General features: G+C 37.1%; 2 long non-coding RNA genes across 2 annotated transcripts; both read left to right on the top strand.

Annotated features, from left to right (window-relative positions):
* The first annotated feature begins 22,385 nt into the window (after positions 1 to 22,385).
* LOC110744115 lies at positions 22,386 to 31,598 on the top strand. The gene is made up of 3 exons (XR_002524296.2): positions 22,386 to 26,472; positions 31,306 to 31,402; positions 31,561 to 31,598. It is a non-coding gene; the product is annotated as an uncharacterized LOC110744115 (long non-coding RNA).
* Positions 31,596 to 57,050, top strand: LOC103887487. Its single transcript, XR_651601.3, has 5 exons — positions 31,596 to 31,636; positions 52,127 to 52,212; positions 53,636 to 53,815; positions 55,357 to 55,461; positions 55,991 to 57,050. It is a non-coding gene; the product is annotated as an uncharacterized LOC103887487 (long non-coding RNA).
* The last annotated feature ends 15,039 nt before the right edge of the window (positions 57,051 to 72,089 follow it).

The following is a 72,089-nucleotide window of genomic DNA, read 5'->3' as shown; positions in this document are numbered from 1 at the left end:
CACTTGAATTTCAAAACTTTAAAATAATGGAAGAATTCCAAAGAAATTCAGTTTTATTATTTCAGATACATTCAGTCACACAAGCTACTGCTATATCTCTGCCAAACTGATTTCCTGCCAGATTTAATAACTAAAGCATTCCCCTATATTTCAATGTTTCTTTAAAATGTCTGGGAAGACAAGACAGGATATTTTCCTCAAAAGACCTGTAGCCTGTAGTCAGAGAACCAAACAGGCAAACAGGACACGAACACACGAACAGGTATAAAACCTGAGAAAGAAAGCTGCTGCCAGTGAGAGCAGATGCAGTTCTGTGGTGAGTCCAGGAAGAGACCTAAACTGCCTGGAGCCTTGAGCTTGTGGCCTGAGGCACCGTGCTTGCACATAAAGGCTTCATATCCGTCACAACTTTGTGATGAGAGAACACCACGGGAAGTTTTAGGAGAGAGTCAGAAACAGCCTCAGAAGCTTCTAAGATTCAAAAATGCTAATTTTACAGATGAGAAAAGTTTGGGGATGAGTCTCAGAAATGCAGAAGGGTAAAGGGGGGGAATAAAAAATTTCAAGCAGATAAAAGAACTGAAGCATAAACCAATCAACAAAAAAATGTTGGGAATTATTCGATCTCTGAAGGAACAGGTCTTATTGGACAGATGTATTTTAAACACCTATTATATTTAAACACTTTGACTTTGAGGGCTTCCTGTGCCTTTTTTTCACCTCTGTAATCTAACGTGAACGATTGCAGTGAACTAAGCCACCATTAACTGTAGTTAAATTGGATTGATTGAAAAAGTGTGTTCAGGTCACACTGGAAAACTCTGATACCTGCTTTGGATTTTCAGCATTGCCAGACCATTGGGCTCTGTTTTCACTGTGGCATCAGCTACCATCACATTCTGCAAAAGGCTCATATTGGCTGTGCCTAGACTGGTACAACCTGTCCTTTGAGGATAGCAACTAAGGATATTCATCTATTTAGAAATAGTAATTGGACATCCACCATGTGGGCTTTTAACTAGTTGCTGGGATAAAACCAGTCAAAATAATTCCAATATTTAACTGGTATCTGTCAAAAAAATCTTAATTATATTAAAATAAACTCAACAACACTCTCTCTTTTCCTTCCTTCACAACCTCCTCTCACCTCAGACTAATGAGAGCCCCTCGCTCAAAGCTCTGCCCATCCCTGCAGCCTGTCCATCACTGCATCATCGCTGCTCTTTATCCCTACTCTCCCAACCCTCTCAGCTCTGTACCACATAGATCAACTCAGTTTTCTTATCTTTCACTTTTTTCCTTTTTCTCAAGCCCCACCTTCCTCTGCTCAGTTTTAAAGGTATCTCAAAATTCTAAAATCCATTTTTGCAGGAAGCTATAGACCTTAGAGAGTGGGGAAGGCAAAATCAAGTTAGCAAAAACAAACAAACAAACAAACAAACAAAAACATTGTCTTGAGAGACTGGGAAGAGTGTGGAGGGGCCAGAGCACTATAATTCCCTCCCTCCCTCCTTCCCTTCCTTCTTTCTATCTGTGTATGTTTTACCATATCATAATCTTCTCCCGGTCAGTCTTTGCTCTGTCTCTGTCTCTCTCTCTCTCTCTCTCTCTCACATACACACACAAACACACTCCAAAATACAATGTGGCTCCTAGAAGTTACAATTATTTCTAATGATAGCACACCTCCTTAGAGGAATGTAAATATTCTTAGGTGCCTTTGAGGATATTGCCAGATGTATCCTGTTTATGATCTTCTAAATGTCTTTTCTCACAAATGAAAATTGGTGGATGAATGGCTTCCTGCAGAAGAAACACATCATCAGCACCCCCACTAAGAATCTCTGTGCATTCATTTGGTAAAGGGTATGTGCTTACCAGATGACAACCCTCCCAGTTTCCAGCTGCCACTAGATGTCCCTCCTAGCCAATATTGCAAGGCAACCACACTTCACATCATTCTTGGGGTCTCTGATGTGTAAATAGACAGATGCTCTGGGGTGCCTGCCCAGCCCCACCACAGTCTTAGCAAATTAGAGGGGCCTATTTCCAACCTGGGAATGATCCTGTCTCTGGACATCTGTGTGGCTCTGATGGAGATTAAAGAACTTGTTTACTCACAGTGAATCAGACATGGCTTCTTGGCGGTATTTCAGAAACACATTTTAGCTGTCTTATCCCAGCCATCCTCTCGCCTCTCAGGGCTTCCGGTCTGAACTTCATTAGTCGTCCCTACTTTCGAGTCGCTGTATCTTTCTTTGTCCTCTGTCTGACTTGTTTTCATCAATGGGAAAACTGAGGGGCTCTGCAGAGTAATAATGCTGTCCAATGTAGTTAATTGAATGCTGTAATAGACATCCGACGGTGACCCCTAACGAGTCACAGCAGTGTATAGTCCTCCTTCCTTGTATGCTGTGGAAACTGTAACTTACTTCTAACAATACACTACGGCAAAAGAGATGAGATGTCATTTCCATAATTATATTATTTGGTAAAGATGAAAGGATTTTTCAAGGCAATTCAAGTTCCTAATCCACTGACTTTGAGTTAATTAAAAGGGAGATTATCCTGGGTGGGCCTGACTTAATCAGATGAGCTCTTTTAAAGAGGATCAGACCTTCCATGAAGTTAAAGGCTCTAAGGAACATAAACTCTCCTTCTCATTCTCTCTCCTTACCTCCCTTCCTCTCACTATCCCTCTGAAATCTGCCAACAATCTGAGCGAGCTTAGACATGGATCCTTCCATGGTGAAACCTCCAAATGGGAACACACTCTGGCCAACACCTTGACCTGAACCTTGTAAATTTCTGAGCTCAGGAAAGTTAATCTGGGCCCAAACTCATGATCCACAGAAATTATGAGATAAGAAATGAGGGCTGTTTTAAGCCACTAAATTTGTGATCATTCATTATGTAAAAAATAATATAATTATTGATATTAAATGCACCCAAATCTATTCAATTAACTGCTTATGAGTAACCAGGAGTCTTTCTTCTGCACACCATTAAATTGTTATGTGCTTCCCATATTTTTCTAGTTTAAGTACAAAAATCAAGCGTGCTCACCCTCGTTGCTCTGATACAGATTTATTTTTTAATTTTGGTGTCAGAACGCCATCACTATCATACATTCATTTCAGTATTCTTCAAAGAAATATCGGTTAAATGGTCCCTTAAATGTTTTGTAGATAATCAATGACACTTCTTTATCGCTAACCCTCTTTATCATTGTCTTATGGATTAGACAACGTTTTGGGGTTTTTGGAAACTTAATACCTGCAATAAAACTATTTTTTTTTTGATAACTTTGTATGTAGGCTACCTCAGTCATTCTCCAGGTTGTAAGTGGGGCTCAGCTGTTCTTCTGGGACCGCTTACTTGGCTGTGCTCATCTCAACAGGGCTGCAGGAGATCCAGAAGACACACGGATGTCCTTCAACATCTCCACTCAGAGCTGACACAAAGTAACTGTTGTCCACATTCCATTTCTCAGAGCAAGCACCCGACCAAATCCAAAGTAAGCAGACAGAAGTTTCTTCCATTCCACAGATGTGGGGGTAGGGAGGAATACATTTGTTAATAATACAATTCAGTATATTACTGTGGTATCGGGCTGTGTTTCAACTCTTGGTCTATTTTCTATCATTGAAGTCTTAACTTTAAGTGTACAGGTAACCTGTACCATCATTGTTCCAGAGTTTGTCTGATGGATCATACAATCTGGATCATGGAAACAAAAACAAATGTCTTAAACAATTCAAGTAGGACATAACTTCTCTCAATATCCATGCGATATTAATTGGTATCTGTGGCACTTAGGAGAAAAAAAAAAAAGAAACAAATCACAAGCTCCAAATCGGTATGTCATGATGGATAGGTACTTTGCTGAGTTTTGCTGAAGCTGGAGATCATGCATAGGTTTGTGTTTCTTGTGAAAAATTTGACAATTGAATAGAGTCTTCTTTCAAATGATGAAAGTCTTACTAGGATATCATCCTCTCAAGAACTCTTCAGCACTCCTGTATAATTCCTGATTTGATGGACTCTTCTTCATCAGTTCCATTGTTCCAACAGCTTGGCAGTAAGGATGAAAATACACTTTTGACTCACATGTTTAGTGATGACTTTCATCCTGACTGAGTATGGCTGGGTGCTGGAGCTGAAATGCAAAATCCTGGGTGGTAGCCCTCTAACATATTACCCCAAAAAACCAAAAGGATGACTCAACCCCGGAATGATGTTATTTTGAAGAAACATAGTTTGCCAGCCAAACACATTTTAAGAAACATCCAATTATTTACTTTTGCTTCTCAAAGAACATCAGAGGAATTTCCTATATCAACTTTGGTCACGGAAACTTTTCTGAAATCATCTTCCCATCTATCTTCTGAACACCCCTCAGATGGTTTTGTTCAATTCACTTCAACCCACAGTATACAAGCCAGCACTACATTCTCATGTCTTACAGCCCCTTCTCTTATGCAGATTTGTCTTCTCTTGCAGGAAACAGCATCCTTGCCCTTCCTGCAAGAGTGGAGGGGAAGAAACTGGCAGCAAATCAGGCTACAGGTACGTAAGTCTTTTAGCTGATTTGAGCGGGCCAGGAATCTGCAAACACACTTATATTCACAATTTTTAGTCCTCAGCACAGAATCTTATTAAGGCCAAACTGGCCATTTTTCAAAGTTACAGAAAGCAAATTTTGGAAGAGTATTTAAAATCATCCAGTTTATCTAAATGTTATCTCACTGTTTATCTAAATGTGCTCTTCTGTATATCAGATAAGAAAACTGATGCTTAAATACCACCAATGACACAGGACTAGATGTGAAGACATCCGGAGTCAGACTGTTATGTTTTGTCTGCTCTAAAGGAATTTCTGGCACATGTTCAGAGAGCTGATATCATCTCCATGAAACTTCTACCCAATAATCATAAAAGTATCCCTTAAGAATATGTTCCCAATTTATTTTCTATTTGATGGCCCTATAAATAATTGAAGATGACTCATTTATATTATTGGGCTATGTAAGTATGATTTCAAATGCTCTCATGTAACATGGACTCAAATGTCTTCTTCATTCTGATTGTCTTACACCAGGCCAATATTGATTTGTAACTTTCATTGTTTGCCCTGGACTCTAGTGATTTGACAACCAAAGTGCAGAACAGGACCCCTTAAGTCTCCTTTCCTGTACAGCATAGTCACATTAGTTCAGTATAAACTTCAATGGTATTTTGGGAGAGGGAATAGCCTAGTGTTGTAATAACACCAGTTTGGAGTGAAATTACCTGCATTCATAGCCAGACTCAGCCATTTGGTATCCATGTGCTTGGTTTCTTCATCAAAGAATCTATATGATGCCAACTTTATGGGGGTTTTGCAAGATTCCAATGAAATGATACACACAAAGAACATCCATAATGTCTGGCGCATAATATAAGGGCTCAGCTAGTGTTAATTCTTCTGATTATTATTGCTACTCTGAAAACTTCCAGTTTTAGAACTCATAGTCAACTAAATTTTCTAGCTTCAAAAATGGCATTTAATATTTTAAAACTGTTATTTTTTCTTTATCACGTTACTCATAATTAATTCTACCTATTCAAATGAATCCCCATCGCCAAATTAAATCCAATACTTCTTCTTGTGGTCTCTTGATAGCCAAGGAATCTACTTATACCTGGAGATTATCTCTGAATAACAGATGCTAAAACTTGCTTTCTTGAATAAAATGGCGTAAAAACAGTAGCAGCAATAGTAGCACAGTTTGTTGAGTGTTTTCTATGTACTAGACATTGAGTTAAAACTTACACAGACACGTAAACACTCTTCAAACACACCACAGAAAGATGCACATCACACTTTCCTGTTCTTGGGTTTTCTATCAATAGTTTAAAAATAACGATTATGACAGTGATAGTAATAGCAGCAGCTGCTACACTCCCTTAGTCACAGAGACATTAGAGGGATAAAGAGACAATATCTGAATGTGTCTTTTCCAGGCTCTGCCACATTTGCCAGCAGGATTTGCATTCGTGATTGGGACTGTTTCACAGGCAATTTATTTCCCATTAAAATCATTCCCACAAGACCATTCCAAATATCAGTACAGCTTTCTTTTGGCAAATGCATCACAACTGTTAACATTTTGATAGAAAATTAATACTTACAAAGTGCTTTCATAAACATTATCTCATTTAAGCCTCACAAAAACCCTGCAGCAAAGAACGTTCAAAGAACTTAACAATACTTGTAGCGAAGCTTGTAAAGCTACCTGTCAGGTGTTAGAATTAAGACTTGAATTTATATCCATATGATCTCTAATCTCTTTCGTACCCCCACACAAAGATGCTTTCTGAAAACCCTTGCCTGGGAGACAGGTTTTACCACTTCTGACACCTCTTAGTACCTGCTTCCTGTCTGGAAATGGTCAAAATGAGCCCCCTCTCACAGAATCAGTGTTAAACGTGGTAGTGTGGATAAACCATTCTACAAACTTGCAAGCGATTAACAGAGGTTTGTCACACAAATATGACATGGAAGTGTAATGTTTTACAGAAATTTCAAACTGATTTCCATACTGTCAGAATGACAGCTATTGTATGATTTTTGCTTTCAACAGTTTGAGTCACCATTTTGAAGGGTGTGCCTAACACCAATGTAGACAAGTTGTAGTCATTGGTAAGTGTTATATAAGAACTGACTTTATTTTTTCAGTTTGGGAAGACTTTTCCTGAATCTCTTTACTCATTTTAATTTCTTCTTCATGCTTTTGCAGATGAAGAAAAGCCAATAAAATAACAGCATTGGGCCTGATGCTGTGGCTCATTCCTGTAATGCCAGCATTTTGGGAGGCTGACAAGGGCAGACCTCCTGAAGCCAGGAGTTCCAGACCAGCCTGGTCAACATAGCAAAACCCTGTCTCTACTCAAAGTACAAAAAATTAGCCTAGTGTGATAGTGCATGCCTGTAATCCCAGCTACTGGGAGGTGAGGCACCAGAATCACTTGAACCCAGGAAGTGGAGGTTGCAGAAAGCCAAGATCATACCACTGCACACTGCACTCCAGCCTGCGTGACAGGGCAAGACTCTGTCTCAAAAAAAAAAATAACAATGACAAAACAACAACAACAACAACAGCAACAACAAAAACAGCATGATTTTGCTTCCTTAGAAAGGACTATTTGCTAAATGTGTGATGTGTGTAAAGGTGCATAGTTAGGATAGGTGATTAGTGCTATTCTATGTTTCCTTGGTGTTTCACCCAAGCTTAGTTAGGCTTTTTATCCATTAAAGCCTCATTTTCATTTTGTAGACATGAGTATAAAACATGTAAACGTATAATGAATACATTATTTTAAAATTATAAATTGTTACAAGATATTATCTATTATAATTATTGTTACTATTTCAAAGACTGCTTCATCGTTTGATAGCATTTCTTGGGAATCTCAGGTTTAAAACAAAAATTGCCATGAATCTTATTCTGTAAAATTCTTTGATTAATTAATTCAGAGAGCTTTATTTACCGGAAAAAAAATCTGATCATCAACTAAGCAGTTCAATAGTTTTGGTCAAGTAGCTCATCTACAGTACAGCATTTATAGTAAATAAAGTAAAAACATTTTTAAAGAGTGCTTTACAATCCTCAAAGCACTTTTATTACACACATATATAGACACAAAATACACATATCAGGGAAAAATTATAAAATATCACACTGTAAGTATTGGCTGGCTGTATGCCTTAGGTGGCAGCACCATTCATAAAGTGCCTAGGATTTGTCTGTTGTACATCTTGCTTCCTAAATCACAGTAAATTGAGGCAAAACCTTAAATAACGCTCACTGATCCACTAATACCATTAAAGTTTTTAAGACAGGATTTCAAAATCTATTGCAATAACAAGCATCAGTTACAGCTAACCAGATATTGCTGAATGAAAAAAAAAATGTGTTTGACATTCACTTTTCCAGGTCTTTCTTTTTCTTTAAAAAATCAATTTATCTTCTTCTAGTATAATCCATTCTATGGAATTAGAGTGAATTAGTATCAAGCAGATTACAGCGTCAGTAGAAGAGTTAGCAAAAAGTAAGTTAGTACACACCCCAACATGTGCTTAAAACTGATTTCTTTAATAACTAATGCTGAAAATGTAATGAAGTATATAGCATCATAAGGCAAAAAAGCAATAGTTTTAAATACATTCAAAAATGAAAACAGTGTCTTAAAAAGAACTATCGTGCTTTCTTTCTGCTGAAAGGCTGAAAGCTCCTCTAATTTCATAAATATTTTCCTGCAATTCTCATACTATTTGGAGCTACCATCATTGCCATCTCATTCTTCTTGTACCCTGAGACTTTCGAATTGGGAAATCTTGCTGGCTGTCTTTGCATGCTCAGAGCTTTCCTACTCTCCATTCCTTTGGAATCTAGCTTCCACTCTCTCTCATTAAAATCATTAACTCTTTACTTGGTCACAAAAGGCCTCTTTAGACCAAAGCCTATGGTCTATTTTCTATTCCTTTCTTTTTGATATGTGCGGAGTTCTAATTTATTTTCCACTTTTTCTTCCTTAGGATCCCTTACTCCCTCAGCTTCCTTGGCACTACCCTCTCTTTACTTCCCTATCATCTTTCGATATACTCCTTCCAGTCTTTTGGATTAGTCTCTACTCCTCAAATACATACCTCCACCAAAAATCAATTTTCAGTTTTCTTCTCATGAAAGTCTATACATGCTTCCTTGGAGATTTCAGTCATCTGTTCAGTTTTTTTTTTTTTTTTTTTTTCCCATTAGGCAATCACTTATTATACTTCTAAAATGATTCAAGATATGTGTAATAGGCTGTGGAATACAAAGATGAAGGTTGCCATAAAGTATAAAGAGTTTAATCAAATTACCACCTACCTGATTATATATTTTTGAAAGCTAAATATATGACCTTCACTTGTTGCCTGTGTGCCAAGGTACCACATCCCTGGGCATCACTGTTGTAGAGTCATACCACATACAGCAAAAATGAACTCATCTTGTTTCTTCTAACTTGCCTAATTCTCTAAATTTATCTTTTCTCTCTGCACTATGACACAGCCCCTGTCACTCAAGTCCAATGCATTGGAGTCATCCTTGATTGTTCGTTATCACATTACCAACAAACATGAGTAGTTAGGGAGTCCTATCAGTTATTTCCGAATCACACCTGTTAATCTATTTCTTCCTTTTCAATATTAGTTCTACTAGTCTATTCAGAGTCCTCACGTGAAGTCAGAGCAACTAAACCATCTTATAGTATTCAATGGTTGTGCCTAAACTCTGCTCACCTCACATCTCCAACCCATTTTACTCTTTATTGCTAGGATCATCTAAGTAAATACTAACTTGTCGGGCACAGTGGGTCACTCCTGAAATTCTAGCAGAGAAGAGATCTCTTGAGGCCAGGAGTTTCAGACCAGCCTGGTCAACACAGTGAGATCTCTTAATAAATACTAATTAGAACCATCTTCCTTAAATCCTAAATTATTCTCCACTACTTAAATGACCGTGGATTTTGTGGGCCCTCCACAAGCTAGCCTCAATCCACTTTTCCAGCCTCATCTCCAATGTAGCATTTATATTAACTCAAAACTCTTATTGAAGGCATTCTAGATCCCACCATTAACATTCTAGTCTTAGGTCCTTTCCACATGCTAAATTCAATAGTTGGAATATGACTTCCTTCCCTCTACTTTATTGATTACACTATTCTATCTAGATTTGTCAACTTGACTTTTACCAACTAGATATCATTTTTGCTAACTAGTACATTACTTCCACCATTACACTCCAACCCTTGATGCTTTCCTTTAATTGATGTAATGCATTACTTACTACATTCACCATTTATTGGTGCAGTTATACATTCATAGATTATAAACAAATTCTTATATTTCTCTTGTGAAATGTAGAATATATAAAATATGGAATATGTGATAGGCTAGAAGGAAGATAAAGCAGTAGCCCAGACTCCCAGAAATAAATACACCAACATTTTTAGGCACTGTCTTCAATTTTTCAGTTTCATTTAATTCCACTATTCTTTTAAACAATGTAAATATGGTTCTATCTCCAACTGGGGCTTAAGACACTTGAATGCAGATCTGAGTGTTATTACTTTTGTTTACTTAATGCCTGACATGTAGAAGGCACTTAATAAGTGTCCAGTAATATTGAGTATCGGAGGACAATAACATATGTAGCCAAAATGAAAATTATATATTCATTTCTGTGTTGATCTGTGTATGCCATAATGACAGGGTTATATCAGCTCTGTTCAGTATTGCCTACATTACACCTACCATAGTACCTAAAACAGCATAAATTTATTACATAAAAAATGTATTAAAATATTGCTCTAAGGGGCATGGACTATAGAAGATTTATGTACAAATCTCTTGTTAATCTTCCATTTATAAAGAATTATCTCTTATACAGTCTTTAAATAGAAATTATTAGTTGAGGCCGTGCACGGTGGCTCATGCCTGTAACCCTAGTGCTTCAGGAGGCCGAGGCAGGCAGATCACTTGAGGTCAGGAGTTTGAGACCAGCCTGGCCAACATGATGAAACCCTGTCTCTACTAAAAATACAAAAATTATTTGGAAATAACTTGAACCCAGGAGACAGAGGTTGCAGTGAGTTCAGATTGCATCACTGCACTCCAGCCTGGGTGACAGAGTGAGACTCCATCTCAAATAAATAAATAAATAAATAAATAAATAAATAATCAGTTGATATAGCATGTAGTCAATGTAATTTGTTTTATGATAGTAAATATTTTTACAGCCAATATTTTGATTAGGAGAGAAAGAAAGAGAAGAAGCAAATTTCCATTTTGTGGCCTTCAACTTATAAAACCAAACCTATCAAAGGATGAATTTATTAATTAGGCATTGGGGAGGATGTGATTGCATGTAATTTATCAATAGATATATATCAACAGGGTATAACTCTGCTACAATGAAACAGCAATATTTATATGCAATTCAGTTCAAAATAGTAAAAATCATTATGAAATGGAGGAATTAATATTTAGCAAAAGCATAGCCCAACCCTTGTGTTAACAAGTCCTCCTGTGTTAGCAAGGCCTCCTGTGTTCCTCATTGTCCTGGATTATGCAACAGTAATGTTACCCAGACTTCCTTCCATGTTATCCATCTCTTCCAAGAGAATGGCCATAAGCCCATGACAAGGGCAGTCACTGAGTTACAGTCTTCAGCTTGAAAAGCAGGCAGTTCACGCTCTGTCTGCAGGTTTTATTTTCTCACGGTTATTTAATTCATCCACTAGTTGTGATCAGCATCTCTTGGAATTTGTATTTTTGGATTCTCTTACTCATCTTCATTGCTGCTGGAAGAGAACCGTGGAAATTGCTTGGCCTTAATCTGAAGCTAATTTAAGTCTTCCCACTCTAGGTAAAACGAGACTTTGATGTGCACAGGAAGTTAACCTACATTGTCAGGGTAAATTCTGAAGCTAAAGGCCAGCAGTTCCTTCCTGCTGTCCCATTGGTCTGGCACTGTCCTCACTATATGTTTCTCCTTTGGGTCATCTCATGTCTGTGTGTCCATCTATGGCCATGGTAGATGGCTGGGCTGTTTGAGGATTAATTCAAGTATTCAAATTCCTGAGAACTTACCACTTATCATACTCCACTAGAGGAAAGAATATCATGAGGTACTAGTGGGATGAGAGCTGTGTATGTAGGAAAACAGATGTCTGACTTCATCAGGCTTATTCGTGTGGGAGTCTGGTTGCATGTAATTGCACCTGTCAAAGAGGCTTGAAAACTGCCTATTATTTGATGCACACACCTCAGAACAGTGACGATCAGCAAAGAATATTTGTTTTCCCAGAATGACAGCAGCAGCAGCAGCAGCAGCAGCAGCAACAGCAGCAACAATAACAGAAAACCCACCTACCACAGCACCAAATTGTTGTTAAGCCTCTCCTAAATCAGTACATCTCAAACACTGTGATTACGTATTTCTGGCCATGGCCACACTTTTTAGCACAATTATAAACCCAGGGTGTCCATAGGCAAAACAGGGTTGAAGCTTATCTTAATTCAACTGCTTCATTTTCCTGGAAAAACAAAGCCCAGTGTTTAAATTGGGGAAGAGATTAGGCCAATCTTATACAATCAGTCAGTGAAAGAACTCATACACCATTTCTCTTTAAGTCCAGTCATCTATCCCCTTCACTGAAATGCTTTCTTTTCCTCCTGAATTACTCTAAGCATCAGTGATTTTCCTCATTTAAATAACACAGGGATTTAGGGACATAACAAAAATATCACATCTTTTAAATGTTAATGTGGGTGTCACTATGCATATATGTATGTAACTTATCTATTATTATCTTTATTCAGTGTTCAGTTTTATGTCCTAAATGTAAATCAGTTTCAGCCACTTTCTATTGCAGCAGAGCAAATAAACACGTAATTACCTGAAAAACAAAGATAGTTTGCTTTTCTCTATTTAAAACAAATCTCTTTCCCTTTCTCTCTGTCTCTGTCCCTCTCTTTCTCCTACACACACACTCGTGCACATATACACACACACACACATACACAGAGCAGGTTGTTGGTTGAAATTAATCCTCATTTTAATTTTCCAGGTCATTGAACATTTTTCTATAGCCTCCTATTACTTCCTCTTGATTAAAAACTTTTTCCTCTGGTAGAATATTACTTCCGTTTTCAGCATACATGATTTAGATTTAGCTGAAGTTCAATTACGGAGCTCTGATGTAACTTGAATATTGTACAAATGAAATGTGTATGTAAAATTTTGGGGTAAATTCTTTTATGAGAGAAGGTGACACCCCCACCCCACCACCCCTCCACTTGCTTTGGCTGGAGTAGCAGATGATTGTTCCCCAAATTGCATTCTAAGAAGGTGAATTTTAGTTAATTGCAGACTTTGTTTTGTTAAGAGATAGAAAGGGCTGGGTTGCTCTGAACTATAGAAGGGATTTGTATTAAGTGGGAAGCAAAAGAAAGGAGAGAGGAGTGGTTGCTAATTTAAGGAACTTGGAGGGAGAAAGAATGAATATGTCTAATAAGGGACTTTATTAAGTTTCTGCTATGTGTTATACCTTTTCTTCCCCATTTCCCCATGGAATGAATCTTCAATACAGTATCAGTGTTTTAATGTGTTAAGACGTCGGTTCTGTTTTAGAGTTGTTCCAAAGGCTGTCCTGATTCTAGGTAAGTGAGGGGCAAGAATAGGCACAGCCCATGTCTCTCTCTCTCTCTCTATGTATTCGTGTACATTTGTGTGTGTATACATGCGTATGAATGTGTGTGTATAATCGCCCAATGGGTTCTTCCTGCCTGCTGCACAAGAAGAACTGCACAGACAGAACCAGTTCACTGAGACTGTGACTTTGCAGTAAAGAAAGAGGCTGGTTATGTGGGTGATAGAGTTATCATTACAATCAGTCTTCCAGAAGTCCAGAGGTTAGAGCTTTTCAAGAATAGTTTGGTGTGCAGGGGACTAGGAAATGGGAGTTGCTGATCGGTTGGGGATGCAATCAGAGGGCTGTGGAAAATGGTTCTTGTTTGCTGAGACTGCCTCTGCGTGAGGGCCAGAGGACTGGATGAGTCATGAGTCCTGAGTTCCAGTGGGGTCAGTCAGTTGCCGGAATGCAAAAGTCTAAAAGACATTTTAACAAACCAATCTTAGGTTCTTTAATAGTGATGTTTTCTACAGTATAACAGGAGTAATTGAGGAAGTTACCAATCTGTGGCTTCTGGCCACATGACTACTGAGAGTTCAGGCCCCTCCCATAATCCTAATCTTGTGGCCTTTCATTAGATTTTCATTCCTCGAGCAAGAAGGAAGTTAGTTTTAGATAGGGACTATCATTATCAGAGGCACTTGAACCAGAACAACTCCATCTTGAAAAGGGGCTAGGTAAAATAAGGCTGAGACCTACTGGGCTGCATTCCCAGGAGGTTAGGCATTCTTAGTCACAGGATGATATAGAAAGTTAGCACAAGATACAGGTCACAACCTTGCTAATAAAACAGATTGTGGTAAAGAAGCCGGCTAAAACCCACCAAAAGCAAGATGGCCATGAAAGTGACCTCTAGTTGTCCTCATTGCTCATTATATGCTAATTATAATACATTAATATGCTAAAAGGCACGTCCATCAGCAACATGACAGTTTTCAAATGCCATAGCAATGTCAGAAAGTTACTCTATATGGTCTAATAAAGGGAGAAATTCTCAATTCCAAGAATTGCCCACCCCTTTTTCAGAAAACTCATGAATAATCCATTCCTTGTCCAGCATATAATCAAGAAAGAGACATAAAAATAGCCAACCAGTAGCCCTTGGGGCTGCTCTGTCTATGGATTAGCCATTCTTTATTCCTTTACTTTCCTAATAAACTTGCTTTCACTTTACTCTATGGATTCACCTCAAATTCTTTCTTGTGTGAGATCCAAGAACCCTCTCTAGATTGAGATCCCTTTCTGGTAATATTATCATCTTTTCCAAGTGAAACTATAAACTAAATTTCTCCTGTAGTAATCTTGGCCCACGCCCAGGAATGTGTGAAGGCAGCCAACCTAGAAGGCTAGAAGCAAGATGGAGTCAGTTATGTTAGATTTTTCTCGCTGTCATAATCTTTGCAATGACAGTTTCACCTGCAAGTGTGTGTATGTGCAATGACCTAGAAGGAACAAGAAAGATGGCTTCCTAGATATTTCCTAACATTAACTCAGAGAATTCAGAGGATCTGGGAAGTGTCCCAAAGCCAGGATTGGCCCTTAATATTTCAGGAAGTAAAAGTCTTTTTTGAGTGCATCCTTTATGTGACCAAGGATAGAGGGAAAAATAGCAGTGACACTTTTGACATTTTGATGCCATATTTGCATGCCTATGCTAACTTTATGTTTACCCCTCTGCTAGGACTTTGACAGATTTGTTTTCAGCATTCTGAGCACTATTTTTTAATAAAACAATTTTAATTATTTTTAATTGGAAAATAAAAATTGTATATATTTATGATATAGAGCAATGTCGGGGCTTAGAAACAGATATGCCAAAATATAGATTGTTGACATGCTGAATTGAAGAAACCTCAAGTTCTCACTGACCATCCTCTACTCACTGTCCTCCCAAAGTCCTTCTCTGCCTAAGATCCAGACCCATCAAGGACAATTGATTTTTTCTTCTCCTCCCTATAAGACCAAGAATGTAAACACACTTGAACAGACCCCTTCACTGTCAAAAGCATATCCTGAGAATGACCCTATGGTCTAAAAAGAATATGTGTTTGGAGTTCCAAGCTAAGGAACCTGGGAGGGGTCAACCTGAAGATTTACTCCTTATCTATGCAGGACATCTGAACCCCAGGCCCACTTGTGGGCATGTAGGCATACGGGGGATCCAGGCCTTTTGTTTTGGGTTAAATGGAGGTTGTTGGGTGAAGGCTGCTAAGTGAAAATGATATATAAACTCTGTGCTTTTTACAAACTTTAGCAGTTCTCCTGTCCAGCTCACTGCCATTGGACGGGAGTCCTCAATAAACCCAACGTCTCATTCCCTGGCTCCGGTCTTCTCTGCAGCCTCTCCAACAAGGTGCCCTCCATACTGGAATCAGTAGAGGTCCAGCATGGCAAGCAAATATGAACTGATATCTCACTGCAGTTTTAATTTGCATTTCCCTGATGATTGGTGATGTTGTGTGCCTTTTCATATACATGTTGACCATTTCGTATGTCTTCTTTTGAAGAAATATGTCTATTTAGGTCCTTTGCAAACTTTTAATCAGGTTATTTGTTTTCTTACTATCGAGTTGTCTGAGTGCCTTTTATATTTCAGATATTAATCCCTTATCAGACGTATGGTTTGCAAATATTTTCTTCCCATTCTATAAATTGCCTTTTTGTTTTGTTGTTTGCCGTACAGAAGCTTTTTGTTTGATGTAATCCAATTTGGCTATTTTTGCTTTTGTTGCCTGTGCTTTTGGGGTCAAATCCAAAAAAAAATCATCTGAGTACTACTTTTGATGGAATATCAACTCCCTAAATATCAGCATGACTTGTTGATAGAACATACTAAGTTTATTGCTTATCACAGTAAGAGAAAACACCACCTAGACAGGGTTTTCTAGTTCTCAGAGAAGGAAGGCAAGGTTGATTTTATCAAAAATAAGAAATTTGGTTTAAGGTGTGTCTTTCAATGAGCAGCCTTCATTCTCAGAAAGTTTCTGTTGCTGAGATTCTGAAGGTAGTGAAAATAAGCATTTATTTTTTAAGCCTGAACATATGTATTCATGTTTTTAAACGTTAAGAATCATGTTATCATGGACAAAGCTCTACCTCGAGAGTGCGAATTCCAGATTGTGTGGAAATCTATTCACTAAGATCTGTTTCTGGGTTTTATCCAGGGACACTAAAGGATCATATGTGAATGTTCTCTATGGGCCACTGCTTAGCTAAGGTCCCTTTGGATCTACTGGGTCTAATTTGATGTCTGTGGAAATAAAAATTATTTTCTTTTCTTATTTATTTATTTTTCTGAGACAGAGTCTCGCTCTGTCACCCAGGCTGGAGCGCAGTGGCGCGATCTCGGCTCACTGCAAGCTCCGCCTCCCGGGTTCACGCCATTCTCCTGCCTCAGCCTCCGGAGTAGCTGGGACTACAGGCGCCCGCCACCACGCCCGGCTGATTTTTTGTATTTTTAGTAGAGATGGGGTTTCACCGTATTAGCCAGGATGGTCTCGATCTCCTGACCTCGTGATCTGCCCGCCTCGGCCTCCCAAAGTGCTGGGATTATAGGCGTGAACCACTGCACCCAGCCAATAGAAATTATTTTCTAGGGTCTCAGCTGACTCAATTTTACAATCCGTTCCCTTGAGGGGAGCAGATATCAGTGGGTGGGATGATGTGCAGGAAGGTCTCAAGTGATTTTCATCTCATTATTAGGTTGCACTTAGGGGTTGAGAAGTTATTTATTTCTTTTGAAATGGAATCATAAATAAAACGAGTTGAAGAAAGATTTTTCACTCAGTGGCACAGCTTATTCATGGTCCAGGGAATAATATTAAATGCTTAGAAACAACAAAGTTTCGGGGAGAAGCACATGTAATAAGAAGGATATATTATATTTTATATTTTACTGAAATCTTATTTATTCCTCCATGTAGTCAACTTTCAATAGCAGTGGCTCAGAGCTAAAAGAATTGTTGAATCCCACTGTGTTGAAGAAATTTTTTAAAAGCCAGCTTGAGCATGTGTTTGAGGAATGCAAGACCATGAAATTGCTTAGAGCTTTTCCCATGATACATTTGGTGTATGAAAGTAGACTGTATCCTTGGACATAGTCCACTCAACCTACAGTTAGGATGCTAGAAGTGCAAGAAGCTAAAAGTGGTGATTAGAGGTCAATGAGAATATTTGCACAATGGAAATAGAGATCGGGGATATTAAATATATAGATTGAGTGTTAACGGAAGTGAGGGAATTCAGGAATTACCTGGGGATTAGGAGATACCATCATTATAAAATTCTGCCTAAGTATTTAGTGTTTTAAGTTATGAAGAGGTGTCAGTATGTATTAGTAGTAAAAATTGTTTCTCCAAGGTATGGTAATCAGAACTACAGCTCACCTTTTGTGGTAGCTAGTGTACAAAGATGTCTGCCATCAGTTTGTTCTTCTACTTTTTTGTGCATGCTGCTTCTCACATCAAGAGCGGAAATGAAATTCACCTCTCCTTAAATCTAGGCCATCATAATGATTGTTGATGATTCTACTTAGTGAAAGTGATGTTGTATTTCCAAGGTGAGGTCATAAAAGGCTTTGAGACTTCTTTCTGGGCTTCTTCCAGTTTTTGCAATCCAGCCACCAAAAGGTAAGAAGTCCAACCTTCATGAGGAGGTCATGTGGGAGTCCTTTGGGCAACAATCCCACTTGACCTCTAGGCAAATAGGATTACTCAGTGAGAATGGTGATTACCTGCCATCAGAGTGAGTCATGTCTTTATCCACCCCAGTCAATGTTCAGATAACATTAGCTGCCATCTGACTGAAATCTCACAAATGACAGCTGCTATTTAGGCCCGGTCAATCCACAGAATTCTGAGAGAAAATAATAAGTTATTGCTTTAAGGCATAAAATTTGATGTGGTTTTTATGTAGTGATAAATAATTGGAGAAGTCCTCAATGTACTGTTTATGTAAATTCCTGTCAGTTCACAGGTGAATTCTAGACAATTAGGATTAATGAATAGATGCTGGAGATACACACAAATGAAAACCCAAAAAACTGCTATTGTTCTCATAATTCCCCGGACTACCTTGTTTCCCCAGATAATACCATGCTCTGTGGTATGCAACAATGAATTCAGCCGGGCGCTATTGCATTTTCCTCTTTTAATATTCCTACTTCATGATGGAATTTGTACTGATGATTGTAAGCCGCTTCAGTAGCCGCAGTTTATTTGGGGGATCTTCAGTGCATTGTCTGAATAATGTTGGTGGTATCTTGGTATTCTAATTTTTAAAATATCTTCATGGAATTTGAAAGGAGACAAAAAAAAAAAAAAGAAAAAAAAAGAAAGGTAGGGTGGGTACTCCATGTTAACAGGTGTTAAAGGAGCAACCTCAGTTTCACTTGCATACCAGGCATTAGCTGATGGTGAAGTGGCTTCTGGCTGAGTTCCTCCATGGCCAGGAGAAAGTGAGAGGACTATATAAACAAAAAAACAAAAGCTTTTCAAATATTTCAGGATTAAGATAAGGATATAATCACGTTGTTAGAATTTATTCGCTCTGTGTTACCAAATGATGGAATTGATAATGAATTCACAACATGTTTTATAGCATTACAAAAAAATGTGACATTTGATGTTTCTGAGATTCTATGTTGCTATCTGGTACTCATTTTGTACCCTAGACTTGTAATTATGGCTGGGCATGTAGTAAAGTATTACAAGAAATGGGGGCCAGAAGCAGTGGCTCATGCCTGCAATCACAGCACTTTGGGAGGCTGAGGTGGGAGGATCACCTGAGTTCAGGAGTTTGAGACCAGCCTGGCTAACATGGCAAAATACTGTCTCTACTAAAAATATGAAAATTAGCTGGGTGTGGGGGCGTATGCCTGTGATCCCATCTACTCAGGAGTCTAAGACAGGAGAATTGCTTGAACCTGGGAGGCTGCAGTGAGCCGAGATTACACCACTGTACTCCAGCCTGGGAGACAGAGCAAGATTCCGTCTGAAAAAAAAAAAAAAAAGAAAAGAAAAGAAAAGAAAAGGGAAAATTAGAGTTGAGTCACTGCTTGACCTAGGATATAGTATAAATGTGGCTAAATTTAATTCTAACAATGTCTTGATATTTTGAGTGTTCTAAGGAACTATTAATCAATCTTTAGGAATCTTACTACCTATGTCATTTTTCAAGATGGCCATTAAGAAACACTTAGAAGGATTAAAATAAAATGGAATTAAAATAAAACAGGGAAAGGTTTTCTTCTCTTCCTGATGCTACATTTTTCTCTCTAGGGAAACAGCCTTCCTCTAACTGCCCTTGGACAAGGAGAAGAGAAAAAGGTGTAGAAGAGAGACACCTGCACACACCAACCTCTAGAGGGAACTCGAGGCTTTCTCCTATCCATCTCATTACAACGGTGACCTCCACAGCCTTCCTTCAATAACTCCTCTGATTTCTAGTGTATCTTCCACTTATATAATGTTACCTTGTTATCTTTATTATATTCACAATTTTGCTCACCATAAAATATTTTCCTGTGTGGAAAAATATGTTCATCACTTTCAGAACAAGAAGAGCTGTGAATGTATTTATATGTGTGTGTGTGTGTATATATATATGTATGCATGTTTGTGCTTTGTGTATCTGTATGTATTTATACATATATGTATATATGCATACATTTATGTGTATATATAGATTACATGTGTGTGTACATAAATATACACATATACATATATATTTCATGTGGATGTGTCTGTATAACACATATATTGTCAATAAATGTAACTTTCTCTTCTATAATTCAGTAGTGATATAAAGCTGTTGCATATTGAACAAAGATGCAGGCAAAAGTTTAGCTGAAAAGCCATTTATTTCTAAGGGAGATACCTTTGAAACAATTAGAATCATGCATGGCAGATACTGAATAATTCAAAGAAAGCTGCAGATAATTCATGCTCCCTCCTTGAAGTCACTGGTTGATCTACAAATAGTCTAAAAATGATGAGGTATGATGAATTTCTCTTTCCGCCTGACAAATAACATAGTATTACGTCTATAATTACCCTGAAACATTTTAGCAACACAACCCAGAATCATGTCAAAGTACCTGAAATCAGGTTTCCAACAGAATTCCAAAATAGGAGTGATCTTTTAAAGGAATTTGACTGGCTATTCCTAGAAAATAACAAATATTTAAAGGCTCATATTTTGGAAGCCAGACTCAGTTCATCTCAGAGAATTTTGAGAAAAGCTGGTGTTTGTCCTATACATGACCAGATTCTTGACTAGCTAGCTTTCTGTGAAGGGCAGAGGTCACTAACTCCAGTGTTAGGAATTTGGATTAAACATTTTACAAGTCTGAATTTTTATTTTGTCCGTTATTTGTGTCTGTGATTTTGAAAAACCTCAAACTCAACATTTCCCATAGATTCATCTATAAGTTGTGATATTTTATGATTGTAAAGTCCTTTCTTTCTTTCCTTCTTTCTTTTCCCTTCCTTCCTTCCTCCCTCCCTCCCTCCCTCCTTCTCTTTCTTTCTTTCTTTTTCTTTCTTTCTTTCTTTCTCTCTCTCTTTCTTTCTTTCTTTCTCTTTTCTTTACTTCTTTCTTTCACTTTTTTGGAGATGATGTCTTGCCCTGTCATCCAGTCTTGAATGCAGTGGCTTGATCAGCTCGTCATAACCTCATACTTCTGGGCTTCAGTGATACTCCTGCCTCAGCCTCTCAAGTAGCTAAGACTACAGGTACACACCACCACTCCCACTTAATGTAAAAAAATTTTTTGTAGAGACAGGGTTTCATTATGTTGCCAGGGTGGTCTTGTATTCCTGACCTCACATGATCCTCTCACCTTGGCTTCCCAAAGCACTGGGATTAAGGTATAAGCCACTGTGCCTAGCTCATTATATTTTAGTAAAGAATATATAAACATTGTCTTATTACATCTATAAAACTTTCAGTAAAGCAGTAATTATTGTAACCTGAAAAAGAAACTGAAGCTCACAGAAGTTAAGCAAATGGTCTCAGGTCACATAATTGAGAGTCAGAATTTAATCCTAGGGTTCTAACTCTGAAGCCAATGGTGTCTTCATTACTATAAAATGTTTTACTGTCTAAGAATTTATGAATAAATATTTTGATACTTAAATAAATGCTTTATAAGAATAAAAATTAGCATTTTATCTCTTTTTAAATAGGCTACACATATTAGGGTCATAGTGATGGAACAAACCATCTCAGACAATGTCTTTCTGACATTCCTAGTAGTTCTTTTGTAAGAATGGTAACAAATGAATAGAAATATGTGCAACCTATGTTTCAGAAGAGAGATCTTTACACTAAAGTTGAAAAATCTGCATTTGGTCGAATCTCAATAACTTAATGATGTTTGCAATGATATTTGATGTTTGATGTTACTGATATTCCTGAAGCTTAAAATTGCCATTGGGATATTATTAGATTGGGTTACCAGGAGTTTACATCAGGTTTTTAAAGAGCAAGTTTTTTGAAGAGAATCCTCTTTGGAGAGTCAGAGGACTTCTTCCTGATCATGCAATAAGTGCTCTGCTGAAATAACTCAAAAACTCTTCCATTGGAAACATACAGAAATGCACAACAAATTTAAGCAAACATTTAAAAAATATATAGCTGAGATTGCTAGACTGTAAAGAAATTTCTCAGGTACCAGGACAGAAACATGAGAATGAACTGGAAATGACTGAAATGATTGTGTGAGGAGTTGTTGCAGTGCTACTTTCGTGGTGGGGAGGGACTGGAAGGCAGGAGGATTGAGCAGTTGAAAGAGATAAAGATCAGTAACAACATATATCAGTGGTTCTTTTTTTCTTTCTTTCTTTCTTTTTTTTTTTTTTTTGAGACGGAATCTTGCTCTTGTTGCCCAGGCTAGAGTGCAATGGCACAATCTTGCCTCACTGCAACCTCCGCCTCCCAGGTTCAAGCGATTCCCCTGCCTCAGTTTCTCAAGTAGCTGAGATTACAGGCGAGCGTCACCATGCCCAGCTAATTTTTTTTTTTGTATTTTTAGTAGAGATGGAGTTTTAGCACGTTGGCCAGGCTGGTCTGGAACTCCTGACCTCAGGTGATCCACCCACCTTGGCCTCCCAAAATGCTGGGATTACAGGCATGAGCCACTGCTCCTGGCCCAAAGTGTTTCTTAAGTCATACTCCTGCCTCAGCCTCTCAAGTAGCTAAGAGATAATTTTGCCCTGCAGCAGGGGAACACTTAAGCAATATCCGCAGACAGATTTTTGTTTGTCACAACTATGGGAGTGGCACAGTACGAATGGTGCTAATGGCATGTAGAGGGTAGAAGCTAGGAATTCTGCTGAACATTCTACAATACACAAGAAAACCACCCAGAACAAAGAATTCTGTGACACCAAAAGTCAATAGTACTCAAGTTGAGAGCCCTGGTCTAGAGAGTGGAGCGTTATGCCTATAGGGACAGTAAAGGAAAATGTTGATAGAGAGGGATGAAAATTTAAAACGGTATTACCCAAAAGAAAAGTCTTAATCTTATGAGGATTATACCTAAATTGAAAAGAGAACCAAAAACAAAAAAAAAAGAAAATATTGTGTTCATTTCCTCTCTGCCTGCAATGTGGGATAAGAAAATTTTCTATGAGTCCGAAAATCTCTCATATTGTGAATCAATTTACCAAAAGATATCTTGGATTCTAAATATTTAGAAAAAAAATGGACACCAATTCTGGATAAGTGATATCCCTAGAATTTCTTACCATCATAAACACAAAACCTCTTTACCCAGACAGTTTCATAATTTATGCTATGAAAGGATCTTTACGGTTAAAAAAAAAATAAAGATCAGCTTACAATAAAAGCTTTTTTGATTTTTATTGTTTAAAAAGTTAAACAATGCACCAAAAGGGAGTGTTAGTTGACTCAATTAACAGAAATATTAAAGCTTGAAACACTGTGAAAATAAAACAATTAAAAAGAGAACACAAACTAATTAAGTTTAATACCATCAAAATATTTTAGAAGTAATTAAAATCCCATGAAAATACAGACACTATAAAAGGAATATCTGTGAAAAGAAGCTAATCAAATTTCCAGAAATAAAAAATAAAGTCATTGGAATAAAAAATCTAATCAACAATTTAAACAGCAAATTAGATACAAATGAAGAGAGAATCATAAACTGAATTAACATATGAGCAATTAACCAGAATACAGCACAGATGGAAAAAAAATAAAAACCATTAATGTTGGAAAACATGAGAGCTTGAGAAAAGTGGAGTGTAAAATAAAAAGATTCAAAATTCATGTAATAAGAATGTTTGAAATAAGACCAGATAATGGGGAAGCCACAATGGTAAATGGTGATGGAACTTCTACTTGGTGATGGTGGACTAAGCTAGTTGGTCAAACCCTCATGCTGGGCTCCTTTGCTCTATCTAGGGCAAAAATGGAATTACCATCCACTACATTTAAATTATCTTTTGGAGACAAACACCTGGGTTGCCTCCAACTCTCTGCTAACCCAGAGAGAACGATGGAAAGCACTTTTGTGAATGTTCCCTTATGGACCAATTTAAGAATATTTTTTGGGAGTGAGGGTAGGGATGGTATGTAGTTCTGGAAGCAGAAGTCAGAAATACTTCTAAAAGAAAGTACAAGAATACTTGTAAAATAAAGTACAAGAATACTTCTAAAAGTGTTTCTGTACTCGCATTGGGTTCTATAATTGATTTTACATTATAACATTAGACCGTCTTCTAGAGTGGCTATACCTATTTGCCATACATGTGCTAGTGCACAAGGGTTCTGGACTCCCCACATTCTTAACGACAATTGCTACCCACCAAATTTTCTATTTTAAGCCATCCTTCTTGGTATTTTGGGTGGTCTCTCAATCTAAGAGTTTATCTTTTATCAATTCTAGAAAAAAATTTACCATTATATTTTGAAATATATTATCTTCACATTTCCTGTTATTTTTTGTTTCTGGAAAACCTATTTGACTTAATTTGGTGACTTTTCTTCTGTCTTCCATGTTCTTTTTTTCTTATTTTTTTCTGTATAACAACCTCTCTAGTCTACTCTCTACATGACTTTTCCTCAAATCCATGCTCTAACTATTTCTTATCAACAGTGCCTATCTTTTGTTTAATCTGTCCATTGAGGGCTTTTTTCCTCATATCAAGTGATTACTGTTTTCACTTCTGTAATTTTATTTGGTTATTTCAAATATCCTCTGGTTCTTTTTTCTTTTGTTCTTCTATTTATGCTTTATCTTCTTTAGTTGTTGGTATTAATACATTTATAGTAGTTTGAAACAACAAATTGACAATGTTTTTTAGTTTTTGGGGTTCATGTTCCTATATTTGTTGTAACTTATGGCTCTCTTATAGACGTTTCTTTCTTTGTGTTATTTGTGATGTTTGACAGGCAGTTTGCCATTGTTGGGGCATATTTTCCACTGGTCTTCCAGTTCCATCAGTCATGTAGGGGTCCTTCTGGAGAATAGAGGATTATCTTTTGCCTCTGCTAAGATACTTTAGGTTTTTCATCATGGTGCAAACATGTTTATGTTAATTTCATGGCTTAGATTCCCACACCTGGTAGGTATTGTAAACTCAGACAGTGCCTTCAGGCTTGGCATAGGCTAAAGTTTGTTATTCCTCCTGGGTCACTATTCTCATAGGACTCCAGGTGGACAGCGACTCTCTTTGCTCCTTTCCAATCCCACATTATACTTTCTACTTTATAAAATGAATGAACTTAGATAGATGGTGCTTCCTTAGGACTGGTGAGTAAAATATTCTACTTCCCATTTCACAATGAGAATGATCTTTGATGGTACATAACTGTATGTGAGAAACTCAGTTCCTGTTTCCATGGTCTGATGCATGGAAGGGCAGTCAAAATCACATTCCAGATCTCTAAATCCATTATCCAGTTAAATATTCCTTGAGTCAGAACAGTAACGATTCTGACTTTGAGTACTCTCTGTGAAAGAATAACAAAACACTCAAAGATTTCTTTAGCCATGAAATAGATAAATAAAATTGAATTGAGAGTTGTTATGTTGCATTAAAATTGAACTGAATGTGAATATGAACCTGGAACCCAATTAGGTAGTGACGTATAATAACACAAGTGCTATAAATATGAAATCAATTTTTAAAAGTATCAAAAGAAGTATTTGTGAAAAAAAGATCTTGGTCTAAGCTATGTTCTTTGCAAATATTATTTTAAATAATTCTTAAAACCTCTCTTATTTAGCAAGATTTTTTATCTCTACTTCATAAGTGAGTAAATTAAGATAAAGAATATTTTCAAAAGTCAGATGACTGATAAAATTTTAGACTATGAAGCCACTGGGATTAATCATTACACCTATAGGTCACAAACTTCAGTGTGCATATAATTATCTGGAAGTATGTTTAAAATGCATATTTTCAGGGATCCAGAGCAGAGATTCTGATTCTGAGTTTTCATGAAAGAGCCTAAAATATGCATTATTCAAAAATGTCTAATAAGCTTGACAAGTGTATAAAATTTAGAAACAGTACAGTACACTAAGATTAAATATGACTCTGATAGCAAAATCAAATAAAGGTAAAGACATAAGACAAACTATACATTAATCTCACAAAACAAAACAGTTGCCGAAACAGTAGCTTTCCCTTATCTGCTGGAGATATGTTCCAAGACCCATAGTATGTGCCTGAAATTGAGGATAGTAGCTAACTCTATATACACTATACTTTCTTCTGTATATACATACTTATTATAATGTTTAATTTATAAACTAGGCACAGTAAGAGATGAAAAACTAACAGTAAAATAGGACAATTATAACAATATATTGTAGTAAAAGTTTTGTGAATGTGGTATCTCTCTTTTTTCTCTCTTAAAATATTTTATTGTACTACTGTACTCAGTCTTCTTCCTGTGATGATGTGAGATGATTAAATGCCTATGTGATGAAATATGAGGTAAATGACATGGACATTGTGACATAACACTGCACTACTATTGGCCTTCTGACGATACCTCAGAATGAGGATCATCGGCTTCTGGTGACCCTGGATGACAGAGCCATAATTATGTTTATGGATGGTTAGATGTCAAGAGCAGGCAATGATGATGACTAATGAGTGGGTGGCGTATACAGCACGGATGCACTGGACAAAGCAATAATTCACATCCCAGGTGAGACGAAGCAGTGTGACGTGAGATTTCATCACACTATGCAGAATGGTTTGCAGTTTCAAACTGATGAATTGTTTATTCCTGGAATTTCTCATTTAGTATTGTTAGACTGCAGTTTACTGCAGGTAACTGAAACCAAGGAAGGCAAAACTATGGATAAAGGGGAACTACTGCACATAAGATATCTATTAAGGTCAAGTACAGTTAATTCTAGAAATACATTATTTACAAGGAGTCAGTCTCTCTATTTCTAGCCTCTGTCCCAATAACAGTCATTTTGGAGTGGTGGAGTAGCACAATACTGAAAATCTTTTTGTTGATCTGATGTCATTTTTGCCATGGAACTAAACAGAAGAGACTAGCCCAAGACTTTCTCAAAAATAGATCATTTACCAAAAGATTTTTAACTATAAAATTAGAATAATTTTCACACAACCACAGCCTATTTTTCTCCATAAGCATGGAAAAATGAGATAAATTTTTATCCTCTGTTGTCCAGAGGCCTTGTCTTATTCTATGTTGGCTTTATGCCTTGAAAAGCAAAACACACAGTTCTGTATATGATCTACTTTGTCACTTTGTCATCCCACTTCTCTGTTTTTCCATTTATTTTAATGAACTGTTTTTACTTTCATAACATTGAACACAATTTATTAATAATGGGCATTTATTTGTTGATGACCACCTTTTTTTTTTTTTTTTTTTTTTTTTTTGAGATGTAGTCTTGCTCTGTCACCCAGGCTAGAGTACAGTAGTGTGATCTCGGCTCACTGCAACCTCTACCTCCCGGGTTCAAGTGATTCTCCTGCCTCAGCCTCCCTAGTAGCTGAGATTACAGGAGCCCACCACTGCGCTAGGCTAATTTTTGTATTGTATTTTTAGTAGAGACGGAGTTTCACCATGTTGGACAGGCTGGTCTCAAACTCCTGACCTCATGCTCCACCTTCCTTGATCTCCCAAAGGGCTGTGATTACAGGTATGAGCCACCATGCCTGACCAGACGACCACCTCTTCTTCTAACTTTAGTAGTTTTGTTTTCCTTGACATTTCTAAGACCTAACGGAGTGAATGGTGCATAAGAAGAGGGCACTAGATATTTTCAAAGAATGAGTCAGAGGATGAGTTCTGGCCACACAAAAACAACAGGTAATTTTTCTGGTTTTTCAAAGGTACAATATTATAGAAATCAAGGTAGAGGGTCAGTGAAGAGCAATGCATCTGAAAATTTCAATCTGAGTTCATTTCTAATCCCTTTATTTTAATATGAGAATGCAATAATACAACATCAATAAAATGAAAGTTTAAATGGGTTTGAAAAATTATAACTTGTTGGTGAAACACTTGAGGAATTTCCATTAAAATTAAGAGTAAGAAAAGATACCCACTGTTACCTGTATTACGTATTTTTCTTGAAGTTATGCCCCATAAAATATGATAGGGAAAATAAAAAGTTTAAAGGGAGACAAAATCTTTCAGTATTTCTAGTTGCTTTAATCATCTATGTAGAAAACCATTAGGCTAAATTTAAAATGTACTTCAAGTCATAAGTACTGGGTGTTGTGGTAGTTTGAATAGTGATCCCAAAGATGCCCAGGTACTAATCCCTAGAACCTATTATTGTTACCTTATATGACAAAAGAGATTTTGCATATAAGATTAAATTAGAATTATTAAAATGAGGAGATTATCCTGGATTATCTACATGGGCACTAAATGTGATCCTAAATGTTCTTATAAGAGAGAGACAGAAGGAGAATTTACTATAGAAGATGATGTGATGACGGGAGCAGGAAGACAGAGACAGAGATTTTAAAATGCTATCTCGCTGACTTTGAAGACAGAGGAAGTGGCCATATGAGACCAGCAATGCAAAAAATGCAGCTCAAGAACCCAGAAAAGGCTATGAAAGGGATCTTGCCCTGGAGCCTTCAGAGGGGCCATAGCACTTCACACCAGTTGTGATGGTTAATATTGAGCGTCAACTTGATTGGATCAAAGGATGCAAGGTATTGTTCCTGGGTGTGTCTGTGGGGATGTCGCCAAAAGAGATTAACATTTGAGTCAGTGAACTGGGAGACACAGACCCACCCTCAACCTGGGTTGGCACCATCTAGCTAGTTGCCAGCGTGACTAGAATAAAAGCAGGCAGGAGAATGTGGAAAGACTAGAGAGGCTTAGCCATCTGGACTACATCTTTCTCCTGTGCTGGATGCTTCCTGCCCTTGAATATTGAACTCCAAGTTCTTCAGCTTCAGGACTTTTGGACCTTCGTCTACAGACTGCAGGCTGCACTGTCGGCTTCCCTACGTTTGAGGTTTTGGGACTCGGACTGCTTCCTTGCTCCTCAGCTTGCAGATGGCCTATTGTGGGACTTCACTGTGTGTTTGTGTGAGTCAATGCTCCTTAATAAACTCCTTTTCATATATACATCTATCCTGTTAGTCCTGTCCCTCTAGAGAACCTTGATTAATACACCAGTGAAAAACCATTTTGGACTGTGACCTCCATGACCATAAGAATAAATTTGGTTTAAGTTATTATGTTTCTGGTAATTTGTTACAACAGCAATAGAAAATTAATATGGGGGAGAAGAGGCCCCTTTCGTAAAATCTGCAGAGAATATCCCATATTTTGGAATAAACTTTATCAGGTATATGCTGTAAAAAGTTTTTAAAACCTTATGGAGGAATATAAAATGAGATGTACTCAGAAGTATAATAGTGTTATGCTTTTCAGTTCATTTAAAGCATTTATTTTATTTCAATCAATGCTTTATATAACTTTTTTGTTTCGGAATTTCAAAACATATCCCATATTTCATATAATGGGTAAATCTGGGAGAATAGGTTAAGAAAATAATTAAAAGAGAAGAATAAATGGGAGACAAAAGGGAGAACTTAAAATATGACTTACAATGCCAAATATGAAAATGTCTTGGAAGATAAAATAATCTTAAAAAAAAAAAACCCTGAATTCTTACAGTGCTGTGTTGAAGGAAAAATATCTTTTTCAATGGAACCAGATTTTGATAGGCTAGCAATGACCTCATGTATGTAAATAAACATTTAAAACCAGATTTTGATGGGCAAGCAACGACCTCATGTATATATAAACTAAAATGTTTATTAGCATCTGATAAGTGTGACATTTCAAATAAAGGAGAAATTATGAATTATTCAATAAATCATGCTGGGACAATTAGTTATTTCTGTGGAGAAATAATATACTCTCTGCCAAAATAAATTCCAGAAATATTAAAAAATGAAATCTAAAAATGAAACAAGTAAAAAGAAAATCTTTCTATAAATAAATTCAAAGGCAGAAATCATATTAAAAATATTGATATATTTGCCTACCAACAGTTAAAAATATTTATGTCTCACTAACCAGGCCAAAATAAACAAAAAAGGAATAAAGTAAGCTTTAAATGCTATTTGAAAATGTGATAAAAATAGTTATTAATTTTATATAGGAAGAATTTTCATATATGAATAATCAACAGATTGAATACTCCATTAAAAATGGATAAAAAACCAGCAGATCATTCAGTAAAAACTACAGATGGCCATTAAACTTTAGAGAAAAATATCAATCTCACTTATAATAAAAACACAAATGTAAACAATGAGACTCTATTTTGCCTTCCTAATTGACAAAGATAAGGGAGGGTGGGGAGTAATACCCACTATAGTAATTACTATTTTTAATATAATGACCATATATTAGCATTATGATAAGAACACAGTGCATAAAACCAATATTGAAAACAAAATTGACATCTTTGCTCTCCTTTCTTGGCTGGGTTATTCATTCATTTATTTGGGTAATATATGTTGGACAATATCTTCCTTCCAAGCAATGTGCAGTGCTGACTCACTGTCAAACCATTTTGAGTGGTTGCATGTGTGTGGCTGGAGGATTGAGGGAGAAGAGTGAAAGACAGACCAAGTCTTATTTACAGCCCAGTGCGATAAGCATTGGGAGTTGTATAGAGAACACGATCCGTGGTTGCAGAGAAGCCCTGTCACAGTGGGGCCAAAAAACAGTGGGAGGAGGAGCTTGAGCTAAGGGTGAGAACTTCAACAGGCAAAAAGGAGATGACCAGTTAAGAGTGTGGGGAGGAGAAGGGCTTTCTAAGGGCGGGGGCGGGGGAGCAGGAAAACAGGGAGGTAGGGGGAACCCGCCTAATGAGGGAACTAAAATAGTTTCCCTTGGCTGAAGTACAGATGACCAGGCAGTATGTCTGAGTGCTGATCACGGTGAATTTGGCTGGGGTTTTTATGGTATTCTTGTTTGCCAAATTTAGGGGATGGGACTTTGTTCTGCAACCCTTGACGTTTCTCTGAAAGTTTTCTGCAGAGTGGTGGTAAGATCTTGAAATATAAGGACATGAGCGAGACTGAATGAATGCTGGGTCGATTTCATCTACAAGGAAGAGATAAAAACATTCAAAAAACAGACTTTTTTTTTCAGATAGGTATCTTTCAGTTTAACAATGAATTATTTACTAAACAGGAATCGCTGAGTTCTCACTGACTCCATTGGCCCGTGAGTAGGAATCCCGAGGGGTTGCAACACAGTCCCTGCCTGGGTGAACTTAGGTCTAGAGAGGGAGGAAAGTGAGCAAACAGGCAGGTTGCAGTAGAGGTTGGTATGCAATATAACAGATGTCCCTGGATAAGGAGGAGGCATCAGGCAAGGCTTCCTGCAGGTGGTGACTCAGTTAATACACATTCTTTGATCTAACGATTCCACCTGTAAAATAACCAATTTGAAGGTAGAGAACACACAAGGAAAAGAACCACACTAATCCATTATATGATCTCATTACAGCCGTAGATCCTAAATTTCTTTGAAATTGAGATGGTGGTGACCTTTTCTCCAGCTTCAGGTGCCTTAATGTCTTAGGGCTTCAGCAACCCGAGCCCAGGTCAGACTGCCTTAACATTTTAAATTTTATAGAGCAATTCAGTTGTTTTGTACTGTTTCTTCCAATATCTCATTAGAAATAATTCTAGCTTTGATTACTATCCAAGGTACATTTTAAATAATGACTGTAATTCCCCTCTCCTATTCCTACATAAACAGACTGAAAAAAGAAAAGAGGGAAGGAATTGTGGATGGAAAGAGAAAGAGGAAGGGAAGAGAAAAGAGAGAGCAAGAGGTAAGAAAATGGAAGAAGGAGGGCCAGAGGGCCACAGCTCTCCTGGAAACAGTTATTTGAGATTTCTACTTCCTGTTTTCTCTCCAGGTGTTTGTGGAATTACCATGATTTGACCGCTGAATGGGGCCTCAGCCCTGGAGCTTGCCAGAGCCAGGAAATTAAAATAAGAGGAATGACCAATGACCCATATAACTCTCTGGCGTGATGCAATTCTTCCTGACCATTGTGCTAACTCCTTTTAAACATCATTTTAATTCCTCTTAGTAGGAGCAAAATGTTTTGATCTTTAAAAAGAGAAAAGGCTCCCTACCCCTCCCGCTACTCTCATGCTGTTTGCAAAATATGCGCTGTTTATGAGAGGCAGAGATGCAGGGTTACAGGAGAAATAAGGGTGAGGAGATGAGGAGACAGAAAGGAGGGTAGATTTGCTTCTCTATTTGACCTCACAGTGGCTTTGCCTCTGCACATGGTGATGCTGAAGCCCTGCACAGTCCCATCTAAGGCCATGCCACCTCCCACTGTGGGTGCAGCTGGCCCCATGACATTTCAACAGGAGCATTCCAATCAGGCTCACGCAGAGAGAGATGCTGACATTTCACAGGTTCATCAGAAAGGCAAACTCTGTAACCCATAGTTAGTTGTTCTTTCCAGGAGCAATATTCTGTTTTGTTTGTTTGTGTTTTTTTTTTTTCTTTCTGAATAGCTCAAATCTATGCATGCACGCACAGGAGGAAAACCCATATTTCTCATTAGAAAGGTGGAGAATTAACCTTTGTCTTTCTTGACTGCCTCTCATCCATGAAGTTCACTCTAATCTGCTAGCTGGAAAAGATGTCTAACTCCACTGAACCTGAGCAGTTCTCTAATCCATATGCCATTTATCACTTTTCCTTTCCAATTTCGTTTTACAGGTATAATCCCAGGTGTATTGATATCAGAAAATAGTAAGTACATTTAGCTGGGATGTTGAAGGCAATCTGAGGAAGGGACTATTACAGAGGGATGGACAGGGTTAAGGAAACCACCAAGTGCTACCATGTTACCCTGGAACTAATTAGAGCAAGAAGCCATTATCACCCTCTACCTGAAGGGCAAGGACAAGAAATAGAATTACCAGATTCAGGTGAGAGCTGAAAGCCGAAGTTGTGGAAAGGAGGCTGCACCCAATTCTAGTAGACACAGTGTCATAACAATTACCAGATTCATTGTGCTTAGACAAGGAGGAATGAGTGTGTGTGTGTGTGTGTGTGTGTGTGTGTGTGTATGTACTGCAGGGGAGGGCCATCACCCTGAAATCTTTCTCCTCATTAGCTCTGATCTCCTGCCAGTGACTTCTATTGCCTTATTAACACCAATTAGAAGCCACAGGGATGGGAGCCCAGAGATGTCAAGATTGCCCTCAAGGTCAGTCCCGGGTAGACACAAAGTAGATCGAAGATAGGTGGAGAATGGGTCAGGCTTGAGGGCAGGCAGACAGAATTACCAATCATCAGTATATTTTCTTAATGCATAGAGCTGGTTAAGAAATTCATAAGCAATTTTTCTTTTCTGTGAACTAGTAAAGCACACTGTGCAGTCCACGGGGAAGGGACCAGGGATAATGAGAAAGTGGGATACAACCTTTTTTTGTAGCTATTGAGCATGATGATTGTATTATTATAATTATATAATTATGATCATTATCCCCACTATTAAACAGTGAGTTAATTAAGGAAGAGATCCTTTCTTGGTTTATTTCTTCATCTACTCTCCATATCTCTATCTCCTACCAGTGCCTTGGCCAGGGTAGATGCTTTTAAAATTTTTCAAATAAAAACATTTACAGAGAAAAAGCATCCTAATTTTGCGTCAACAAAATAATCTACTAACTAGTACATCCTCTTGGAAATATTTATCTAGTTCAATGTCATATGCTGACAACATTTTGCAGGAACATTTTGATAGTATGGACATGTTTGTTAAAGAGGACTCTGAAGGACACTTGAATCCTTGTAAGTGTGAAGGTATTTTCCAGCACAGTAAACGTAATAAATGCGAAAAAAAAGATGATTGTTAAAACTATTGAAATAGACAACAAGATATACAGGTTTGAATATTCTATTATGGAGAACAAATTCCATATTTGTATGAGAGAAACAATCTTACTAATATGACATTATAAGCAGTTTCAAAATGCTTTCACAGAGAATAACATATTTGGAAAAGAAAGTTCATCTACATATCTGTCAACAAACTAACCTGACAGGTCTAAAAGAGGTTTGAGAATGCTCTTGTGTTGATTGTTGTGTAGGAAAAAGGAAGTCATTAAACTCATATATGGTTTCATCATGTAGATAGGTTTGCTGTATTCAGCATCATAGTTAAGATACAGAACAGTTCCATCAATACAAGGATCCCATCTGTTGCCCTTTTGTAATCATGTCTACCTTCCTTCTCCCACCTTCTCCACTCCCTTCCCTAATACCTGACAAGCTATATCTTTTCTCTATTTCTAAAATGTTACTATTTTAACATTTTTATATAAATAGACTCATACAATCTATAACTTTTGGAATTTACTTTCTTTCCATTGCCTAATTTTTTGGGGATTCACTGAAGTTATGTGAGCTCTGCAGTGTGTTTTCCTTTATTGCTGATTAGTAGTCCATGCTGTGGATGTGCTGGAATTTGCTTAACCATTCACCCATTGAAGTATAGTTAGGTGGTTTCCAGTTTTGGCTATTACAAATAAAGCTGTTATGAATATTCATGTATAAGTTTTTATGTAAACATAAGTTTTCATCTCCCTAGGATAAATGACCAAGAGGTCAATTGCTGGCTCACATAGTAATTGCTTGTTTACTTTTTAAAGAAATGACCCAACTTTTTTAGAGTGTCTTAAAGGTTTTGCATTTCCACGAGCAATGCATAAACATATGCCTTCATGTCTTCAGGAGTACAATTGCTGAGTTGTAGGTAGTTGCATGTTTAGCATTGTAGGAGACAGTGAACTATTTTCCATTCTAATCAGCAATGTGTAAGTGATCCAGTTTGTCTGAAGCTTTGCCAACATTTCCCAGGATCACCATTTTTCATTTTATCCATTTTGATTTGTGTGCAGTGATATTTCATCATAGTTGTAATGTGCATTAATCTGATGGTTAATTATTTTAAATATCTTTCCTTTTAATTATTGCCATCTCTATATACTCTTTGTTGAAATGTCTGAGTGTATTTTGCTTACACTCTAATTGGATTGTTTGTTTTCTATTGTTGAATGTCATCTAGGTTTTCTGCTGTTATCTTCTAGGAGTTTTATCAGTTTTAATTTTAAATAGGTCTGTAATCCATTTTGGGTTACTTTTTGTGAAGGGTTGGAAGGATGTGGACATCCAGTTTCATCCTTTTGCATGTAGATATCCAGTTTTCTAGTGCCATTTGTTGAAAAGACCCTTTTCTCCCTTGTATTGCCTTTGCTCATCAAAGACCAGTTGAGTACATTTATTTGGGCCTATCTCTGTGCTTTTTATTCTGTTCCATTTATCTATTTGTCTATTCATTTGCCAGTGCCACACTATCTTGATTACTTGAGCTTTGTAATAAATCTTAAAGTCAGTAGTGTCAGTCTTCCAACTTTGTTCTTCTCCTTTAATATAGTTTAATACTGTCTTGGCTATTCTGAATGTTTTGCCTCTTCATATAAATTTTAGAATTTTATTTACTTATTTATTTATTTTTTGAGACACAGTCTTGCTCTGTCTCCCAGGCTGAAGTGCAATGACACAATCTCGGCTCACTGAAACCTCTGCCTCCCAGATTCAAGCAATTCTCTTGCCTCAGCCTCACGAGTAGCTGGGATTACAGGCACATGCCACTATGTCCAGCTAATTTTTGTATTTTTAGTAGAGATGGGGTTTCACCATGTTGGTCAGGCTGACCAGGAGTTGGTCTTGAATTCCCGACCTCATGATCTGCCTTCCTTGGCCTACCAAAGTGCTGGGATTACAGGCATGAGCCATTGTGCCCAGGCAAATTTTAGAATATTTATCCAAATCCACAAAATAACTTGTTGGGATTTCACTGAATCTGTTGATCAAGTTGGGAAGAACTAACATCTTGACAATATTGAGTCTTCTTATTAACATAGTATGTCTCTCCATTTGTTTAGTTGTTTGAGTTTATTTATTGAAGTTGTAGGTTTACTCATATAGATCTTGTACATCTTATATTTATAACTAAGTTTTTATTTTTGAAGATGCTAATTTAAATGATATTTAATTTATTAAAATTTATTGATGATGATGATGATGATGATGATGATTTGAGATGGAGTCTTACTCTGTTGCCTAGGCTGGAGTGCATTGGTGTGATGTTGGCTCACTGTGACCACCACCTCCCAGGTTCAAGTGATTCTCCTGCCTCAGCTTCTCAGGTAGCTGGGACTACAAGTGCATGCCACCATGCCTGGGTAATTTTTATTTTTAGTAATAATATCACTGACTTTTGTATATTAACCTTGTATCTTTTAGGTTTTCATAGGTGATTATGTTACCTACTAACAAAGACAGTTTTATTTTTTCCTTCTCAATCAGTATGCTTGTTATTTTATTTTTCTTGTTCTATTACATTAGCCAAAACTTCTAGTAGAATGTTGAAAATGAGTGGTAAGAGGAAGCATCCTTGCCTTGCTCCCATTCTTAGTGAGAAAGCTTCAAGTTTCTTGCCATTAAGTACAATGTTGGCTGTAGGATTTTTGTAGATATTCTTTATCAAGTTAAGGAAGGTCTCCTGTACTCCTATTTGACTCACCCCTCCCCCCAACACTTTTTAAAGAAGTCATGGAAGGGTATTGAATTTTGTCAGATGCTTTTCCTGCATCTACTGTTATGATTATCTAATTTTTTAGTTAATTAATATGATGATTACATTAATTGACTTTAAAATGTTGAACCAGCCTTGCAAAACTGGGATAAACCCCTTTAATTTGTGGTGTATAATTATTTTTATATATTACTGAATTCTATTTGTTAATACTTTCGTGACAATTTTTGTATCTATGTTTATGAGCGATATTGATCTGTAGTTTTCTTGTAATGTCTTTGTCTAGTTTCAGTAGTAGGCTAATGCTGAACTCCTATAATGAGAGAGGAATTATTCCCTCTGCTTCTATCCTATGAAAGAGATTGTAGGAAATTGATATTTATTTTTCATAAATGTTTGGTAGACTTCACCAGTGAGCCACTTCCAGTGTGGTTCTTTCTGTTGTAAAGATTATTAATTATTTATTCAATTCCTTTAAGAGACATAGGCTTACTTAGATTGTCTGTTGAGTATTGTGTGAGTTTTTAAAAATTGTCTTTGAAGGCATTGGTCCTTTTAATCTAGATTATAAAATTTGTGAGCATAAAATTGTTCATAGTGTTTTATTAGCTTTTTATGTCCATAGGATCTGTAGTAATGTCCCTTCTTGCATGTCTGATATTGGTAACTTGTATTCTGTTCTCTCTCTCTCTCTCTCTCTCTCTTGAGTTAGCCTGGATAGAGGTTTATGAATTTTATTTATCATTTCAGTGAATAGGCTTTTGATTTTGTTAATTTTCTCTATTGATTTCCTATTTTCAATTTCATTGATTTCTGTTCTCATTCTTATTATTCCTTTTCTTCTGCTTACTTTGCATTTAAATTGTTCTTATTATTTTAGTTTCCTAAGGTAGAATCCTGGATTGTTGATTTTGGATCTTTCTTCTTTTCTAATATATGCATTTAATACTATAAATTTTCCTCTAAGCATGGTTCTTGCTGCATTCTACAAATTTCGATAAGCTGTATACCCATTTTCACTTAGTTCAAAATATTTTTAAATATTTGAGATTTATTTTTTGACCCACATGTTATTTAGAAGTATATTGTCTAATCGCCACCTGTTTTGAGATATTTCAATTATCTTTCTGTGATTGATTTTTAGTCTAACTACCCTGTAATCTGAGAACAGACATTGTATTATTTCTATCTTTTTTACATTTGTCAAGATGTGTTTTATGGCCCTGAATGTGGTCTTATTTTGGTAAATGTTCCATATAAATTTGAGAAAAATATGTTTCCTGCTGTTATTTGATAAAGTATTCTATAGAATTTGATTACATCTAGTTGGTTGATGATGCTGTTGAGTTCAACTATGCTGTTTCTGATCTTCTGCTTGCTGGATGTGTCTATTACTGATGTAAGGGTCTTAAAGTCTCTGATAGTTGATTAATCTATTCCTTCTTACAGTTTTATGATTTTTTTCCTTATGAAGTTTAATGCTCTGTTGTTAGGTGCATACATATTAATAATTATTATGTCTTCCTGGAATACTGACCCCTTTATCATTATGTAATGCCTTTCTTTATCCTTGATAACTTTTCATGCTTTGAAGTCTCCTCTGTGTGAAATATAGATATTCCTGCTTTCTTTTAATTAATGTTAGCATTGTATATATTTTTTTCATTTACTTTTAATCTATATGTAATTGTATACAAATGGGTTTCTTGTAGATAACATAAGTGGGTCTTATTTGTTAATTCATTCCGACAAACTCTGTCTGTTAAATACTGCATTTTTAGACCACTGACATTCAAAGTGATTATTGATATAGCTGAATTAATGTCTGCCATCCTTGCTACTGTTTTCTATTTGTTGTCCTTGTTCTTTGCTCCCTTTTTTGTCTTCTGATCCTTTTTGGCCTTTTGTAGTTTTAATTAGCATTCTATGTGTTTCCATTTTCTCTCCTTTGTTAGCACATCAGTTATATTCCTTTTTTCCTTTTCTAGTGATTGCCCTAGAGTTTACAATATACATCTACAATGAATCCAAATTCATTTTCAAATAACACTATGCGATTTCACAGGTAGTGCAAGAATATAGTAATAATAATTTTAAAATCCTAATTCTTCCTTCCAATCTTTTATATCATTGCTTTAATTAATCTCACTTATATGAAACATGAAAAGCATATATATACACACACACATACATACACATGTATATATTAACATGCATATAACATGTGTGTTATATGTATATGTGCTATGTACATAAGCATACATAATCAAATACATTGTTGCTATTAGTTTGAAACAAATGTTATCTCTTTGGTAAATTAAGAAAAAGAAAAAGTTTCATTTTGTCATCACTTACTCCATTCTTGATGTTCTTCTTTCCTTTCTGTATATCTCAGTTTCTGGCCTATATTATTTTCCTTTCCTCTAAAGAACTTATTTTAACATTTCTTACAAAGCAGATCTACTGGCAATAATTTCCTCAATTTTTGTTTTTCTGAGAAAGTCTTTATTGCTCTTTCACTTGTGAAGGATAATTTTGCAGGGTATGGAATTCTATATTTCAAATATTTCTCGTTTCTTTCTCTTTTTCTTCTCCTTCTGGTATTCCTGTTATATATAAGTCTCACCTTTTGTAGTTGCTGCTCAGTCCTTGGATATTCTGTCCTGTTTCTGTCTGTCTTTGTTCTCTTTGCTTGTGAGTTTTTGAGTTTTGTATTGAAATATCCTCAAGATCAGCAATTCCTTCCTCAGCTGTGTTCAGTCTGTTAATGAGCCCATCAAAGGCATTCTCTATTTCTGTCACAGTGTTTTTGATCTCTAGCATTTCTTTTTGGTTCTTTCTCAGGATGTCCATCTCTCTGTTTGCATTGCTAATCTGTTCTTGCATGCTGTCTGCTTTATCCATTAGTGACTTTAGTATATTAATCATAGTTGTTTTACATATCCAGTCTAATAATTCCAATATCCCTGTAGTGTCTGGATCTGATGCTTTCTGTGTCTCTTTAAATTATATTTTTTTGTCTTTTGATATGCCTTGTAATTTTTTTCCTGATAGCTGGATGTAACATATCAGGTAAAAGGAATTGCCCTAAATAGGCCTTTAGTAATGTGGTGGTAGGGTGTGGGGAGAGGGGAAACATTCTCTAGTTTGAGGATTAGGTCCTAGTGTTTTAGTAAGCCTGTGTGGACTGTGAAGTTTACGAGTGTTTCTCAGCTTTTTTTTTTTTTTTTTTCTACTTCCTTAGGTGGGACAGAATTACTAGAGTGGGCTGGAGTTGAGCAGTTCCTTTCTCACACACGGAAGTCTAAAGGTTACTGGAATTTGATATTTCTATCCCCTGGTCCATTAGGCTTTGATAATACCCTGGTAGGATAGGCTCTAGTTAACTGGTTCTTCCCAACAGCACAGGGTATGTTAAGGAAAAATACTTTGGCGTATTTAGAAATGGTTCCTTTTCTCCTTCTGCTGCTGGAAGCCCAAGAGGACTGTTCCCTGATGTTTACTGTGAGAACACTGTAAAGCTCCTGGTGGTGTATTTCACAATATTGTCAGGGGCTGTCTATGCCTGGATCCCTCTAGGGTTTTTAACTTTAAGGTTTGTCTGCACTGAGATTCATCAATTACAGTTCAGCTTTCCCTTCCTGTGGTGGTTTCCACTTGTGGGCCTCTGCTCTGGTAAGCTGTGACTCCCTGTATTTACCTGTTTGTCTCTTCAGTCTTGAGAGTGGCTATTTGCCCTGTGTCCTCATTCCTTTTACAGATCCAAGAAGAGTTTGATTTTTTAGTCAGTTTGGCTTTTTACTTGTTATTAAACTATAATGGCAACTCTCAAGCTCTTTATGTGTAGAACCAGAGCTGAAAGAGGCTTTAATATATATTTTTGAGAACTAGAGATCTTCTGTAATAAGATGGCTGCCTCTGGATGTGCTATAGCCATGAGTCTCATTTTGGGGATTTTTGGCCTGAGTTTGGATAAGCCAAGGTCGGTGTAGAGATAAAACTTTTGTTTTCGCTGCTACTTATGGTCTCTAAGACCCTGACACAAAATTCAGTCTCATTATCAGACCTGTGAAGGCATAAAAGTGAACCGCTGATAATAAATTGAAAATTACTAGTTAACTTTGTCCAGAATTGTTGTTTTTTGTTTGTTTGTTTGTTTGTTTTGTCTCTAGAACCTGAGCCATATAGACAATTTGATTAGAAAAAGGAGAGTTTAGAAATTCCACTTTGGCATCTCGAGCATGCACCCTACTTTAGGATGTCTTGGGAGACTGTCGAGCTGAGAGAGAGTGCCCCAGTGCAGTCATTCAGGTCATCCAGGGGGTCGTCAGGAAATGCCTTATCAAGCCCCACAAGAGAACTGGGGCATTGCACATGTCAAAATGAATCTCTCCATTCCCCCATTTCAGACGATCAATTTTTATTTGCCATTTTTCAAACCTTCCTGATTACCGAGAGTTGCAGTCATCCTAATAGTTGAATGTTCTAAGTATATGGTCCTCACAGAGTTGTCAGAGGAGATTGGGATGTAAAGAAGAGGGTTACCTTATCTTCCATCTACATGAAATTCTCAGTTGACCCCAGAGAAAAAAATGGAGTTCTGAAAGTAACTTTGCTTCAAGTAGGTTTGATGTCTCGATAAAGAGTTTTAAGCTTGTTTTGGATATAGGGGAGGCATCCTTTGCCTGGACCAGGTAGATTATGTATTTGGGCTTGCTGTGGTAGTGACATCAGCTCAGGTTTCATATCTGAAGCATGTATGCATTGCAAATGTCTTTGGGTAGAATTCCAAGCTGCATGATAGGCCAAAGGATGGAATTTGACAAATGACTTAGATAACAAGAGTAGCAGAAATCAGAAGTAAGCAAGCTGGGTGCAGTGGCTCATGCCTATAATCCTAGCACTTTGGGAGACTGAGGTGGGCATATTGCTTTGAGCTCAGGAGTTCAAGACTAGCCTGGGCAACATGGCAAAACCTCATCTTTACAAAGAAATACAAAAATTAGCTGGGTGTTGGTGGCTTGCTTGCATTTGTAGTCCCAGCTACTCGGGAGGCAGAGGCTGGAGAATTGCTTGAGCCTGGGAAGTGGAGATTGCAGTGAGCTGAGATCATGCCAAAACACTCCAACCTGGGTAACAGAGTGAGAAACTGTCTCAAAACAAAAACAAAAACATGACAAAACAGAAGTTCTTTAGGAGATGGCAGGACCAATGACTTCCAGCCAAGTGAAGCTAAGAATCAAAGTTCAGCATTAGCTACATATTTCTCCCATGCACAGCTCAATGACAATGCTTTCAGAACTATGGATATCGCAGCAGCCACTATCTGTCATTAACATTTGCTTTAGGTCTACTTGCTCAAATCTTGTTTGATAAAACAGCTGATTACCTTTATTCTATCAGTTTCTTCATCCCACCATCCAGAGTTCCACAGTAATACAGAGTGGCATCATTTTCAGTAAATATAGCCTTGCTAAGGCTTGGTCAGGAGGCCAGAAAAAGTCCAGATGAGTCCAGCTGGGTCTGAAGTTCTATAATGCAAGTGGAGACTACCATTTCAGAAGCACTTGAGGTATTGAGAGATTATGGAGTCTATCACAAAGGGTCTTCCTTGTTTCTTTCTATAACTGTGGCTGCAGATCAAAAATAAACTTTTGTTTTAGGTAAGAAAAGCAGAGTGCAAAGAAAGCTTTTTGTACAGCCTGTAGACAGTATCAAAGGCTAATTCTTGCTGAGTAGGTAGAAGGTCTAGCTAGACTATAGAGGAGAAGCCTTATCCACTTCTCTGACTATTCCACCAATAAAACCATTAACACAATTTGTGCTAAGATCTCTGTAAATATGGAGTCCTTTGCATCCTAGAACACATGAAGAATAGAGAAAGGCAGACTTTCAGTGTGGTCCTTAATTTTCTTTGGAGATAGGAGCAGCTGAAGCAGCCGCAGGGATGAAATTGGTAGTGCTGGAGTATATTGGACTCTGGTTGGATTTCTGTCCGGTTTATTCCACTTACTAGCTGCTCTGCAGTTCCCCATGGGGAATATAAAACAGCAAGGAACTACAGTTTCACAATTCTGCAGCTGGCAGTCCATATCCTCTTCTTTAGTTTGTAAGTATCCAGCCAGAAGTTCCTTCGGATAACCTGGAAGATCTTCTATGTCCTTTCAATGATCATACTGGAGTCTGGACATTCTCTAAATCCAGAGTCTCATGAAATAAATTTATGTATTTTTCAAGGCACTTATGTGTAAGTGGTTGAAACCTAAATTAAGTTAGGTTAAGAACAAAAGAGATGCATTAGCCCACATAATTTGGAAAGCAGCTGGAATAGCTCAAAGAATTAAGGACAAAAAGGAAGGAAATGGGATCTCAAGGGGAAGAACAAAGGGTTTTTTTCTTTTCTCTATCCATCTTTCATCTCTGCTTATCTTTTCATGTTGAACTCACTTTTTCCTACTACAAAGAAGCTTTCTCCATGGAATTGGGGTGGGTGTCTCATGGCAGATTTAAATTTATAAGCTTATAGTACTATGAACCTCTAATGAGGGACGAAAAGTATTCCTTGGTAGTTTTGAAATAAAAGTCCTGAAAGACTCCGATTGGCTGGACTTAGGTCCGGAGACTACCCCCCAAACTCTGCCCATGGTAAGAGGAATGGAGTCAACGGGATGGGAAGGTATGGCTAGTATCATTATTGACATGACACAACACATTGGAGTGCAAGCAGAGGCAATTCTGCAACCTCAGGGGTCCTTTTTTCTTGTCAAAAAATGTCTTGAAATGTAATTTCTCTGCCTAAGAACATGAATCTTTATTTGGTTAAACTATATCCCAAGTACTTTTACTATTTCTGGTGTGTCTTGAGTCCTTCTACTTTGGTAATATAGTCTATTAATGAGAGTGATTGTTCACACTACCAGCCAATCCTTTTATCAGATAGTAAACAGTTTACCACTTTGTAATAAAGAATGTTTTAAGTGAGACCTTTAGATGATACTTTCTCACTGTGTCGACACACAGATCATGGAGCCAGAGAAGTCTGGAAGGGTCTGTTTGACTGATGTACCAGCCAAAAGTGACAGCACCTGTCATAGTGACCTTTCGAACCTCTCTGTGGCTTTTTCTGTGTATGGATCAAATTCAACCTTCCGCAAAGTCAGTCTTTGGCCTTCTTGCTTCTGTTGTGTTTAACACATGGAATGGCCTTTAACGCCCCAATTGCTGTCCCTCCATCAAAGCCCAGCTTACTCTTTTTCTTTATAAACACTCTTTCAAAACTGTGGAATTCTCCCTCTGAATTCTAGAATCACTTTATTCTCTTAGATCTTTCATTCTAGATCTGTACCCATGTCTCACACGAGTCCCTATACACATATGTACACACACACATACACACACACAAATATTTTTCTTGAGTTCCTTTATTGTGTATTGTTTTTCTTCCAGCTTCCAGCATGAGAGGTGTTTGAGGGGGAATATATGGCCTTTTGCTTTTCTCTAACTTCTTCAGGAACTCCTTGTCTATTTCCCACTAGGAGGTCCAAGTTTGACCTCAGAATGGAGGCTGCTCAGCAATGCTCCATTAGCCTTCATATGGCCTGATTATCGAGGACATTTTACTTTCTCCAGTTATTCTACCCTGTACACTGTTTCACTTCCCAGGCTGCAATTTGCTACTTTCAGGTTGAAGTTGCTCACGAAGAATGAGCTATCACAGCCCTGGAATCTGCATTGAAGACTAGGGTGCTATCCTCAAAGGATTCCTCCTTTCAGGCTGAGAAAGGTTAATTCCATCAGCCCCAGAGGGCAAAAATCTTTCATCATTTACTAATACTCTGCTATAAGTTAGGGTGTTTGGAAGTCTAGGTATAATTGGGACAGTCCTAGTTCCCCCATGTTTCACATTACACTTTCAAAATAGCCCCAGTTTGAATAGCAAATTATATGGTTACCCCGACCTGACATTAGGACAGTGTGCAGGGGACATTCACAAAATCATTTCAATGCTAGCGGGGCCTGAAGTATATGGTACGTCCTGGCTGGATCTTGGTTTTGGTCTCTGCTATGGCTAATGTCACTTCTTCAGCCAAGGCTGCAGTTTTTCTTCAAGGTGCAAAAAGGAGGATCCCTCACTTACATCTACCATGTAACATTCAGCCAAGTGTGCTGTGGCCAAGACAAGCTGGATTTAATGTTTAAGGATGTTTATTTACCAAGCACATTTCTTTCACCAAGGATTTATCCCAAATAATTTCAAAGGCCTTCAGTCTGGATAAACTGAGGCCCTAAGACGTTTGCTTGTTTGTTTGTTTCTTTTGAGACAGAGTCTCACTCTGTCGCCCAGGCTAGAGTGCAGTGGCATGATCTCGGCTGACTTCAATCTGCCCCCCAGGTTCAAGTGATTCTCCTGCCTCAGCCTCTTGAGTAGCTGGGGATTACAGGTACCCGCCATCATGCCCGGCTATTTTTTTGTATTTTTGGTAGAGATGGGGTTTCACTATGTTGGCTAGGCTGGTCTCGAAGTACTGACCTCAAGTGATCCACCTGCCTTGGCCTCCCAAAGTGTTGGGATTACAGGGGTCAGTCACTGTGCCTGACCCAAAGATGTTTAATGGGCCTGTCATTTTCCTGTACTTTACAATATCACCTTCAGGAGAAAATTTTTGACCTATTGAAGAGGAAAATGTGTAAGAGCCTGCTTATCCCAATGTGGTCCTTTCAGAAAAGAAAGTTCTGTTTTAAGAGTACCAAAAATATAGCATCCCTTTCAGGAAATGTAGCATTTGGTTCTAATAAAAATGTAGCACTTGGTTCTTTTCTCAGGGTAGTGACTAAGCCATATTCTGAACATTTATAAATGACATATTTGTGGCTGACTCAATGTCTTAGTTTGTTTAGGCTGCAATAACAAAAGTACAACAAACCGGGAGGCTTATAAACAACAGAAATTTATTACTCACAGTTCTAGAGGCTAGGAAGTCCTAGATTAAAGTGCTGACAGAATCAGTGTCTGATGAGGTCTTGCTTCCTGGTATGTAGACAGCCATTTTTTTTTGCTGTGTCTTCACATGGCAGAAGAGGCAGGGAGCCTCTCTGGGTGTCTCTTTTATAAGTGCACTAGTACCTCTTTTGTAGGGGCATTAGTCCCACTCTTAATCCCTTAATCACCTCCTAAAGGCCTTACCTCCCTTGGGCATTGAGGTTTAAAATATGAATTTGAGGGGTGAGGTGGATGTACATTTGCCTATAAGCACTCAATTATATTTTTTATATAGAAAATATTTTTAATTTCAAAATGATCATTTCTGACCTCAGTTTGTTCCTTTTAGTAGATAAAATACTCTGAATCTTTTTAAGGTTGTAAACTAACTTTCTCATTTTTTTGTTGTTGTTAAAAAGAGAGGTTTTTAAACTGACCTGATTTATTCTGACATATATTAATCATCTTGCTTTCCTGAATCTTTGCATAAATCTGGTGATTTCAACACTATTTTCACAAACTCACAAATATAGTACAGTAGTGAGACTTGAGATCAGTTTTTTTCATATTGTGTTTAAACCCTGATGGAGGAAGATGGACAATGTTTAGACTCATCTAAATTGTACTTGGCTAAATTAGAAACCCAGTTGTTCTGGGAAACTATAGAGAAGTTAGTTCCTGGAAAAGCCTCCTTAAAAAGCTCCAGGTCTTTGTCACAGAATCTCACATATGAAAAATTTGTTGTTTCCCCTGCAGTAAACTGACGACGCACCCACTTGTCTACTGGCATGACAGGCCACATTATGTGGCCCTTGTCATTGGCTTCATAGCTCAGTACATGTGTTAGCTGCCTTGGGAAGCCCAGAAGGTACTGCAATTGATTCAGACTTCTGTAAGATCATGATCTTCTCTCTACCTGGCTGACAGTCCTTTCTTACCTCGAATCATGTTGTTTGACTTGGGGGTGTCAACTCAGTTTCTCTGGATGGTTACTTATTAAATAGTGCCTGATAAGTTTTCCTTTGCATATAATCGGTAGATCAGTCTTTTCTTCTGTGTCCTTTGACTATCACTAATTTTGGATTTAATAATCCTAATAATTATAATATAATTAATATTATTTATACAATTATTTATGTATAACTTATATATAATTCTTTATATATAGCTTATATATAATTATTTATATACTTATATATAATTATTTATATATTATTTATATAAAATTATTTATATATTTTATATATAATTATTTAGATATAATTATTTATATATAATTATTTACATATTTCATATATAATTATTTATATATAATTTATATATAATTATTTATATATATTTTATATAATTAATTATACATAATTTATATGTAATTTATATATACTTTATATATAATTAATTATAAATTATATGTAATTATTTATATATATTTTATAGATTATATATGTGTATATAAATATATGTAATTTATATATAATTAATTATATGTAATTATTATAATTAATTCCAGCTTTCATACATTGAATTATAGTGCCAAGCACTGTGCGACCAATATTTTGATGACAGATATGCAACTATCCAGATTTTACAGATGAGAAACTCGAGATGCAAAATAGTCCCCCACATTCACACATCTGCTAAATGTCAGAGGATGGTGTTAAATTCAAAGCAGTCTGGGGCTAAAACTCATGCATATATCCACTATGTTATATGTTACAAAGTGTGTGGCATATAGGTAATTTTTCTGACTTATGATAAGAAAGATTTTCCTTATTTTCTACATGCTGTTGTCCATGCTAATGGGAAACTGGATATGTTAAATGAGTTAAACATGTAACTTAAGGGCAAAAGTTTGAATTTAAACTGTACCTCCCCCTTTTTAAGGTTATCTCACAAATATTACTTAGGAAGACTGTCAGAGCTAGATTCTACATCTGCACACTGAATTCCTCGAATACTGACAAAAACACATCAGGCAAGAATTTTATTACATTCTATGCCAGTCTCTGGCAGCCTCAGCCTAGCAGATACTTGCCTGAACATCCCAGAATGATGCTCCAAACCAGATGGCGAATGAGATGAGGTACCAGTTGGGGCCAGCCCCACATCATAGATCAGGAAGTGGATCGAACCCTGGATACCATTGTAACGACTAAACTAGGACCTCCTGATTAAAATCACATCAGATTGACAAGCCAAGTAAGGGTCAGCCAATAAGGCCTCCATGCCTCCCTTTGTTCTTGGAATTATCTGTCCTCATAGCTGGACTCAATCTGTGGTGCTTTCCTCGTCTCTGGTCTGCATCCATGGGGGCCCTCTAGTTCTCTCCTTGTTGTGGATATTTGTCACAAATAAATGATGTTGGCCTTTGCTTAAAAGTGTTCTTAGACAAAATATTTGCTGTTAGAGTGAATTTAAGTATATATGTAGAAAGAAAATGCCTTGCCCGATTTTGAGCTGCACATAAACTTATTTTTTTTAAATTTAATGCACCTCCTTTTAAATTATCAGTTCCATTGCACTTTCTGATTGCTATATTTGCATTGCTTGTGATTGGTACAAAGGCTGTGAAGTATAAATTCAAGCAGGACAGCAAGTCTAAGAACATGAACTGGGACTTAGCACAACTGACCAAGTGATCCCCAAGCTCTGTGTCAGAGTCATCTATGAAATGGGCTTCATTTTTGTCTCTACCTCTTTATATACCAATTTGCTATAGAAAGTCAGATTTTGCATTGATGGGGGTGTCTCTCCCCATAAAACTTGCAGAGTAAGTGATATAACACATATCATTCAGCACATAGGAGTTCCCTACTTACTTCCCCACTTTCCTGTTCCTCTATCCCATGGCATCATTCTCTGGAGATAATAATCCTCTGGACTTTGCACACATCCTCAGTTTTTGTTACAGTATTATCCTACATAACAATTTGGAGCATCGTGGAAAGGAAATGGAATCAAAGCTGGGGAGAACATGCTTAAGCATTAGTGATAAAGTGTATACAAGCTGAGGTTTGGGCATTAACCCTTGTATTAGCCTGTTTTCTGCTGCTGCAACAGAATATCATAGACTGGATAATTTATACAGAAAAAAAAAGATTTATTCAGCTCATGATTTTGGAGGCTGGAAAGTCCCAAAACATGGTGCCAGCATCTGGCAAGGGTTATGCCATGGTGGAAGTGTGGAAGGTGGAAGTGAACACACAAGACAGAGAATGGTGGCTGAACTTCCTTTTATAAAACCACCAGTCTCATGATAACTGATTCAGTCCAACGATAATGGCATTAATCCATTCATGAAGGGATCTGCCCTCATTACGTAGTCACCTCTTAGTGGCCTCACTTTCTAATAATGCTGCATTGGGGATTAGGTTTTTAACACATGAGCTCTGGGGGATATATCTAAACTATAGCACCCTGGTATTGACTGCCATCTCTGTGACCTTAGGTGAGAAACCTCACCTCTCTGAGCTCTATGATATGCAGAACTGGCATATTGAGAGCAACTACATTAGGTATTACAACAAAGCAAAGTCAGATGAATGCACAGCATGTAGTACATGTCTGACACATTGTAGAATCACTACTGGCCTATCATCCTGTTTCTGCCATTTAGATATCCACAAATCTCAAAAAAACAAAGTATTTATTGATTTATTTGGTAGGAATCTGGGTCCAAAGATATGTGCAGGTATTAATGGTCTTTATCCCTCTTAGAGTAAATATTTATACAATTTTCCATAGAATTATTAATATGTTTGATTAAGAATTTGTTACTCAAGGCACTATTGGTACTGTGATATCATATATAGTATGTGTACTATGAAACATCTCTAAAATCTGGGAGCCTCCAAATGCTAAAAAAAGTCTGGATTTTGGTAAGAAGTTTTGCCCAGTATTAACTCTTCACACGATTCTCATGAATGAGAGGCAGAGGATACTGAAAATAAAGAATGGAGCCCAGGGCTAAGTCTAAAGAGGGATACATGAAGAACAGAACTAGCTTTAGTAGATGCTTGACTACACAGCTGTCAGTGTATTGCATGACTTGAAAGGACCTGGGTAGGGAGCCCTTGATGTGTGTGCTCGTGATCGCAGCCATCATTGAAATATAACTGAGATGTGAAGTCATTTGAATTTTATATTTTGAAAACAATCGAGTTTGATTTTTAAAAATTTAACTAGGTCTAGCTAATGATGAAATTCTCTGTCAAATATCTAAAGTTAAACAACAGAAATATTTTTATATTTTTTGTCACCTCTTTTCTGCATCAAAGTTAGTGTTTTTTGCATATTAATCATTTTGTCTTGGTGTTATTTTCTTTAATCTAGGCTTCTGGAAGTTTCTATATCTGTGTATATTTGTAAAATGCTCTCAAACATATTACTGAGTACAGTAATTTTAAGGATTTTTTTTTTAAATTAAAGCTATTGGGTCTCTCTTTTAACTCCCAGGGAGTCATAGAGAAAACAAACAGATTCATGTGAATATTATAACTTGATACGATTATGATTCTCTAAGGACACAAAGGAGGATTTGTTTTTTACTGAGCTGATAGCCAAGGACTGGCCATTTAGGAGGCTACGACTAAACTCTCTTCACAACACCATTTTTCCAGGAATTCTTGAAGAAGATTTTGCTTCTGTTATCTCTGCTCTGGGAGCTAAGTTGATCAAGTTATTTCCTTATAGAGCACTCGACAGAGAATGGAAAATTGAAAATAATTATATAAGTAGGAAAGAATCAGGATAGACTAACTGAAGGACTGGAAATAGATATAAAGGGCTTGGACATTTGATGATTAATAAATGTTCTCTGAACACAGAAAGGATCTTTCTCAGGTCCATAGGATGCTATGTTCCCCTGACTACACTCCACAAAGTGCTTATCTCCCATCTTCTTGAACTCCATCAATAGCAGGCAGCTCATCAACTCATAGGCAGCCCGATCCAAGAACAGTCTGACTAATCAGACTTCCCCTAAATTAAGATTGATTAACCATCCCTGTAAGTTTCAGGATTTTATCTTAGTTCTGTTGTTTGACAACATGCATTAGGCCTTGTCCATGTGATTTAATGTGAAATGTATTTCCCCACACAGGCAGTATAGTATAGTCTTTAAGAACTGTGGCATGAATGGTATACAAACGGGCTCTACCATTTCCTGGCTTTACCACCTGTAGCAATTTACTTAAATGCTCTCGACCTCAACCACAATAACACTGATCTTATGGAACCATGTGAATCCTAAATGAAGCAAGACACGTAAAACCCCTCAATTGCATAATATACTTAAAGTACCTGGAACATAGCAATCAATATCTGGGGGCGCTTCATATTATCACATAATCACACATATTATCGCATAATCTTTCTTCATATCAGTTCCTTCTATAATATGAGAAATCCTCTCACAATTGCAAAAACTGCTGCTTCTCAAGCATTTTGCTTATCCCTTACAAAGAAGCTGCCTATAAGAAATTAGGCTGCTAGTTGCTGGCTGATAATTTGATGATCCCAGTGGGAAGCCTGGAGAATAACAAGGGAAGTTATGTATAAGACAAAGTCAGCATGTTTCAAGACTGTTAAATATTGGCGTCCAGTTCAGGACCTACATTTGTTTAATTTCACATATAAGGATGATGAGGAAGTTTAATTTCCTTAGCCACAAGAACTCTAGACCTGTGGAAAAACATATTAACCATCTACAGATCATTTATCAATCATAACTTGAGAGGGACTGAAAGCAAAATGAAATAAAGATCTTCAACAACCTGCAGGAATTTGTGATGCTGGTTAGAATAGGCTGCTTAAAGGTTGTCGCCATTGCAGAAGAAAGCATCAACTGTGTATGGAATTTCAGAGTAGATACCATCCTCCTGTTGCCATCAATATGATAGAAAAATGTCTTTTTGTCATTTGTTACATTTCAAGGATCTCCTGGAGAGAAAATGTCCAAAGTTTCTGGCCAATTAGATAAAAGAAACCAGATTTGGTAAACCAGTGTTGCAAAAAATTTATACCAATCGTATGTGCCACTGGTCCAGCAATTATTAGGTTACAAAGTCCGTTATTGGTTGGATATAATTTCTTCTATCTGTTCCTAAACACATCTTCATAGCCAGAGTTGTGCGATTAGGTGGATATGGGAGTAGGGAGGGAGAAAAGTCCTGTGACTGCAATTATAGAGCTGAATCTTCACAATTGGTGAAATAAAAAATTTGTGTTATACAATCAGATTCCCCTCTAGTGAGCTATTTACCTTTAACCTGAATCTCACTTGTATTTATTAATTATATCCTTTATAACATTCCTGGAAGATATTTTATTACTGATTTAGAGGTGAGGAAATTGAGTTCATTCACAGAGTTTAAGTGATTTGCTGAAAAGTAACATTAGCTAGGATAGATCTGGATTTCACATTCAAATATTCTTACTCTTATTGCTTAACTTTAAAAGTTGGGTTTTCCTTTCATCATTATGTATTTGCACTTGTGTTAAAACCCTAGATTGTGTGGGTCTTATGTGACCATTATTAATAGGTATGTTTATATATGCTCCTCTGACTTTACAAAGAACATCACTTCTCTACTTCTATTGCTTCCTCTTCTTTTTGTTCTAGGTATCAAATAACAGAGGTGTATTTTAGATACCCAATCATTATGCCAAGGTATCATATACTAAATCATTTGGATGGTCTTTTTCCACAGTTCCTGGCAGGGAGCTTCTAGACCTTGGGAATTTCCAGAGTGACAGGAAAGTCTTTGTTATTCATGGTGGGCCAGTTGGGTGACAGGTGAGTTTATGCTAAGAAGATGGTTTGGATTGGACTTAGTTGTGCTAGAAAGACCAACCATGTGATTAGAGGACTGGGGCTTTGTGCCACTTGAAATTAACCCAAATTCCATGGAGGGGAGGAGGGCTGGTGATAAGAGTTCAACCTCAAGGCTAGTGATTCAATCCATCATGTCTACATAATGAACTCCCAATAAAAGCTGCGACACTAAGCTCAGGCAAGGTTCCTGGTTGGTAATACACATGAATGTGCCAGGAGGATGATGCATCCTGGCTCCATGAAGGGTGGACACAGAAGCTTTTCATTGAGGGGCTTCCCATAACTTGCCCTCTGCATTGCTTTTTTTGGCTAACTTGATTTGTATCCTTTGTTGCTACAATAAAATTGTGATTTTAAGCACAGTTCTTTTCTGAGTGTATTAAAGCGAATCGTTGAAGCAGAGCAGGTAGCAGGAACCCCCAAATTTGTAGCAAGTTGTTCAAAAGTGTGGGTGGCCTAGGAGTCCCCAAGTTTGCAGCTGGTGTACGAAGTGAGGACAGTCTTATGGAGGACTGCTTAACTTGTGAAGTCTGGCTTAACTCTGGGTAGTTAGCCTCATAATTGCATTGCATAAGGTAACTGATTTTTCACTTTCCTCATTTTGAGCCATGATTTTGTGATGGTTTTGAGAATACCCAGTATTTAGACATAACCACTAAATAGAAAATATAGCACAGGCAAAACATGGCAGTTAGTATGGAAGGGCTGCCCACTCAGCTCAAAATCACTGAGCAGCTTGTTGGGGTTGTAACAGCTGTAGCTGCTTTTAAACACATTTGTCAGAAGAAGAAGAGAGAAGCCATGAAATTGTCACAAAAAGAGTTGGCTTAAATAGGAACTATCACTACAAACTCTTCTTCCATTGGAGCAAGAGTATGATGCAGCCTGAATCATAATCTAGATTTCACAGGGAAAAAACAACTATAAAAAAGGAATTGAAGACCTCATCATCATGAGGAAGTTATAGGATCTTGATGATCCCAGGCTTTTTTGTGTTGCTGTGTAATAAATTATGTAAGACAATTCCATCCTACAAAACTTGTATGTGTTTCAGAGAAGCCCTGCTATGGGTTTTTAGATACCAGGCATGAAAAACATTTCTCGTTGTTTACTTTGCTTATGTGTTTTCTCTTCTAAAAAGTAAATAATACTCATTTTATAAAACAACATGTAAAACTTTCTTGAATTAAAAGCCTCTGTAATTGAAATTAGTGGAAAGGGGCATATGTATGTAGGGAAAAGTTATTCCCTAATAATAGAGACATCATACAACTTGACACTGATGATAGACGGAGAGAGGCACAGTTACAGTAGTGATATTATATTTTGGTCATTCAGCATTTTCTTCTACACTAGGTAAGATTTTGGTTGGTTTTGTATTCAGGTGAAAGCAGCACACCTAATAGAACGATATTCCCATTGGCAAACCCTAGAGAATGATGTCCAATACATGGAAGCAGGGCCCTCCCAGCCACCAGAACTTGAAGCAGAGAGCAAGCCTGCCCACCGCCCACTGATTTCAGCCAAGATCAGCTGGTACCCAGCTGACCCAAAGATGCTTGAGGTGATTGTTCTCAGTCTGTGTTTTGAGAGAGTCTATTGCACAACAATTGCTGATTGATATAGATCCTGAACACTTAAAAACAGGTTGTTGATTTTAGATTCACTTAACATTTCTGAAATATAAAATTGTATGCCATCCATTAGTGATTTATTTGTTTAATCTCAATTAGTAAAGACATATCATGGGTCTAAGAGGTAATTGATGATCAATTATATACTATTCATAAAATAACAAAAATGATAACTCTTTATATTTTATTAAAACTGGTCAAAGATACATAGAAAAATACGTAGTTGTAAGTGCTCTTAATAGTAACCAAGAAAGATAGAACATGTGTTTGTATTTATATATATATATATATTTTTTTAAATTTATTTATTATTATTATACTTTAAGTTGTAGGGTACATGTGCATAACATGCAGGTTTGTTACATATGTATACTTGTGCCATGTTAGTCTGTTGCACCCATCAACTCGTCATTTACATCAGGTATAACTCCCAATGCAATCCCTCCCCCCTCCCCCCTCCCCATTGGATTAAGAAAATGTGGCACATATACACCATGGAATACTATGCAGCCATAAAAAAGGATGAGTTTGCGTCCTTTGTAGGGACATGGATGCAGCTGGAAACCATCATTCTTAGCAAACTATCACAAGAACAGAAAACCAAACACCGCATGTTCTCACTCATAGGTGGGAACTGAACAACGAGATCACTTGGACTCAGGAAGGGGAACATCACACACCGGGGCCTATCATGGGGAGGTGCTGGAGAGGATGTGGAGAAATAGGAACACTTTTACACTGTTGGTGGGATTGTAAACTAGTTCAACCATTATGGAAAACAGTATGGCGATTCCTCAAGGATCTAGAACTAGATGTACCATATGACCCAGCCATCCCATTACTGGGGATATACCCAAAGGATTATAAATTATGCTGCTATAAAGATGTATTTATATATTTATATGTATAAAAGAGCATAATAAGATAAGAAGGATTTATATTAAACTTTAATAGGACTTAATGCTATGGAGAGGGGTTAGTTCGAAATGTGGTTGGTGAACATGTGGTAGGAAATTTTCATCATTTGCTGTGCATAATTTGGTAATACTCAAACTATTTCCAAATATATAATCTTGCACAGTTTGAAAAAAGAAGTCAAATTGGAAGGATACCATCCAAAATGTCAGGGTTGGTTATGTCTACGTTTCATAACCATAGCTGTATTTCTTGTTATTATGTGTCTTAATCTGGGTTCTCCTGAAGTGCAGGCTAAGAAAAAGGACTTGCAATCAGGTAGCTTATTTAAGAGGTGAAATCAGGAGACAGAGTAAGGGGAGAATGAGATGGAAATGGCAGACAAGCCTATAGTGTTGTTGCTGTGGCCAACAGGTGCTCTATTCCACTAGAAACTCCTGAAAAGTATTCAGACTGTCTTCCAGAAAGACTGGAGATTGGAACATTTATCTGCTGCCTCCCATCTTTCCTTGGTTGATGGTTGACTGCAGGGACATTAACTTGCCTCTGCTTCCAGGCCATGGTTACACAAGGGCTGAGTTGATTCCTGAAACAGAAGTTCTGGGGCCGAAATAAAAAATATACATCAGGGATGCTGGAAGGATAATGCTGACAACAGAAGGTGAGTCTGAGCCTAAGTGGAACTGTCATTTGTAGCTATGACTACAGTCAGTGATGGTTCAAGAGGATGTGATGCAGTATTCTATCATATTATTATTTTTGTTTTATATTTCCAAGTTTTTCTTAATGAATATTAATTCTTCATAAGAGGAAGTAAAGTTTATTCTAAAAGCATCTTGGTAAAATACATTTTCCCCTCAGTTACAGAAAGAAAGGATTATCAGAAGCATTTGTAATACTTATAGTCACATTATTCAATTAAATATCTTAATGCAAACTTCAGAACTGCCTCAAATATACACAAATTTCACAAATTGATGGCAGTATTATTAATTGAATACACTGTCAAAAAATGTAGGCTTACAAAGATACAATGTCTAACATTGGATCATTTAGAAAACCATTACAAAATACAAATGCTAAATCTATAGTCTTAAAAAATAAGCAAAAATAGATCTGTTGTTTGTATTTGATTATTTTAGTCAATGCTCCTTCACTGGCTAGAACTATTTTTAATTTTTTCTGTATAGTAACTTCAAAGGCGAATGACCAACCCAGCAACATATATTGTACCTGATCTTAAGGGAGAGCTGCCAGATTCAGTATCTCTTCATGACCTCGGTACCGAACCAATCTCTTAGCTTGGACTCCTTTCAGTTTTCTAAGCCTCCGACAACCATTCTTGATTTGCATTTAAAAAAATTTCTTTCTGAAATAATCATGTATTTATTCATTTATTCAACCAAGAGATGTCTATTAAATACTTGCCATGTTTTGGGTATTATGCTAAGAGTTGGGGGTAAGTGGTGACCATTATCTTCACAAACCTATAAGCTAGTAAACAAATTTATAAAGTGCCTTCTACATTTGACACTAAGCACTGTTTATCTAGCTGCCACCTGGGCTCTTATTGACGAAGATTTTTTTCCTTCTTCCACATGACTTAGTTAACTCAGGTTGCATTGAGGAAATAACCCTCCCTATTTGAGACAGTTTTATCCCTGGAATCTTGTATTCACTAGTTGTTGCACTCACAGCTATACATTTACCTAAATAACTCAGAAATATTTACTCTAACAATGAATCATCTTCTTTTGCATAAAATGGAGAATGATAAACAATATTTTAAATTCTAGCCAAGAGCTTGTTTCAGGAACATGCCATGTTAATTTTCTCCATGTTTATATAGGCTCCACTCTTTAATTTACTAACCAATGTTGCTTCAAATGCTAGATATGAGCAATGCGCTTACATCAAAACCTATTAACTGAGAAGAATCATGCCAGGGTCCTCTTTGCCATATCTCTTAGGAAATGCCTTTCCTCATCTAGGCCGGTCTTAATGGGGCGGGGGGAACATTCTCTTCAGATCCCAACTTGTATTTCTAAATACGTGCTTTAATTTATATCTAATATCTTTCCAATAACAGAATTTACCCTGGCTGTTCATATTTGGAACCATAGTTCCCCTCTTAAGATCCTCCAGGGTTGTTTATTTCGTGCCCTGTAACCTCCTTAAATGTTACTCTATCAGGGAAATTAAGATGAATCTCTTGGTTTCTGCTGTTTGCCTTACCTTTTCCTAAACCAGCTGAAACAGAAACGAATTGTCTTTAGTGGTTCAGAAACAGGTAAATCTCTGTGTTTGAAACAAAATCTTAACTGCAATAAAGAGTTTCGCCTAAAATGCTGAAAAAATTAATATTTTTCACAAAATAAACCAGCAAGGTATCAGATTTACCTTACATTCTAATTATTTGTTTAAGAAACATACACACAAGCTTCAATACATTTTAATAGCTGCTGAATTCTGTTTTTCTGGCTTACATATGCTAAATATCTGACATGCAACTGGAATAATATCTTTATTCCCTTAGCTCATTAAGAAAAAGAATATTGTAAAGGAATTTATAAAGAAAATAAAATAGCACTAAGAATTACCCAAACTGTATAATTTACTGTTTGAAGCCTTATTTTTGACTATAAACTCCCTTGTTTGTCAGCTCTTCTTTTAACATTTAATTTTCCCAGCATTCACTCAGCCAGTGTTTAAGCAAACATTTAAATATCTACTGCTCTGAGTCATTGATTTAGGCACTACTTTGAAAGGCATGATCCCTACCATCTAGGAGCTTAGAAAACAGAAGCAAGATGGTATACAAATCAGAAATTGAAATACAATATAATAAGGATGATATACTATCTGTCATTTATTTACACATTTATTCATATTCATTCATTATTTGTTTTTTTTTTTGATATTTTGGAATTTATGTATCATATGTTGGAAAGTCTTTACAATCAATGACATTTACGTATATTGGCCAGTCTTTACATATGTTTACCAGTCTTTATAATCAATGAAAAAAAAAAGATATTTGGGAGGCTGAGGCAGGGAGATCACCTGAGGTCAGGAGTTCAAGACCAGCCTGACCAACATGGAGAAACCCTGTCTCTACTAAAAATACAAAATTAGCTGGGCATGGTGGCGCATGCCTGTAATCCCAGCTATTCGGGAGGCTGAAGCAGGAGAGTCGCTTCAACCTGGGAGGCAGAGGTTGCGGTGAGTTGAGATTGTGACATTGCACTCCAGCCTGGGAAACAAGAGCAAAAAAAAAAAAAAAAAAAAGAAAAAAAAGGAAAAGAAGTAACTAATTGTCGTAAGAAAAGATAGACACAAAAAGAAATGTGATGTATGATGTATGAAATATTATAATAGAGATGTGCACAAGGCATTATGGGAGTAAAAAGAAAGGGATACTTATTTTTCTATGGGAAAGAATAAAAAACTTTTTTCTCAGTAATGCCTGAGGAAAGGGAAAGGAAAATAACTTTCAAGAAATGGAGTGCAGCATGAGTAATATCAAAGGCATAGAGAAACAATAAATGTGAGAGGAATTATAAACATATCAGTTTTTCTAGAATGTTATATGTACAGGAGGGAGGGGCCAATGAGGCCAGAGCTGTAGAGGGCCTGGCTTCTGGAGGGGAGATAGGACATTCTGGAGATCTAACCATTAAATCCATAAAAATGAGGAACTATTGAAAGTTCTTAAGAAGGGAAGTGATGTCAACACATTGTTCCTCTAGAAAAGCTACTTTAGCAGCTATAGAAGGGAGGGAGGAAGAGCTACTCAGGGGCCCTTGCAGAAGCATAGTTATAATGAGAAGTTAAACCAAGCTCCAGGGCAATGAGAGATGGGTTAGTTGGAGAACTATTTAGGAGATCATCTTGTTCATCAGTTGGAGGGGGCAAGTTACTGAATCTAAAGAGTTAAGGCTGGATAAATGATGGTGCTGCCAATGTAGATGGAGGCTAAATGAAGAAGGGTCAGTTGAAGGTGAAATATTTCAGTCTGGATAGGTTCTGAATTTGAGGTCTCCCTTTCAGCAGGCAGTGCACTATATGAGCTGGTTGTGTTCACATATGCTTACAAGACAAATAGTCATGCAGTCACCACCGATGTAACTTAAATGATTGGTGAAATACTGAAATCCTTTTCTGCTGATTTTCAGCTGTATTCTTCTCCACAGCTCTTCCTCCATATCCCTTCCACAGAAACAAGGTCAGACAGAAGCATGAAACCTGGCAGAAATGTGTGATTGTCTTTAGAGTTTCTGCTTGCATACGAGGCGAGGCTGCATCTACCCACATTCCACTGGCCGAGGCAATCTTTCACATGTGTGTATGAATGTAAACAGCAGTGATAATCAAAACATGTAACATCTGGTCTGGCATGGACACTGACCAGTCAGAACAGATGTACTGGAGTGGGGTCTAGTGAGGTGATGTCCAGTAGAAAACAGACAATGCATGAGAAAGAAAATGATAAGAAAAAAGATAGTAAGTTAGTTTTGGTTATATATGAAATATACGAGATCTATAAAAATGAACTGTTGGCTAGTTATATCATCCTGACCTCTACGGAGAGTTATTGGTGGAGAAAAAATAGACATTGTATAATTGTCAGGATGTAGATCACCAAGACACAGAATACAGACACATAGGGAAAAGACTGATGTATTTGTATAAATAAAAGTATATAAGTGATGAATATCAATAATTTAACAACCTTGTAATAAAAAACACACAATATTTGCAAAATGCACTATATACGGCTGCCATTTTATTATTTTAATATCTTAAGAACACATAACCTAGTAAAACACCATCAAGCCAATAGAACATAAAAGGTAAATCTCAGTCATGTATAAGCCTGTAGAATGATTGCAACTTTCACTCATAATTACATTAATATGACTTTTTAAATATTTTAAAAATCAAATCAAATATAAAAATGTTTCAAAATTTTTAAAAAATTTTTTAAGCTGCTGTTGGAAGTGTTGAAAGTGTTTGTTGGCTTACCTCTCTAAAAACCAATTGGTGTTTATATCTGTCAAGTTGTTAGTGAAAAAACTCTGAACAGAATATGCTGTAATTTTTGAAGATGAAAAGTACACAAATATAGATGCTTACAAGCACATGCACATTTTTGACAGAATATTCAAGGAACTTTCTGTTGAGATTGTCTCTGAAAGACAGACTTGCAGTACTAGTGAAGATAACAGCATTCTTTTACACCAGCATAAACATTGTGGTATTTAATGTTTTTATAATTTGCTTTGCTATTTTTTACCATTTAAAGAAAAAGAAAACTACGTTACATGTCCTAAAGCATGCACACATTTAGTAAAAAGTTTTTCTTGTGAGTATTTATACATGGAAAATAGTTATACAGATTAATGAAAAAGCTCAGAAATGTGTATAAGTCATTAAGCAATTTTCAAAACAACATTTTTAGTTGTTTGTAGGCAAATTACTCAAACCTAGAAGAACTTAACCTCTTTAGGGTTTGAAATTTTAAAGGAAACAAACAGTTTATAACAAAACTTTTGGATTTTAAGTCATATCTACACTTTAAAAACTAAAAAATGAAATTCTTTGTACCTCTATGTTCATTCAGTCTACACTGTCCCCAAACCAACATCAGCTCTGGTGATTCCATGCTTCTCTGTCCATAGACCAAAATGGGATTATGTGTAAAGCAAAATAGAAGTTTAATCTCCCTGGATTGTCTGCCAAACAACTCAAATATTTATTTGTCCCTTTTGAAATATATTTGCATAATAAAATGTTCATATTTTTTCAAGACTAATGCTTTTGTGTGTGAAATTTGGGAAAAGGCAACCATTATATCAGTTGTGAGGCTGCATGTCAATATTGAATCAGGACAGGAAAAATGTGGCCATGTTTACCTTATGTCAGGGATTTGTAGGGAGACAATCTGATAAAGACTTGGATTTGGGTTTTTGGTCTTTGCTGACTGGAGCAATAAGGGGAAATTCAAATGTATCTCATACTTCACAATTTACTCTTCAAAATTCAATAGAGCATAAATTCAGCATAAAATGTCCTTTCTCTAGAAGGTATGCTTCTGCTTTATATTAGACATCCTTGTTTCACCAGATAGGTTGTGCTTTGAAAAGTATGTTTCAAAATCCCTCCAGTGCCCACGATTCTGTGCTCTAACACTAACTCACTGCAGATTGCCTCAGCCTCCGCAGATGACTGTCAGAAACAAGACTAGAATTACATTATTTTACCATACACTGTATGAGACAAAGCCCAGGAACATCTAAATGGGTAAATTATTTCAAACAAAATTATTTCAAACAAAATTAAGAGATGGTACTGACAACATTTTAACAAGCAAAATAATGAACTTTTAGGGTTTTAACACCCTTCTGCTTAAAGGCAAATATGATTATTTTGCTATTATATGTACATTTTTTCTTATTCAAGGCAAATTCCCTCAGTCTTCTTTTTTAATGCCACACATGACTCTGTTTTCTATAATTTTGCACTTGTATGTTAATCTGGAAAATATATATAAATCTTTAGATCATTTTAATTTTATTTCTCAGAAAATTTAACTTTATACTTACAGAGGCATCTGTTTTGAAATGAGTGCCTAAATATAATAAAAAGTTATATCTATTATATTTGTTTTCCAAATAATTAATCTCAATTTTCAGAAGAAGAAATTGAAGGAGCAGAGAACCTTGCCTAAAGATGCAAAACTATACAGAGGCAGAAATAAATATCACCTTTGAGTTGCCTGAATGGAAAGCCCACTCTATTTTCAGTGCCCTGCAATTCTCAAAATAGAACTCATAGAAATACAAAACACAGTGGCGGTTAAAGAGGCTGAGGGTGGGAAGAATGGAACGATGATGGGCAAAGGGTACCAAATCTCAATTAGACAGGTGGAATATATTTTTTTTAGTTCTATTTTACAATGTAGTAGATATAGTTAATAATAGAGCATTGTATATTTTAAAATTGCTGAGAGAGTAAATTTCAAATGTTCTCACCACAAAAATGTTAGTTTGATTTAATTATTATACATTATATTCATAAATCATAATATCACTATGTATCCCATAATTTTATACAATTATAAATTGTCAGTTTACATCAAAAATAAATAAAAAATCGAACTGAATTTTTATGTCCCACTACCTTTAAAAGAAAGCTTCAAAACTTTGAGCAAGTACATTTATTACTTTTTAAAGATGCCATGTAAGTGTTCCCAAAACAGTTTCATTGGATTCACTGTATGCTACAATGAAATCCTATAAATTAGTGTCTGTGATAATTGTGAAATATGTATTTGGTCTTCATTCAGTCTCTTTGAATACAATTCCAAAAATCTTTGGACTTCAGAGTAATTTTTTGATATGCTAAATGAGTTGACTGGCAGCTGGCAGCCCCTTGGTAGCTTCAGGATGGCGGCTGGTCACCAGAAAGACCAAGGCATGACGAGATAGTTGGGACTTTCAACTCCACCTCCCAATCTCAGGGGAGGGGAGAAGGATGAGGGATTAGGTTAATCACTATGACCAATGATTTCATTAATCGTGCCTAAGTAATGAAGAGTCCATAAACACCCAAAAGGACAGGGTTCAGAGAGCTTCTAGATAGCCAAATAGGTGAAGGTTCCTGAAAAGTGGCATGGCCTTGGAAAGCATGGAAGCTCTGGGCCCCTTCCCACGTGCCTTGCCCTATGCATCTCTTCATATGTATCCTTTGTAATTCTTTACAATAAACTCATAAGTGTAAACAAATGTTTCCTCGTGTTCTGTGAGCTCCTCTAACAAATTAATTAAATCCAAGGAGGGGGTCATGGGAACTCCTATTTATTGCCAGTTGGACAGAAGTACAGGTAAAACATTGAGGCTTGTGTTTGGCATTGGAAGTGGGGAGCAGTGTTGTGGGAATGAGCTTTCAACTTCTGTGGTCTGACACCATCTCCAAATAGATAGAGTTGGAGTTGAATTAGAGGACACCCAGCTGCACAATTGGTTGGTTGGTTATGGGGTTAAATCCTCACACTTTCTAATGACCAGAGGTCACAGAAATCTTCTATGTTGATTGTTGTTGAGTGAGAGAATGGAAAAAGCACTTTGGTTTGGTTTTCCCTACAAAAACAGAGCGACCAATAAAAGTTTAACAGATCCCCACCCTCTACCTGCCTTAAGACGACACAGTGCAGCTGGGCTTGTTTACTCAGTGCCCCCATTTTGAACACCATTGTAGCTACAAAGCTACATTCATGGGTGCAAGCTGTGGCTATGAAATTTAAACAAGCTAAATGACCTAAAAGGAACGATTCCCCTTTCCTTAAAGCGCAGTTCCTTAAAAACACTAGTATTGACTGAAATTAATCTATTTTCCTAGCCCGTTGCTATCAGGTTGCCAAGAAAGTTGGTTTGATTTTTTTTGCCTGAAAAAAAAAAGAAGAAGAAAACTGAGGCTATTGTTCTCATGTGAAACTTTAACCTTGGTGCCGGCCCCAGAAAAATATCTCCTTATTTATTCTTTCTAACACTGAGCTCTCAGAGCTGTTCCATCTTGGGTGCCATTCAATTGAAAAGTCAGCCTTATGCAGCAGGCAGAGAAATGTTTATGATCAACTAACTATGTTATTAGAAAGTCTTGGTATACATGTGCATGACATAAAAGATGGGTTCAGTTCAGCTGTACAATGGTGTTCTGATCACCTCCTGTTCACTGTAATGGTGAAGGAGGAGTTGCATGCCCTCAATAATATAATACGGCCAAACATATGATACCAGACACTGGACAGATGAGACTGGCAGCAGTTTTTTGGTCACATATACTTACAGCTCAGTGGAGGAGCACACTGCATGCCATACAGGGTACATGCAGGTTATGCTCAGGAGTAGCATGAACCAGAAGGGGCCGTAGGAAGCAGGCTCTGCAGTAGCAAAGGGTGGGATGCGCTTTGGTTCCCCTGGGAGGACATGATTGGCGTCTGTGAATACCATGGCAGGTGGAAGAAACCTATCAGGTTGCTGAGGAACAATTAAGGACCATAGAGAGTGCAGCTACCCCAGCTGATAAAGGAACTAGCTGAGCAGGAAGCCTTTCCCACTAGGGGTTGGGGCATACCAGGTGAGAGGTGGGAAAACACACAAGCTTTTGGGTCCCTGTATGGCTCAAACATGTTAAGGCAGCAGTTAAAATTTTAAGTCTCACAATACAAATGGCCATAGTAGCTTCCTACTATACAGAGCTGTGAGTAAAAATAAATGAAATAAATAGGTAAAAAATACTTAGAAAAATTAAGTGTGTTTCAAAAATCCCAGTTTATTCATGTGAACCTTATTGTTAATGGAAAAACTTTTACTTCTTAGATTATATTTATGGTACCTCATCTATATAATACTAAAATAATAAGGGTATAGACTATACTTTGAATCTTATTTTTTGGGGAGTGTTTATGTATAGTGACTGTTCTTTACTGGGTTACATTGAAAATGGGTTGTATGGGTTATTCACATAGTATTATAAAAAGAGAAATGCACCAAGGAAGTCAAGATAGTGATTGTCTACAGTGTTCAAGAGTCCCCACCCTTAGGTTCAATAACTGACTAGAAGGACTCACAGAACTTAGAAAAGGCATTCTACTCATGGTTCCAGTGTAATACCCTGAAAGGACAGAGACTAAAGTCAGCTAAGGGAAGGGCTGTGTCCCGGAGTCACCAGGTATAAGCTTCCACTTGTCCTCTTCCCGTGGAGTCCTGTGGATGGCCCATATTGCTCGCAGCAACAACATGTGGAAATATACATGAAGTATTGCCAATGAGAGATGCTCACCCCAACTTTGGTGTCCAGAATTGTTGCTGGAGCTTGATCATTTACATATAGGTACCGCCCATGTAACTGAGCTTAGCTGCCAGCCCATCCAGTGGTTGAACTGGTGTATGCCCCAAGCCCAACATTCCCTACTTAAATTGCATTATTAGCATTGACTCTATGCATGTCCCAAAGTCCACAAAGAAACAAACACACTTTCATTGGACAAATGATATTCCAAGGGATTTGCAGTTAGTTCCCGGGAACCAAGGCAAAGGCCATACCTCTTTCTATACAAGGTTAATCCTTTACTGCACATTGGAATTCTTTTTCTAACACTAATTCACCATCTTTGATAACATTGGGCTTGAACTTCCTCATCTATAAAATAAGAGAGTTGAACTAGGTCAGTGGTTTCATTAAGAGTGTTGTTTAGGATTGACTGAGGCATTATTGAGGGTGGAAAGATAAAAGGCTACTCTGAATCTGTCTCAAATAAATAAATTCAAAGCAATGTGTAGTACACTGTTACCTTTTTTCTTAATAGGAAGAAAGTGTTCTGGTAAAGCCAGGGATTCCCTGGAAATACATGGTTTGTAGTGTTCCTTTCAATTCTAGTGTCAGCAGATAGTATGGTTTTAAGAAAATACAAACAATTGTCAGATGATTATTTTAAGGTAATGTTATGAAGATACAAATACTTTTCAGTTTAAAGCTATCATAGCCACTCCTAGTTTCCTCTAGAGTTGCATAAGAGTGTTTATTATAATAATAATAACGTTCTTTGATTAGTGGTAGCTTATTTACCATAAACTTATTTTAGCTGTCTATAGATATTATCTTGAACCCTGTTATGTAAGTGCTATTTTTCCATTTTTCACATGAGTATTTGGTTTTTAAGTACATAAGAATGCTTTGGAGTCAAAGTACACTGATCACATATAAGTATTGAATGCTTCTGAAAGAAAATTATTACATCATAGTTAATTATTAGAAAATATCAAGGCTGGGCACGATGGCTCACACCTGTAATCCCAGCACATTGGCAGGCCTAGGCAGGTGGATCACCTGAGGTCAGGAGTTCAAGACCAACCTGGCCAGAATGGCGAAACCCCGTCTCTACTGAAAACACAAAAATTAGCCAGGCATGGTGGCAGGCAGCTGTAATCCCAGCTACTAGGGAGGCTGAGGCAGGAGAATCACTTGAACTCAGGAAGCGAAGGTTGCAGTGAGCCAAGATCGTACCACTGCACTCCAGCCTGGGTGACAGAGTGAGACTCCAGGTCCAAAAAAAAAAAAAAAAAAAAAAAAGGAAAAGAAAAACAAAGAAAATATCAAATGAATTTTAAGTGGATACTATCTATCTGAACCCCATTCACCTAACTACTTCAGTGTGGGAGTTGGGGCTAGACCCTTTGTCTATTAGCTCTTTAGTTGTTTGTATTTAATTAAGATAACAGAATTCTTCAGACAACAGAGATGTTTTATTTGGAAGTTGAGTAGATTTTAATTGATTTTTCCTCATCAAAATAAAAAGCCATGATACAAAAATTAAACCAATCGCCATTTCCTTGATCCAAAATTGAAAGACATCTTGGGTATGCCTAGAGTAGAAGTTAGTTGACTTGGGTGTTAGTTCCAGCTCTACAGCTCATGAATTTGGTGACTTTGTACCGAATAACCCCTTTGCTCATCAGTTTTTCATGTTTCTAATGAGGGGATTAAGATGAGACCCCTGGTTTGTGCAGTGCTTGAGGTTGATTGCCTTGTCTTTTACGGTCAAGCTAAGTGTTAGACATTTGCAACCACAAAATCCAGGATATATTTTCCACTTATTTTGCGAGAAATCATTTCACTGCATCTTAAACACTTGTCAGTGATTGCTTCACAGAGGGCAGCCGAGGAGATTCAAGGTTTGTTAGAACTCTACTTGTACAGTTCAGTATATTTTATTCAGTTTCCAAGTTTCTTTGCTTAAGTCATAAAAATGTATGTTGCTGTATAAAAGTCTCAGCATTTGTTTTCTAATTCATTTGACCTTTTAAGAACAACAAGTACACTCCCAGTTTTACCACTTCTATTAAATAACCAGCTACAAAGGGCATGCATTTGCTACTGCTGCCAATGATGATTGAGAAACTATGATACATGAGCTGGTTCCAAGGCTATGCAGTGTTACTGTGTATATAATGTAGGCTATGACATTTCATGCCATGTTCACTTTGTGTCAGTCCTATTTTGTTCCTTAGCAGGCAGGCTGGAAGCATGGGGGTGAGAACAGGCAATGTCTGTGGGGTAACCTGTTCAAGTGGTGGTCCTAGAGAAATATACGTACACTGTGTCATCACAAAATGTGTCATCTCACCGTAATGAGATAATATTCTTTGCAACACTCACCCTGAGCTGTTTGTTCATCTTATTTATAAGCAGTTTTGACTGTACATATGGATCAAATCACTAAATTTGAATCTAGAAAGTATATCACCCATTCCATCCCCTCTGCAATAATACAATTTAAGACAGATGAATGTAAAAGTGTATCACCCATTCCATCCCCTCTGCAATAAATACAATTTAAGACAGATGAATGTGAAAAAAAAAAAAAAAAAGAAAACAAAACAACATCAGGCTTAACTGAGAAGCATTTTGAAAACAAAATACTTTTTGTTTGAAAACAAAATACTTACAGTAATCCCCTCCTTTCCCTGGGGGAAATATGTTCCAAGACCCCTAGTGGATGATTGCAACCATAAATAATACTGAATCCTAAACTCTATATACACTATGTTTTTTCTATATATACATACTTATGACAAAGTTTAATTAATAAACTGGCTCAGTAAGAGACAACAACAACTAATAATAAAATAGAACAACTATAACAATATATTGTTCACAATTTCATGGATAGAAGACTAATTATTACCATACAGCTTAGTGACCTTAGCATATGATCTTTTATTCTTTCCTTATTAAGTCAAGAACTTTCACCTTTCAACTTAAAGGAAGTACATTATAGCTTATTTTTTGGCACAACTGAGCTGCCAGCATCACTACTATTGTACTTTGGGGCCATTATTAAGTAAAATAAGAGTTACTTGACCACAAGTATTGGGCTATCTGAACAGTCATTCTGGTAACCAAAAGGGCTAGTAAGTGACAAAGGGCAGGTGGTGTAGACAGCACGAAGTCACTGGACTAATAGTGACTCTACAAAGTAGACAGCATGTGATTTTGTCACAATACTCAGGATAGTGTGCAACTTATGAATTGTTTATTTCAGGAACTTTCCATTTAATTAATTTCTACTTAATATTTTCAGACAGTAGTTGACCATGGGTAAGTGAAACTACAGACAGCAAAGCCCAGATAAGGATGGACTACTGTCAAGTCATTCTGAAAACATTAACTAATAAACAATAAAATCATGATTCTGTGTGAAAAGCTGAAATTGGAAACCAATATTTTAATTTTCAAGTTATACCACATTAGCGGAAGTTCTGTATGTTCTTCTCACTGTATTATAAAAGCTTAGATTTAAGCTAGAATCACCACAGTAATTAAAATGCATGGTACATTTTGGGTTCATTTTGAATGAGTGAGATTTTCAACTAACCTGAAGCAAAACAAATCAATTAGGAAGCCATCTGGGCAAATTAAATCTCAGGAAATAGAAAATAAACATGTGAACCCCTAACACTGCCACGGCTTCTGATGGTTCTCAGAACGATCTACTGTCAGAGTTAGGTGATCTTTTACATAGATGAGTACTACTCAACCCTGGATGAGTCTTATAATTCACCTGTACAAATTAGCATAAATACTAATGCCTGAACCCCTCCACAGATATTTTGATTTAATTGATCTGTCATGGGGTCCAGGCACTGATATATTTAAAGTTCTTCAGGTGGTTTTATAAATTTCCATTTTCCCCATTACGTAATAAGTAACAAATTACATCTTCCACTTCCCTTGAAAGTGGAAATTATGTTTACCAGTTTATTTACATGTTGTAGAATACATTGATAAAATAACATGAAATATTTTCTTAATGTCTGTCTATTATCAAAATGTTAACATTCTCAAATATCCTCATGTGCTAATAATGGGTGCATTCTTCTTTGGATTTTTCTCCTTAAGAATCTTATCTCAAAATCTACAAAATCAGAGAGAGGCATAAAAGAATTTTCACCAGTTAGATGCTTTTAGTGCTATGTTATAAAGTGATTAAATTTTTATAGTAAGATTTGGGGTTTAGGACTTGAGCAGGACCTACTCTAATGAGCAGAAAGTGGGGGTTCAGTGCCTGATAGTGGATCTAGGGTTGATAAAACATGGCAAGGAGTCATTAGGGACAGTAAATAAATTAGCGAATGGTTAAATGAATATTGGGCCTCAGATTTGATCAGAGGGGAAAACTTTAGCTTATGAAAGTTTATATGTAGGATGTTTTTGGTGAGGACGAGGCTGAGATAGAGTTATGCTTCCACGGAGGTGTGGACTGATGGAATTGAAGACTTTTGTTGAGAAGACCCAGGAACTATGAGATAGACAGTTAGCAGGGACATCCCCTTAATAACGTGTGTCGCTTGGAAAGATAGCAGAAATCAAATGGGCTGGAAGGTAAGGGTGGGAGGCAGGTGCTGAAGTCCTTGAGGGACGTGAAGTAGTGTCCCAGTTGGTAGAACAGGGATGTATAGAGAGAGTCATGAGGAACATGGCACGGGCTTTCAAAAGAGACACCATTGAGCCATGGCCCAAAGAGCCACATTGCAGAGACAGAGAGAGAGAAGGATGCTTAAGTATCATGATGTAGTACATATGAAAACAATCTGTAAACAAAAACACAAAGCAAGGGTATTCTATAGACACTTGCTAAGGAGCTCATATTTGAGCTCATGTGAGCAAAATAAGTTTATTTCTTTGTACACTGATACCAATGATTCTTTAAATAAGAATGACAGATAGTAAACTATTTTAATTAGGGAACTTAGATAAATTTTATTTAGAAAACAATGTACCTTTCCCTGATGTATGGAATGGACAGGGAAAATCCACCTTTAAAGTGAACATGGAGTGACATTTCTCATAATCTAGAAGTAGGAGTCTACTGATATGTTCCAAGCGTGAGGCTGCAAGCCTTGAATGAATCATGTGATGGTGTGCTGGGAAGAAAAAACAAGGAATGTGAGAGAGATATTGTTTGAATGACCAAGAACAGGGCTGGCTAGATTTCATTCCTCTTTAGAAAAATTAGCTTTCATTTTCAAACAGTGATTTGAGACTGTTCAATTTCTTTCTAAAATTGTTACTGAGCCTATATTATAAAAATAATACAATGTTTGTTTTACTTATGTTCCTTTTTCTTTGCCCTTTTTTTTTTCTGTGTGCATGCTTGCTTGCACATATTCATTTCAGTAGAGAGTAGTCACGAATAATTGGCTAATATCCTAACCCCTAGTGGCTACCTGAAAAATTAATGCACTTGGTTTTCTTTCAAAGAACAATGATTCTTAGGTCATGCAGACTTTTTTGATGCTGTCCAGAAGTTTGATTGGACCAAGGGACACAGCAGATTTGATCCTCAGGGCATCTCACCTCCCACCACCTACCTTGCTCATCAAAGCTGCCGGTTATGTTCAAAAGCACGCTGGATTTGACAAATTTGTCTCTCCCACCCTCACACTTTAGCCAAATCAAAGAAACCCTTCTCTGCTCCTAAGCACTAATATGTCAGTGTTGGGCTTACTGTGCATCAGGTAACCTAAATGTGGGGTCATTCCAAAGAAAAAAAAAAAGAAATATTAAAATAAACTCTATCAACCTGTAAACTACAGAAGCTTGCATCTATGAGTCAGGAACTTGGCAGATTTCCTACAAAATCCATTGCTGGTGAGACTGGATAGTGAGAAACAGAAATACAGTCTCTACATTTAGTGACAGCAAAGAGAGTTCTGCTATGATTATGCAGGAATGGAATGCACACAATAATATCTTAAATTCTCTATCTTAGCTCATCTTTGTCCTTTGATGAGGAGGTGGCAACAAAAAGCTGGAATCAAGAGTAAATTATGGGGCTGGGTGCGGTGGCTCAAGCCTGTAAATGCCAGAATTTTGCAAGGCCAAAGTGGGTGGATTGCCTGAGGTCAGGAGTTCGTAACCAGCCTGGCCAACATGGTGAAACTCCATCTCTACTAAAAATACAAAAAATTAGCCAGACATGGTAGCAGGCGTCTGTAATCCCAGCTACTTGGGAGGCTGAGGCAGTAGCAGGCGTCTGTAATCCCAGCTACGTGGGAGGCTGAGGCAGGAGAACTGCTTGAACCCAGAATCGGAGGTTTCAGTGAACCGAGATCACACTACTGCCCTCCAGCCTGGGCAACAACTTTTTTTTTTTTTTTTTTTTCGAGCCAACAAAAAAATAAAAGTAAATTATGGAATGTTTGGCAAAGGGGAAAGCTTAACCTTACAAAGGTTAAAATAATACAAAGAAGTATGTTAGGTGTTGGCGCTTAACTTTTTTGGCTCCTTAGCTCCCTTTCAAACTTTTGTTGGAGTGAATGCACACCAAGCAAGGCAGGAATATTGACAATATAGAACCTTAATAATGATAGTCATATCAGTTAGAATCCATATCAGTTATTCAAACTGTATGTGAATAGCCTAATTTTGATGAGAAGCCTGTGCCCTTGCCACTTCTTATAGTCACATCCAGGTCAACTTTCCTGTGTCTGAAATCTAGACCACATGTCCATTCTTCTGTGCTACAACTGAAAGGAAGAATATGAACGAATGTCCTTGATTTCTTATAATCCCTCTTACTATAGGCTGTTGCCAGTAGTTGATTTCAATGAAGCTTCAGTGGAATGGAAAGGAATAAGATGACAGAAAACTACCACAGAACAATGTTCAAGATTAAATATTTGACACCTATGCTTTTTAAATATTCATGGACTGGGCCAGGCATGGTGGCTCATGCCTGTAATGCTGGCACTTTGCGAGGCTGAAGCAGGCGATCACCTGAGGTCAGGAGTTCGAGACCAACCTGGCCAACATGGAGAAACCCCGTCTCTACTAAAAAAATATAAAAACCAGCTGGATGTGACAGCGTGTGCCTGTAATCCCAGCTACTTGGGAGGCTGAGGCAGGAGAATCACTCTAACCTGGGAGGCAGAGGTTGCAGTGAGCTGAGTTCACGCCACTGCACTCCAGCGTGGGTGATAGAGTGAGACTCTAGAGCAAGACTCTGTCTCAAAAACATTTTTTTATAAGTAAATAAATAAATATTCGTGGACTGTTCTGAATTGTACAGGGGCTGGTATTTCTCAGGTCGCCTCTTTATGCTGCTTGTCCCTTTTTCCTTCCCTTCCAGCTCACTTGCCTCACTTTCCTTCTCGACTTTCCCACACTGAAAATGTCCCTGTTATTTTTCAGCTAAGCAGTTTAAATATTTATTTGTTTTGATAC

This window comes from Papio anubis, chromosome 11 (genome assembly GCF_008728515.1).
Source record: "Papio anubis isolate 15944 chromosome 11, Panubis1.0, whole genome shotgun sequence".
Lineage (NCBI taxonomy): Eukaryota > Metazoa > Chordata > Mammalia > Primates > Cercopithecidae > Papio > Papio anubis.
The sequence above is the reverse complement of the archived record's forward strand: the minus strand, read 5'-3'. Positions and strand labels throughout refer to the sequence as shown.